The sequence below is a fragment of the Phacochoerus africanus genome, chromosome 7 (genome assembly GCF_016906955.1).
Source record: "Phacochoerus africanus isolate WHEZ1 chromosome 7, ROS_Pafr_v1, whole genome shotgun sequence".
Classification (NCBI taxonomy): domain Eukaryota; kingdom Metazoa; phylum Chordata; class Mammalia; order Artiodactyla; family Suidae; genus Phacochoerus; species Phacochoerus africanus.
Window position 1 is genome coordinate 34169523 of NC_062550.1, and position 62158 is coordinate 34231680.

General features: G+C 40.0%; 2 protein-coding genes and 1 non-coding gene across 3 annotated transcripts; 1 reads left to right on the forward strand and 2 right to left on the reverse strand.

Moving 5' to 3' along the window:
* Positions 1 to 17639: 17639 nt before the first annotated feature.
* LOC125131898 (U6 spliceosomal RNA) lies at positions 17640 to 17746 on the forward strand. The gene has a single exon (XR_007136073.1). It is a non-coding gene; the product is annotated as a U6 spliceosomal RNA (small nuclear RNA).
* Positions 17747 to 26445: 8699 nt separating this feature from the next.
* On the reverse strand, positions 26446 to 30894 carry LLPH (LLP homolog, long-term synaptic facilitation factor). The gene is made up of 3 exons (XM_047787138.1): positions 30796 to 30894; positions 28591 to 28802; positions 26446 to 26805 (listed from the first exon to the last, which is right to left on the reverse strand). Exons 2-3 carry the CDS (start codon positions 28793 to 28795, stop codon positions 26627 to 26629), a joined length of 384 nt encoding a protein of 127 aa, XP_047643094.1. The 5' UTR covers positions 28796 to 28802; positions 30796 to 30894; the 3' UTR covers positions 26446 to 26626.
* A 4804-nt stretch (positions 30895 to 35698) lies between these two features.
* Positions 35699 to 57407, reverse strand: TMBIM4 (transmembrane BAX inhibitor motif containing 4). Its single transcript, XM_047787140.1, has 7 exons — positions 57224 to 57407; positions 45212 to 45320; positions 44056 to 44161; positions 42832 to 42865; positions 40762 to 40879; positions 37933 to 37978; positions 35699 to 36847 (listed from the first exon to the last, which is right to left on the reverse strand). Exons 1-7 carry the CDS (start codon positions 57318 to 57320, stop codon positions 36641 to 36643), a joined length of 717 nt encoding a protein of 238 aa, XP_047643096.1. The 5' UTR covers positions 57321 to 57407; the 3' UTR covers positions 35699 to 36640.
* Between the last annotated feature and the right edge of the window lie 4751 nt (positions 57408 to 62158).

Genomic DNA, 62158 nt, shown 5'->3' on the forward strand with positions numbered 1-62158 from the left:
AATAATAGCATTTGCTGCCCAATATTGCTGTGAGGATTAATTAAAACAATCCTGTAGTGTGTTGATGACAGCACCCACACAGCAAGCACAAATGGTTTGAGATTCCTTGCTGGACTATTTCAGCTCCAGTGCCAACCAGCTGTGTTTAAAGCATGGAACTGACTATACTTCCTTTTTGTAAAATACTTGATTATGAAATGCCTTTGGAATTTATTTTGAATGAATGAGGAGGGATAGGGCCAGGCTGGCATCAAGCCACCATTTAAACCTCTCTGAAGCTGACCACTTTAAGTTTTCCAAGAACTAGTTACCTATTTTTGATACTTCAATGCCCAATGTCATTAGTCTTAGTTATGAAGGATAAAGCTAACTTGGCATTTGACTTGACTGGCTGCAGAACTGCTGCGTGCTATTTGTTTTGAAATGAAAATGGAACATTTAATCCAAGGCGGGGCTTATTAATTTACAAATATTAATGCTGATCTGTTGTTTTTACTATTGAAATAGCCTTATGTCCATTTCACTTGAGGTGCTGATCCCTAGGTAACCACCTCCACATCTTTAATGTCACTTCTGAGTGCTCTTTTATTACAGGAAGTGAAGTAAATCAGTGGGGAGGCTGATTAGAATCCCTGTTAGAGGCAAGTGGATAAAAATGAGATTAGGGAATGTGAATGCATCTCTAAATCACTGCACTTGACCAAACCAATTACATTTAAGGATGCCTTCTCCTTCAGTCCAAAGGAGTGAGCAGTGATTCCAGAAAAAGAGACTCAATCTCTGAGTGGTAAACTATAACGACTGGCTTCACATACATACTCCTCAGCTCCAACACACATACACACCACCCACACTCGCCCCCCTCCGCCCCAACACACACACACACACAAGAGCAGGCATGATTTTTCCACAGGTGAAGTGGTACTTGCCCTTTATAAAACTTCTCCGGAGGTTCTTAAATTTGCTTTCCAACAACACTTCCTATTTATGGTGCACACTCTAAGTCCTGGGCACTGGGCTGAGGGTTTTACATATGTGATTTCATTTAATCGCCACAACAAATCTGTGACATGGGTAGTGTTGCCCCTTTAAAGATGAGGAAAGCTCAGAGAATAATAATACCAATAGTTACCTTTTAAAATACGTGTATGTGCTAGATAGTTTTATACATACTGCTTCATCTAATCTTTAATGATTCTGTGAGAAAGATTTTTTGTCCCCGTTTTAAAGGTGAGGAAAATGTGGCTCATAATTATTTATAATAGCTACCATTTATTACACACTAATTGTGTACCATGCATTGCATCCCAGCTGTTCCATACAACACATTGTTTTGTTAATTCTTACAACCTAGTAACACAAATTGTAGCATCTCCACTTTCCAAATAAATAAAGGAGGGCACAGCAAGGCAGGCAACTTGCCCAATAGCATTCAACTGAGAAAAAGAAAAAGCCAGGATTTTAACCAAGATTTAGGTAATTTCAAGGCCTTATGCCATGAATTATCCCCACTTCATTGCTTTTCTAATTTTGCATTTATTTTTTCCTCTCTCTCTATTTAAGGTAATGTAAATGGTATAATGAAAGAAACTTCAGGAGTTCCCGTCGTGGCGCAGTGGTTAACGAATCCGACTAGGAACCATGAGGTTGCGGGTTCGGTCCCTGCCCTTGCTCAGCAACGATCCGGCGTTGCCATGAGCTGTGGTGTAGGTTGCAGACTCGGCTCGGATCCCGCGTTGCTGTGGCTCTGGCGTTGGCTGGCGGCTACAGCTCCGATTAGACCCCTAGCCTGGGAACCTCCATATGCCGCGGGAGCGGCCCAAGAAATAGCAACAACAACAACAACAAAAGATAAAAAAAAAAAAAAAAGAAACTTCAGATCAAGAAGACATGGATTCAAAACCAATTTGAGGGGCTCCCAACCAAATCGGGACAATTTGAGCATCAAAATAATGACAGTAATGGATTAGAATCCATTTGGTAAGCAGGAATTCATGAGTCCACACTGAAATGAATGAGTAAATGAAGTGAAGAGAAAGCTCTTCCTTAAAGTAGAAAGCCAGCCAATAAACACAGAAAGAATGATGGAGTTAGAAAACCACCACGGTGACATTCATCCTAGGAATAACTAACTCTCACAAGAAGCATCACTGTGGAAGTAGAGTGAGGAGTGTAGCATATTTAGTCTCAATGTATCTCCCCACAGGAGTTCCCGTTGTGGTGCAGTGGTAAACGAATCCAACTAGGAACCATGAGGTTTCGGATTCGATCCCTGGCCTTGCTCAGTGGGTTAACGATCCGGCGTTGCCGTGAGCTGTGGAGTAGGTCGCAGACGCGGCTCAGATCCCGCGTTGCTGTGGCTCTGGCGTAGGCCCGTGGCTACAGCTCCGATTGGACCCCTAGCCTGGGAACCTCCATATGCTGCTGGAGCAGCCCTAGAAAAGGCAAAAAGACAAAAAAAAAAAAAGGTATCTCCCCACAAAATACTTAATAATAAAAGGGGGGAAATAACTGTATAATAGAGAGAAAGCCAGACACCACAGTCATAATCAAGAGGTCAAATTAACATCTCCAGTCACAGGACAAACCACCACATGCCTCTTAATAAGACACAATGAAGAGAATGCAGCATCCATGGTGTTGTATCCAGAAATGTAGGCTGGGGTCTAATCATGAGAAAACAACAACAAAACGGGGGCAGTCTACAAAATGGCAGGGGTAAAATTTTCAAAAATATCAAGGTCATGAAAAGACTGAGGACATGTTCCAGAATAAAGAGGCTGGAAACACAACTGAGTCCAACATGTGTCCTTAGATTAGATTCTTTGTTACTAAAGGGCATTACTGGGAAAACTGGCAAAATTTAAGTGGATTCTGGGTGAAGAATATAGATTTCTTTTTACTATCCTTGCAACTTTAAGTTTGAAATTTGTCAAAAAATATATTAAAAAAAAAATTCAAACACTTCCTATGTGACCTTGGGCGAGTGAATGCAGTTCCCTGGGTTTGTTTTTTGTTTTGTAAGTGGGAAGTAATTCAACAGTTTCCTTTGGACCATGAGAGAGATGGTACATGCAAAACACTCAGCATTTATCAGGGGATCTAGAAATACTTGTTTCCTTTTTCTTTCCTTTTTAACTTAATTAATTTTATTACATTTATAGTTCTACAATGATCATCACATCCCAATTTTATAGCATTTCCATCCCAAATCCCCAGCTCATTCCATACCCCAACCCCCAACCTGTACCCTTTGGAAAACAAAGTTTTTCAAAGTCTGTGAGTCAGCATCTGTTCTGCAAAGAAATTCATTGTATCCTTTTTTTAGATTCCTCATATAAGTGATAGCATATGATGTTGGTGTCTCACTGTCTAACTTCACTTAGCATAATTTCTAGGTCCATCCATATTGCTGCAAATGCCACTACTTCTTTCCTTTTTATGGCTAATATTCCATCATGTATATGTACCACATCTTCTTGATCCACTCCTCTGTTGATGGACATTTAGGTTGCTCCCACGTCTTGGCTATTGTATACAGTGCTGCAATGACCATTTGAGTACATGTATCTTTTCGAGTCATGGCTTTCTCTGGATAGATGCCCAGGAATGGGATTGATGGATCAAATGGTAATTCTATTTTTAGTTTTCTGAGGACTCTCCATACTGTTTTCCAGAGTGGTTGCACCAATTTACATTCCCACCAACAGTGTAATAGGGTTTCTTTTTCTCCACACCCTCTCCAGCATTAATTGTAGACTTTTTGATGATGGCCATTCTGGCTGGTGTAAAGTGGTACCTCATCGTGGTTTTGATTTGCATTTCTCTAATAATTAGTGATGTTGAACATCTTTTCATGTGTGTTTTGGCCATCTGTATGTCTCCCTTGAGAGAACTGTCTGTTTAGATCTTCTGCCCATTTTTTGATGGGGTTGTTTGTTTTTTTTGGTATTGAGCTGTAAGAGGTGTTTATAAATTTTGGAGATTAATCCCTTGTCAGTCGCTTCATTTGCAAATATTTTCTCCCATTCTGTGAGTTGTCTTTTCGTTTTGTTTAGGGTTTCCTTTGCTGTGCAGAAACTTTCGGTTTAATTAGGTCCCATTTGTTTAATTTTGTTTTTATTGTCATTACTCTAGGAGCTGGATCTGAGAAGATATTGCTGTGGTTTATGTCAGAGAGTGTTCAGCCTGTGTTTTCCTCTAAGAGTTTTATAGTACATTTTTCTTTTCAATTTGTTTATCTAACACTCTGACCTTGATCTATTGGGGATTGAGGTTGGAAGGAAGAGTATGACTTATGCTTTGTCTTACAAGGTGAACAAGTAACAGTGTTGGAAACATCCCAGAAGCTTCAAGCTCAGTTCTTTACTTTGGGTGACTGTATAATCTTCTTGGGAATTATCATTCCATAGAACATTGTTTCCAAAATCAGGATCCATAGATGTATTATGGGAGATCCAGAGAGTTTTCTGGAACAATTTTTTGTGTGATTCACTTAAAATAAAAATTAATATAATCTTATCAGCCTAATATTCAATTGAGTGACTTCAGTGCCCATGTTTGTAACTGTTTCTGAAATTTCAGAGCCAACATTTACAATAGTATTTACAACTGGTTAGAAACAAAAAGCTACTTTTTTTTTTTTATCATGGGCTAACAAGAAAAAGAAGTGGATCCTATAAGTAGTTTATGAATTTGTACCAAGTGAAGGTTATTACTGCTAGCAAATACAGAACACTTGAGTGACTACAAAAAAGATGTCCCTTCCTCAAGACATATTATATCCATCTGACAAAATGTCCCACTATAAACAATAAGCATAATAAATTCGTAAATGATATACTGTTAGAAGGTGGTAAGTATTATGGAAAAAGAAAAAGTAGAGCAAATTAAGGGGAATCAGGAGTAGTGGGTCAGGATCAGGTTCAATATTAACCTGATAAGTGGAGTTGGTCCATTAGGAAGGTAACATCTGAGTCAAGACTAGATAGAAGTGAGGGAGATAGCTGGGGCAGATGTCTGAGAGAAGCAGATTCTAGAGGAAGAGGATCTGAGAAAGAGAAAGCAGAGTCCCTAAGACAGGAGTAGGTCCCATGTGTTCAAGGAACAACGAGGAGACCAGAAAGGGGAGAGGGAAGGAAGGGAAGAAGAGAATGAATGGCAGGAGGTGACAGTCAGAGAAAGAAGGGTCAAAGACCGATGATGTCTGGGGTTGCAGGTCATTGCAAGGACTAGGGCTTTTAGTTTGGGCGAAATGGGGTTTGGAACAGAAGAGTAACAGGATGTGAGTTATATTTCAAAAGAATTACTCTCAACAGACTGTCGGTGGCAAAAGTAGGAGCAGGGAGAACTCTTAGGAGGTCATGTTAGTGGGGCAGGTGTGAAACAGCCATAGCTCAGACAAAAGGAGTAATCTGTGACAGTGGTAGGAAGTGGCAAGATTCTGGGTCTCTTTGGAAGGCAGAACCTTTGGATTTGCTTAAAGATTGGATAACAATGTGAGAGAAAGCGAGGACTCACTGACACCGGGGTGATCAACCTGAAGGACTGGAAGGTGGATTTTCAAATCACTGAAGGAGAGAAGGCTACAGCAAGAGCAGTTTTAGAAAGGACACACTGAGTTCGAGATGTCTGTGAGGCATCCAAGAGGAGGAATGCATCTGGAACACAGAACTGGCTAGAGATGAAAATGTGGGTCTTCTTGACCACCCTGAGTCTAAAATGTGATGAAAAGGGAATACAAGCAAATAGAGGAGAATGCCAAGGAATGAGCCCTGGGAATCTCTAATGCTGAATGCTTGGGAAGAGAAGGAGCTACAAAAAAAAAACTTAGAAGGAATATCCAGTGAGGCAAGTAGAAAATCATGAGTAAGATGTCTTGGCAGCCAGATGAAGGTAGTGATTATTAGCCCAATTCTTCACTCACCTGTAATAGGACTCTAGGTCCCTACTACCTGCTATGTAACTTTGCAGTGCCCTCCCATTACGGGTGAGGATACTTCCCTGCCTCCACTGGGCCTGGGCACATGACTTACTTTGGTGGGTGTGAATGCAGCAGGGGCTTGCTGTGGACTTGCATGATTTGTTCTATCTCTTGCATTCCTGGCATTTTCCATGAGAAGTATATGTTCTGGGTGGCTGCTGGTTGAAGGAAAATGAAAGACTTGTGGAGCACACCTGAACCCAATCCACAGCCCAAACAGATCTGCCCCATCTAATGTGCAGACCTGTGAGCGGAGGAAATAAATTCACTGTTACAAGCCACTGAGCTTGTGCCACAACATCTCTGAAGCAACAGCTGACGATCATAACCACACGGAAGTGACCAGGAACACTTACACAACCCAAAGCGAAGTGGAGTCCCCCTACCTCATTCAGAACTGGTTTTGTGTGATTTAGATAAATGATGTGACATTTCTTGCACCTGCATGATGTAGTGTGAATTCATTCCTGCCAGGGTGTGTGTGTGTGTGTGTGTGTGAGAGAGAGAGAGAGAGAGAAAGAGTGGTTTATTTTAATATTTCTCAGTTGATGTTCATGGCCAGGCTTGGGAATCTCTAGGCTAAGGTTTCTTCCAAATCTCAAACTTCATGGTTCTACATAATCCAGCTTATGCCATGTGTTCACTGTAGCCCCTCCATTCTGGTAGCTTCTGCTTTAAGTCAAACAGAGATCACTCTGTTCTCCTATGCTTTAGTGTCCTTACGTTTGAGATCCTCTGCAACCAGCAAATGCAAGAGGCATCAACCTTTCCAGAGGCTCATACCACAGCCTTTAGATGAGGGGGAAGGAGGGTCGTACAGAGATGGAACGGGATATGGTTTGAGTTACTGCAGGGCTAAGGGAGGAGCAGGGAAGGTAGTTGGTGCTGCAGGATCCCTGGACTTCCAGATCAAATGGCTACTTGTAATAGATTGGGAGGGGTACCTGGAAATAGGGGAAATTCTGGTTAATAGCACAAATGTGGAAATAAAAGTACCATACTGGAAATACTGAATAGATGTTAATACTTAATGGATATTTGGTTGATTTGTCATTTGAATAGAAAACCTAAGATAGAGGAAAAATAAAATTCTGTCGGGTATGTGAAAGTATCATCATCACAGATATTAAACTGATACACTGGAAATTCCTAGACAGGGCCCATACTTAAATGTGGGTGGATATTGCAAAAATAACTGCTGTGTTTAAAAAGCTCCCTGTAACTTCTGAGGAGTATACAAAATTAATGGGAGATAAATTCCACCTTTTGGGAAACTCTCAAGCACTTTTAAAGTTTATTATTATTATTTTGGCTGCACCCTCAGCATGCTTAAGTTCCCAGGCCAGGGATCAAACCCATGCCACAGCAGTGACAATACCAGATCCTTAACTTGCTAGGCCACAAGGGAACTCCAAAGTTGTAATTTAACATTAAAAGCCAAGCAGTATTCACATCAGCCAGAAAAGAATTCTTCCTAACCAGAGAGACTGAAAATAACTGGACTTTTTATCTTTAGAGATTTTGGAAGTCCTTTTATTATTATTTCCTTCTCTTTCTCTCCTGGGGCTGATCTATTCCTTCTTTTTTCTTACTGATCTAATCTCATCTACTCCAAAGAAAGAGGTGAGGTTTAGACAGACAACAGACTGCATTTCATTGTTCAACTACTATAAAAAGAGGTATAAGGATCCTGAAAGCACTGCTAACTTTTCTTAAACAACTTTAGTACCCTTCTTTGGTAACTTTCAATTCTAGTTCAGGTGGTGGTGGAGTGTGTGTGTGTGCACATGTATATGTGTGTAGGCATATGTTAGAACTGATAATATATTTTTAAAACAAAACAACTTTCTTAAAAAATGTACCCACTATTAAGTAACTCTGGGAGGTCATATGCTTATTACAGTTCTGAGGTATTTGTTTATCAGGATTTTTTTTTTGTCTTTTTGCCTTTTCTTGGGCCACTCCCGCGGCATATGGAGGTTCCCAGGCTAGGGGTCCAATCGGAGCTGTAACCGCCGGCCTACACCAGAGCCACAGCAATGTGGGATCCGAGCCGCGTCTGCGACCTACACCACAGCTCATGGCAACGCCAGATCGTTAACCCACGAGCAAGGGCAGGGACCGAACCCGCAACCTCATGGTTCCTAGTCGGATTCGTTAACCACTGAGCCACGACAGGAACTCCCTTTACAAATATCTTGATAGGAGTTCCCGTCGTGGCGCAGTGGTTAACGAATCCGACTAGGAACCATGAGGTTGCGGGTTTGATCCCTGGCCTTGCTCAGTGGGTTAAGGATCCGGCGTTGCTGTGAGCTGTGGTGAAGGTCGCAGACGCGGCTCGGATCCCGCATTGCTGTGGCTCTGGCGTAGGCCGGCGGTTACAGCTCCGATTGGACCCCTAGCCTGGGAACCTCCATATGCCGTGGGAGCGGCCCTAGAAAAGGCAAAAAGACATTTGTAAAGGCTGGCTACACTGACAGGAATATAGTCATTTGACAATATAACTTCTGTTGGGTTCATCAATCTCAGTTAAACAAATACATCTGTTAAATAAATCAATTTCAGCTAAATAAAATTATGGTACAAACATACAATGGAAAGTATTCCCAACTCAGCCGCTGTTAAAAGGAATTATTTAGCTCACTTCCAGGATACATTATTAAGTGAAAAAAGACAGAAGCAACTATGTATAGTGTGCTACCTTTTACATGAGGGGAAAAAAAGAATATATATGTATATGTTTATAAAAGCATAAAATATTTCTGAAAGAATACATAGGAAACTTTGACTGTGGTAGGTAGTGGGAATATGGCTGGGGGAGGAGGCGTGAAAGGACAGAAACCTATCTGTGACTATGTCTTTGAATTTATCATGCATGTATTTTACCCAGTCAACAAAAAGGCAAAATAATAAGGAAGAAGTTCTCCCTCGGTCTCCTTTTTAGTAGTCATGTGGTAGAGTGCTCTAGTGACACAAGGGTGAGTTTTGGGGTCAGCCAGGTTACGATCTGAATCCACAAGCTAACCGAGAGACTTCCTGTGGGTTCCTTAACTTCCCTGAAGTTCTCTTCTCTGTGAAATGGGGGAAATGATCACTACTTTAAGGGTTGCCTCTGGATTAAGGGAAACGAGGGATGGAAAAACGCAGTAGGCAATCAGAAAACCCTAGCCCTGACTTCCTCCCTGCATGGAGAAAGGGACTGGCTTTGGTTATATGATGTCCTATTTTTAAAGAGTTAATTGATTGCAGCCTGTTCTTTTCCATCCCTGCCACATCCAAAGGTTGTAAACAAACCTTTAATGAGGAACGCCTCGCTATGCCACAGGGAGCAGATCTCAGTGCCTCAAAATCAAGACCCCGGCTGAGGCATTACCATGAGGGGAAGGTGGATGTGAAGAAAAAAGTAGGAAAGGAACTTTTACTACTTGTCTTGGTACATGAAATTTCACCATTAAATTTCTCTTTTATATCCCAGTGGCTAGTAAATCCCTAGCAGCCTTGGTACCGATGATGTTTAAACCTCATCTGCTAACACTTTTCAGGGAATTCATTTAAGCAATTAAAATCTTTCCCTTCCCCAAACACCACCACCCATAAAACAGAGGACCAGTGGAAAGGAAAGCCAAGCAGCCTCTTGTCTAGTCTAAACTGCAGGTTGTTGTAATTTAAAAGTAATTCTCTCCTCAAGACCCTTTACTGCCATCTGCTGGACAACTGTAGGTATCAACAGTCCAGATCGTCCCATGATGGCTAGACAATGGCATCCCCTGGAATGGTGAGACACAAAGCCCGCACGACTGTGAGCAACACCCCAAGGCAAGCTTCATAGTTTCACAAGGCACTACTCCCGCAGCACAGGCCCCATAGATAAGAGGCTGTCACCTTCAGGTGTGTGTCCCCCATGAATTCTTCCCTGATAGGACTCTCCTTGCCTATCCATGGTACTGGACTGGATGTTGCTCCCTTTCTCCAGAACCTCTAGACTGGGAGTATGTGCAGGGCCCCTTCAGAGCATTTTAAAGACCCCTTCAGGAGTCCACGACCTCCCCCGGTGAAAAAGTTTTTAAGGAGTGTGAATTCATCTTTCCATCATTGCTTGAGGCAGCACCATAAATCGTGACAGTCAAGAGAGGGCCAATGGAATGCAGCATTGCAAGCAAGCTCTGTGGATGGGAAGCAGATCTGACTAGGTGCCATCAAAACAAGGAACTGGCCATTAGTAACTCTGCTGAGGTATCGGGTGCTGGGGAGCAGGGAGAGGAGAGGAGGGGAAAGAAGTCCTGTGGGGCTCACACAGCCGGCCAGCTCCTCATCTCAAAGACAGAAACGAGGTTTGGCTTCATTTCAGCCCACTGATTGCTTTATTTCAAATTACCCTAACTACTTAGCATGGTAAATTAAGTTGAAACCCCTAAAAGTTTGCAGAGGATGTCATCTAATCTGATTAAAAGGAATATTCCCATCACAAGCGAGGGAGGAAATGGAAATTACTCTGAGTGCACTGCTATTAAATAATTTGCATAGACTTGCATATGCTATACAGCAGAAAAGCATATGCTGTTTAGATTTAATGAAATAATTTTCCCTCTCTAAAGACTGTTATAGTCTCTGTCCTTCCCTATCTGTCTTTTCCTTTTCTCATCTGTCTTTTTGCATCTTAAAATTATTTCATGGGAAGAGTACATGGCTATGCACAAATTACATGAAATCTGCTAATAATCTTCCTGCTGGCAGGGCTGGGAGGTCCTGAAACTGCATTGCCAAACTTCCCACGTGCCCTCCCCCTTGTCCCCCTCGTATAATTAAAGGCTCCCTTTACAACCCTTAAAAGGTTCAACTTGATTCATTTGGGGCTTCCTCTGATGGGGGAGGGTGGTTAAGATCAATCCTTTGGCTCCACTTTCCAAGTGATGTTTTCCTAACCCTAAGGAATAGCATCTAAATCAAAATGAAAATGAAAGGAAAGATCTCCAAGCTCATGTCATCCCTATCTGTTGAGTCTATGATGCTGCCATTGTGGTTGCACGTGTGCAGTAATCATCCTTGAAAGATTTTTGTGCCTGCTCTGCTTTTCAAGGTTCAAAACCCTTGATGAATGTTGGCTGCTGCTAAAGCCTTACCCCCATTTTTATCAATGGAGACAAGGAAACCCAGATAGATGAACATGATGCCTTAGTGGCAGGCGGGAGGAGGGGGATGAAATCTATCTATTTTTGTATTCTCTGTGGATATTCACTAGTTTGGGGTAATATTTTAGCAGATCTCATGTTCAGTTGTAATGTAGCCAACAGAGGAATTCTAGTGAATTCCCCAACAAAATTACATTAGGATCAAATGTGATCGTTATAAACACTATCCAGATGTTGGGGATGGACTGGATATAACTCTTTAAGCCCCAAATTACAGTATAATAAATGCAAGCATGGGGATCTGCCAATACATCTGAACTTCGTGTCGGAAACCAGGTCTGACCTTAATTTAACTCTATAAGGAACTAAGAGTTTCCCCACTTGTATAGTTAGGATGCATCCAAAGATCTCCAAGTGCTATATTGTCACGAGTTTTATCACTTACTTGAAGGATGACCGTATCAGATTCTGGAGTCGAGCCAATCTCAATGCGAGTGTTTTATTAACACATTTAGAAAGGAAACTGAATTGCAAATAGAAATAACTATTGAGGTTATGAAACAAACCTGCGAAATGAAATACAATATAATATTAAGATCACATTTGTCCTTGGTAAATCTTAGGGAGTTAAGATGCTATAATAAGCACTAAAATATTTTACGACATAAACCAGGCATGCAAACTAGCAGCGCTCACAGAGAAAGATAAAATTTAGCAAGGAAAAACTTCATCCTCTGCCCCTGAAGTATTTTTCTATATTTAGGTCTGATAAAAGTGGGTAATGTTCGAGTTACCAGGAGGTTCAGAGGTTTAAGGATCCGCCATTGTCACTGCTGTGGTGCAGGTTCAATCCCTGGCCCAGGAACTTCTGCATGTCATGGGTGCGGCCAAAAAAAGAGAGAAGCATAGCTTTGTAATATAGCTCAGGATCGGTACTGAACGTATCCTAACTAGAATGCCGATGGTTATAAGGGAAGATGGGGTATTTCAAATATGTTAGTGTCAAATATTTTTAAAAAGCAAGCACTCTGAAAAGCTGGAATCCATAGGCTAACCAAGTTGTTAAGTAGTAAAATACAGCATGCCTACCAGCTGCATGATATTGTGTTGGATGTTGCTGGAAGAAACAGAGTAAAAGGAAGTGAGTTAAGGAGTGCCAAGTATGCATCAAGTTCTTTAAGAAACGTATGTTCTTTATCTGGATATACCAAACCATGGAATGGTCTCCTCCCTAGAAAAACTTAAAATACTCAAAGACATGAGATATGCAACCTCCCAAATTCAGAAGTTAAATCCCAAACAAAATCATACATGTCACAAGTCAGCAGAAGTAGAGCATTGAAAGGTTCTGTGTATCTCCTACAACCAACTTTCTAAACGATAATCAAAAAGCTATTTGTAACAGTCAAAAAGTATTGAAAAACATATAAAATCAGCTAAAAAAAAATGAAGCCTACAGCATGATTAAAAGTATTAACTAGGAGTAGTTTTTAAAATCATACATTTGTTTGCAAAAAGAAATAAAGATCACTTTCACACTTACATGGTCTGTGACCTCACTCTCTGCTCCTTCCCCAATATTTCCATCACTCAGGATAAGACTTTGAGGCAGACAAAGGAGTTTCAAGAAGGGAAAATGGTCTGATTTAGAGGACTGGGATGAGGCAGCACCATGGGCCTCACGATATTCCCAGCAGAACAACCTGAATGTCCACTGACGGATGAATGGATAAACAATACGTGGTATATCTATACCATAGAATATTATTCAGCTATTAAAATGAGTGAAATTCTGACACATGCCACAAAATGAAAACATTATGCTACATGAAAGAAGCCAGACACGGAAGGACAGACACTGTATAATTCCACTTGCATGAGGTATACTTAGAAGAGGCAAATTCATAGAGACAGAAAGTCAAACAATGGTTACTGGAGGCTGAGGGGAGGGGGGAATGTGGAGTTGAACAGGGACAGGCAGAGTTTCTATTTGAGACAGTGGAAAAGTTCTGAAAATGGACAGTGGTGATGGCTGGACCATATTGTGAATGTACCTAACGCCACAGAATTATACACTCAAAGACGGTTTAAATGGTAAATTTCATGCTATGTATATTTTAACCATAAAGAAAGATATTCCTGGGGAAAAGCCAAAGGAAGCCATGATATGCCCAGCAGTGATAACCGGGAGTATACACGGGAAAGACGAGTGAGTGCGAGGAGAGCAGATTTTCCTCCCAGGGTCAGTCAGGTAATGGCGTATAAAATGACAGAGGATAGGGATTACTGTGTGAACTGAGAAGTGGCTGACCCACAGAAGACACTATTTAATTAAAAAACAAACACTGCACAAAGCATCTTCAGGGTGAAGGTACCAATTTTTCACTCCTGATATCAGCCATCAGTGCAAGGTAAGACCTACAATAAACATTTATTATGGGGCTTCTACTTCTTTTTTTTTTTCTTTTTATGGCTGCACCTGCAGCATATGGAAGTTCCCAGCGCCAGGGGCTGAATCGCAGCTGTAGCTGCAGTCTACACCACAGCCACAGCAACACCAGATCTGAGCCACATCTATGACCTACGTGCAGCCCGCAGCAAAACCGGATCCTTAATCCACTGAGCAAGGCCACAGAGATGACGTCAGGTCCTTAACCCACTCTGCCACAACAGAACCTCTAGGGGCTTCTACTTTTAAGCATATCTTACCAGAAACTATGGATAGAACTTGGGGAGTGAAGGGGGGAGAAAAGAAGATGTGTAACAACAAATCACCACCATTTACAGTAAGCTCACTGTATCCTAGGTAAGCACTGAAAGTTTTTTACATGTACTTTTTTTTTTTTTTGTCTTTTTGCTATTTCTTGGGCCGCTCCCGCGGTATATGGAAGTTCCCAGGCTAGGGGTCCAATCGGAGCTGTAGCCACCGGCCTACGCCACAGCCACAGCAACGCGGGATCCGAGCCGCATCTGCAACCTACACCACAGCTCACAGCAACGCCGGATCGTTAACCCACTGAGCAAGGGCAGGGATCGAACCCGCAACCTCATGGTTCCTAGTCGGATTCATTAACCATTGCGCCACGACCGGAACTCCTACATGTACTTTTTTATTTGATCTTCACAACCACCTATGATGTAGGAACTACAATCATCCCCATGTTATAGATGCAGGAACAGAGGCATAGAGAGGTGAGGTCCCTGGCAGGTAGACAAGTGCAAGAGCCAGCTGGATATCTGGTTCCAGCGGAGGGTCCCTGCTCTCAACCCACAGAAAAAGGGTAGACCAGTAATCCTCAAACTGCAAATCTTATTTCAAATATACAGGGTTAAAAGACACATGATTTTTTTTTTTTTTGTCTTTTTGCCTTTTCTAGGGCTGCTCCCACGGCATATGGAGGTTCCCAGGCTAGGGGTCCAATCAGAGCTGTAGCCTCCAGCCTATGCCAGGAACCACAGCAACGCGGGATCTGAGCCGCATCTGTGACCCACACCACAGCTCATGGCAACGACAGATCCTTAACCCACTGAGCAAGGGCAGGGATTGAACCTGCAACCTCATGGTTCCTAGTCGGATTCATTAACCAATGTGCCACCATGGGAACTCCAAGACACATGATATTTTAAAGCTACAAGAGTAAACAAAGTTGGTGAAGGTAAGCAGGTAAGCATATAATGAAAGGAGTGGATGACTTCAGAGGCTCATCTTACTTGGTTTTTTTTTGTTTGTTTTTTTTTTTGTTTTTTTTTTTGCTTTTGCTTTTTAGGGCCACACTCATGGCACATGGAAGTTCCCAGGCTAGGGGCTGAATCGGAGCCACAGCTGCCAACCTACACCACAGCCCAGTAATGCCAGATCTGAGCCGTCTGGGACCCACACCACAGCTCTCGGCAATACTAGATTCCCAATCCCCAGAGCGAGGTTAGGGATTGAACCCACAATCGCATGGATACTAGTCGCATTCATTTTCACTGCGCCACAATAGGAACTCCTTACTTGCATATTTGAGTGGAAAATGAAGGAGGAGAAGGCAGGACTGAGGATTTGTTAAATATGGAGGAAAATACCAAGAGTGTGAATGGCACCAAGTTAAAGAAAAAGAGGGTTCCAAGAATTTCAATAACCTCAAAGCCTACAGAGAAAGACGGGCAAGGACGAGGCTGGTACCACTAGATCAAAGTGCAGTATCGACCTGAAACGTCAGGCTTTAGAAAACAGTCTAACTCTTGCTCATGATGCATGCCCATCCCAGGGTGGCTGGGGATTCCCCTGCACCCTGATGTTCCCTCTCCAGGACTCGGGGCTCGTGCAGCAACCATCTGCAGCACTGACCTTCGCACGGGAGAGAGAATGGGAGAGTGGCTGCCTAAGGCTTAACTCATAAAAAATGTTGCACGTAAGTGCGCATGTCACTTCCACTCACATCTCATTAGCAGAATTCTGTCATGTGGCCACATCCAAATGCAAGGGGTGGGAAAGTGAAATTCTACCATGAGCCTAGAAGGTATCATTAATAATTTTGTGGACAGCACTAACAACTGTACCACACTACCCCAAGGAGTCTCAATAACAATACACCCGCTAATGTTCACACAGTGTTCCACAGATTAAAAACATTTCTTACCTCTATTATCTCACAGGAGCCCCACACATCAAGGTCTGTTTTATCATGTCCATTTTAAAGCTGAGGAAACAGGCTTAAAGAAATCAAGTTATTTGCCTAAGGTCACTTATGACTAAGTGGCAGGACTGGGATTTGAACCCTAATTTCCTGACACTTGATCCAGTCTAGGGCTATTTCCTTGATGCCTCCAGGCAGAAAATGGAAGCGCGGACACAGTAAGAAGCTTAGATCTGATCTTGCAGCCATGGGAGTTTCCTAGCTGGAGAGTGACACATTGAAAGCAATGTTTTAAAAGCTTGATTTACAGCCCTCCCAATGTGCCCCAGACAGGCAATCTCACACACTCCTGGAAGGACTATTGATTGTTTCAGCCTCTCGGGAAAGTGAATTAGCAGTATGGATCAGGAGTCTTTTTAAGAAATTTCATTCTCTTCTAGAACTCTTCTACAAGAATATGTCAGATAAGGATTAGTAAGAGATTAATATTACAAGGAAATATTTTAATAATATCCCCCCCAAATATTTCAGAATACATTTAAATATCCAGACCGACAAACAAGAAAATGTAGTTTACCCACAGGGCAGAATATGACGGAACTTTTCAAACAACACTTTTAAAGATTTTTCGGTGGCATGGGGAAAATCCTCACGAAGTAAAGTTAAATAAAATAATGTAAAACTATATAACATTAAGACAATTATGAAAGCAAAGAAACATACATATTCTCTGGGTCGTTGGATTATGATTATATTTCATTTAGACTTTCCTGGGTTGTCTAATTTTATACAACATACATGTGTTCACTTTATGAGTAAAAATAATATAATATAAAAAGAATTGCTAACTACACAGAGCAAATTAGAAGACAGAAGAAACAAACAAAATCCAGCCTTTTATGGGGGCACAAGGCAAGAGAAGTTTGTTATTGTCATTTTAACTAAGAGAGGTTATAGTGCCTATGAGGAAAACAGGTATAGCCACTGATGGGAAAGGTCTGGTTATCAACCACAGCAGAAATAGAGCTGCAGAAAAGACGACTAACCACACTCCATCCATCATTTCATTTAGCAGCTCCTCTTTTTAGAGAGATAAAGAATGAATCTTGACATTCGTTAAAATGTTATATTTGTGTGGGGAGTTGTCACTGCCTTATGGTTTAGAAGAAGATTGAGAATAAAGACATCTGAGCTCTGGACTGGGTCATGAACTCCTAATATCTTGGGAAAGTTGGGACCTCAACCATTTCCTTACCTGTTAAAAAGCACAAGGTTGAAATAGGTGATCTTGAAAAGGTTTTAGCCTTAAGTCTCATGATTATTTTAGTCTCTATTAATTTCATGTTAATTGAAACCAACCTGTATTTATGTACAACATTTTCAGATAGACCACCCAACAAATAAAACTAAACTGGAGTGCTTTTATATGTGCCAGTATTCTAGGTGCCATATTAAAAGTCTTTTCTCTAACATCTAACATTTCCTAAAATAGTTTGTAGACTTAAAGGAAAAGTTAGCTATGAGATTTTTCAAAAGCTTTACAACGGAATTATCTTTTGTTGTTGTTGTTGTTGTTGTTATTGCTATTTCTTGGGCCGCTCCCGCGGCATATGGAGGTTCCCAGGCTAGGGGTTGAATCGGAGCTGTAGCCACCGGCCTACGCCAGAGCCACAGCAACTCGGGATCCGAGCCGCGTCTGCAACCTACATCACAGCTCACGGCAACGCCAGATCGTTAACCCACTGAGCAAGGGCAGGAACTGAACCCGAAACCTCATGGTTCCTAGTCGGATTTGCTAACCACTGCGCCACGACGGGAACTCCGGAATTATCTTTTTTTCCCCTAAAGACTAAAAAGAACCCAATCATAGGTGGAAGATGGGGAAGACATCTAAACACATAGACAGTGCTCGCTTCGGCAGCACATATACTAAAATTGGAACGATACAGAGAAGATTAGCATGGCCCCTGCGCAAGGATGACATGCAAATTCGTGAAGCGTTCCATATTTTTAGTATTGACAATAAAAACAAAAATAAACAAATGGGACCTAATCAAACTTCAAAGTTTCTGCACAGCAAAGGAAACCCTAAACAAAATGAAAAGACAACTCACAGAATGGGAGAAAATCTTTGCAAGTGAATCGACTGACAAGGGATTGACCTCCAAAGTTTACAAACAACTTCTGCAGCTCCATACCAAAAAAACAAACAACCCCATCAAAAAATGGGCAGAAGATCTAAACAGACAGTTCTCCAAAGAAGACATACAGATGGCTGAGAAACACATGAAAAGATGTTCAACATCACTCATTATCACAGAAACGCAAATCAAAACCACGATGAGGTACCACCTTACACCAGCCAGAAGGGCCATCATCAAAAAGTCTACAAACAATTAATGCTGGAAAGGGTGTGGAGAAAACGGAACACTAGTGCACTGTTGGGATTATAAATTGGTGCAACCACTGTGGAAAGCAGTATGGAGATTCCTCAGAAAACTAAACATAGAACTACCATTTGATCCAACAATCCCACTCCTGGGCATCTATCCAGAGAAAACCACGACTCGCAAAGACACATGTACTCCGATGTTCATTGCAGCACTCTTTTCAATAGCCAAGACATGGAAACAAGCTAAATGTCCATCGACAGAGGAGTGGATCAAGAAGATGTGGTACAAATACACAATGCAATATTACTCGGCCATTAAAAAGAACAAAATACTGGCATTCTTAGCAACATGGATCGACCTAGAAACTATCATGCTAAGTGAAGTCAGCCCCATACAATGAGACACCAACATCAAATGCTTTCACTGACATGTGGAATCTGAAAAAAGGACATACTAAACTTTGCAGAACAGATGCTGACTCACAGACACTGAAAAACTTATGGTCTCCAGAGGAGACATTTTGGGGGGTGGGGGGATGTGCTTGGGCTGTGGGATGGAAATCCTGTGAAATCAGATTGTTATGATCATTATACAACTACAGATGTGATAAATTCATTTGAGTAATAAAAAAAGTAATTAAAAAATAAATAAAATAAAATAGATAGGTAAGAAGACCTACTGTATAGCACAGGGAAACCTACTCAATACTATGTAATAACCTATATGGGAAAAGAATCTGAAAAAGAAAAGATGCATGTGTAACTAATTTTCTTTGATGTACACATGAACTAATACAACTTTGTAAGTCAACTATACTCTAATAAAATTTAAAAATTAAAAAAATTTTAAAAATTTAAAAAATAAACACACAGACACACACCACATACAACCCACCTCCTGTTGGTGTTACCTACTTCTCTTTGATTGTTAGGACAATAAGCTCGTCTTTTTTCTTTTGGATACCACTGCCTTCAAGTGAGAAATTTGGAGAAATGTGCAAATATAAAACGCAACTCAACTTCATTAAGTATGGACATAAAATAGATCTAACTCACCTGAATTTCCAGATAAAAGAACAAAAGCCTTCATTTAATAAACACAGAAAATATTTTAAAGCAGGGATCAGCAAACTTTTTCTTAAAACTCCAAACAGTAAATATCTTGGGATTTTCAGGGCAGAGGAGGGTCCATTCATAAGCATTCAACTCAGTCTTTGTAGCACAAAAGCAGTTATAGAAAATACATGAATGGGGGGGGCATGGCTATGGTCCCATAAAACTTTATTTACAGAAACACATGACCACCCAATTGGCCTGCTCTGTTGTAAAGCATATCTCCTATTTATGCATCCAGTTAAGGTTAGAAGATGAAGGTGAAAAGGAATAGGAAGGAAAACATAGTAAGTGAAAAAACTGAAATGAAAGAGGAAGAGCCAAGTGAAGAGGCGGAGGGAGAATGCAAGAAGGGTAGTGATTTGAACCTAAGGAGAAGATTATTACCACACAGAAATTTAAAAAGAAAAAAAAGGAAAATACAGAGGAAGAGAGACAAAGAGATGAACAGAAACGGCACAGAAGCAGAAAATCTATTTCTACTATTGTCACTGGGCCACAAAGAAAAATGCCAGGGGGTCTTTTGTAGACTAAAGCACTTACAACTAAACTAAGAAGTAAATAATGTTTGACTCACAGCTTTACATTTTTATTTAAAATTTTTTTTTAAGTTATATGCAAGAAAAACAGAGTAAAGGAATGCAAAAAGGGAGGTGCAAAAGATTACCAGATGGGGGCAGGACAGGGTAGAGACAACTGGGGGAGGAGGGGGGATGGTAAAAAGCAAAGGGCAAACTTTTCCTGTCTTCTCAGCCTCTGCTCTCCAATTTAAAGGGCCAAGTTTGACTTGCAACCCTCTGGGCTTGCTGGAGATTTCCTGGAAATAATACTTAGCTGGCACGTGCCCAGCAGTGACATGGCAGCTGTACCCTCCCCCCAAGCCCTCTCACCCATCCCAAACCTAAGTGGTCTCAGCCTATCAACCAGCTGCCTTTCCAGAAACTGCTCACTGTCAAATTCCTCCCTGGCACTGTGAGCTCAGTGTGGACACTGATCTTCAACAACAAGGGTGGAAAAATCAAGCCGGGGTCAATTTCCACATCCATTGGTCACACCTTAGCATTTTCTTTCAATTAAGAATTACACCAAAAGGACCTCCAGACCTAGGGGTCTTCTGGTACTTTAGTTCTAATGGCTCAACTATACTCTTCAGGTCTGATCTTTTAAATCTCAAAACTTGAGATGTGAGTGTGAGAAGGCAGAATAAAGGGATCATAACCACTGGGCAGGAGTACATGTAAACCATCTCTCCATCAAGCCGGGTCTCCCACTCTCCACCCTTTCCATTTCTTCCTCTAGCTCTCTTTCTCTCCTCCAGAGAGACCATCCAACAGCTTCTTCTCAAGCCATACCTGGCTTCAAATAACACATTCAGGAAGTTCTTCTTTGCATTTAACCCCAATCCCTTCTGCTACAGTTAAAACCTGCTTCGTCCGTGGGAGATTTGGAACAGCTGGTTCCCATTCTCTTTACGGCAACTCTTCATAAAGATTCACAGGCTTATAAAGGATGACCATTTACCAGCTTTACCCAATGCTTACAGCTGCCTTTAGCATTTTCCAAGAACATGTTACTGTACTGTTATCAATAACCAATTGCCTAATCTGTGGAGAGCTTACCCATTTAGCCAATTTCTACAGCTGAACAAAAATAACAGCCCCTATCCAATTACTCGAGGGATTACCTGCACTAGTAAATACCTAAGCTTTGTGAAGAGAGTATTTGAAGTTTGGTAGAGCGCAAAGACTGGTCCTAGAGCAGAATGCTTATGGCTGAGTAGGGAAGCATGTAGGAATGATGGCTTTTTGGCCAAACGCCTAACGCTCTGTTCAAGGGTATCACCTCTTTATGTGAGCAATATGAGGCATTTTAGAATTCGGACAAATAGCACCCAATGTTGGCCTCCCACTGAAATTCGTACTTCTGTCTTCCCCCCATCACATATCTCAAACTGTTTCTTCTCTAAAGCATTTAAAAAAAAATACTACTAAAATAAAAATTTTTTAAAAACCCTGGAGCAATACAAAAGATCTTCAGCTGACTTTTAGGAGCAAACAACATATGTTCTTGAACATCTGTGCTTTTCCCAAGTTATTTTTTTCCATTATTGTCAAGAGAAAAGAAGTTTAGAGGAATGTTTCTCCACAGAGGCACAAGTCTGTAATACTCCCTGTTGATTACATATAAAAGACACAAAATATTAGTTTATTAAAAGCAGCTTCAACCATTGCTGTACAAAGCAGTTCTCTGATGGAACAGATTTATGAAGTAACAGCTGAAAGGTATGCAGATCACAAGATACATGACAAATGTACTTTATTACACGGATCAGAAATACCATATGTACTAGCAGTTACTGTACAGTGATACACAACACCCAACTAAGACTATTTAAAGGTTTTGCTGATATTGAAAACTATAAAGACACAATATGAAAGAGAGAAAGTGTTTCATAAGATAGCATAATGCCAAGACAAATCATCACTCTAGGAAATTAAATACACTGTGCATATTATAAACTTAATGTATTATAAAACTACGCCACTCTTTAAATTAAAATGCGAAGGACTTTACCCCATTCATTGTTTAAAGCAGATGTTTATAACGTTTTTCCATACTTTAAAGTGGAACTTAGTGGAATGAATACCAGGCTTAACGACATTAACAAATTCAAGGAGACTTCAAATTCTTTTATTTCCACCAAAAAGATACTTAAGTCTGCAATCATGGAGTGCCAAAAGGCTATATAGAAGGGCAAAATAAGCACAATATGCTTCAAAGTGACCCTTCCTGCAAGGTACTTCTTAGCTGGAAAGGCTCTCGCCAGCTTTCTCCTGAAATTTCAAGTATAATGTTTGAGTCCATTCTGCTACATTCCAACCCAGTGCCTGTCCAGCCTGAGCTGACAGGATAGTCCTCCCAAGGCTGTTTATTCTACATCCCAACATCTTGGTTAAAAGATTCTTCCTTAGATTGAATCAAAATCTGTCTCTGAAGCTTCCCATCAGGGCTACTCATTCTACACTCTGGGACAGCCTTGCTCACTACTCAATAGTTGCATAGCTTTGAGCAAGTTTATTTACCTCTTCAAAGCTGTTTTCTCCCCTGCAAATAGGGATAATAATGAAGAGTATTGATCCCACAGTATTGTTTTAAGGATTAAACAAAATAATACAAGTCAGGCGTTTAGCACAGTAAGCATTCTCTAAATGGTGATTGTTGTTACTACAATTCTAGCAAACGAGCCCTATTTGACATCACATCCTATTTCTAGATGACTCTTGGCATCCAACTGTGTAAAGGTTAAGGGTTTTTGTAAGCAGGCAAACTGGCACTGGTCCTCCTGCTGCCTGACGGGAACCCTGGGAACAACAGAGTGGCCTCAGCCTCGCATGAGGTCAGTTTCTGCTGCAATGGCATTTTTATATTCCGACAAATACAGGGGAAAAGCATTATATTTTGTGCCTAGCATGAATTTGATATTTGCATTTTGTTTTTGTTTTTGCTTTTTAGGGTCACACCTGCAGCATACGGAAAGTCCCAGGAGAGGGGTCGAATTGGAGCTACAGCTGCAGGTCTACACCACAGCCATAGCAATGCCAGATCCGAGCCACTTCTGTGACCTACACCACAGCTCATAGCAACGCCACATCTTTAACCCACTGAGCGAGGCCAGGGATCAAACCCATGTCCTCATGGATTCTAGTCAGATTCCTTACAGCTAAGCCATGACAGGAATTCCCCTAGCATGAATTTGAATCACTCTGCCAGGTGGCATCAGGAGTTAGTCACTTAGCTAGTAAGCTTAGTCAGCAGCCCACCATCTGCATCTCAATTGCAGTATTTATAAATTTGGAAATGCTTTGAGATCTCTTCAGATTCCTATTTATTTTATTTTGTGGTTAGCACTTCATTACCCCAACACACCACCAGCCTTCATCATCACCACCAGTCGATTTCAGATATTTAAATCAAATCATTTATAGCGAGTTACTTTTTTTTCCAACTCCTAAAAATCATATCCCAAATATACTGATCATTTTTAAAATATTCAGATTCCCTCATAACCAAATATATTCTGCTGCATATATAGTCTAGGCAGCAACATGTAAACTAGTGGGGGGAAATGTATCTACAACATGACATTAGAAAAAAAGATGTAGACAAAACTACATGATTATACCTTAAAGCTTTAATTGCAGTTCACATTTCTTCTCTGATTAGCAGCTTGGGTAACACTGAATGTGCACTCCACCTTTAGGATGGGGTCTGCCCATTCTAAAGGAGTCCTACTTAAGGAACTCCACTCTGGTATAGGCCTAGAGATTTGAGAAGGGGGTCTAGAAATCATTTCTCTACTGAAACTTGCTCTTTATCTGAACCTGAGCCCACAAAATGGGTTGAACCCCCCAAAAAATGAACCCAAAATAGATATTCTACCCTAAAACGACCTCTTTTTCTTAGCAAGAATTTGCACATCCTTAAGAGACAGAATGGCACTGTAAGAAGAGGGGCTCTGGAGCTTGACCTGTCTGAATCTGAATCCCAACTATATGGGCTGTGTACCTCAGTTTTCCCTGGTATAGAGTACCAAACTCATAGGACTGCTGGGAAGATTAAATGAGTTAATATTTTGATTGAAGAGTTTAGGATTAAATAATTTAGACCGAGGCCTGATCTGCAAAGCAACCAATAAACAAAAGCAATTTTGATTATCCTCAGATAACTTTTAAATTTAACTTCTTAAAAAAAATAAATAAATGTCATGTTCCATTCCTACGTTGATTAGCCCAGTCAGTTTAACTCCAAAAAATGATTTGGTGCTTAGCTTGAGCTCCATCTGGTGGTTTTACAGAATCCTCAGAAAAACATCAAATAAAGAGATGACCAATTTTACAAAGATAATCACTTGAGAGATTAAAGGACTATGCAATACTTCTTAATTTATATCTTTAGGAAAAGAGCAACAAATTGATCATATGCTGCACTCATTTTGGAAGCCTGATCTAAATTTCCCACCAAAATTTGGAGGTGGGAACAGTCGTGCTGGCCACACAGTTCAGGAATTCAGTGACCTTAGAGGCCCCCGTAACAACACATGCAGGACAGCTTCTCTTTAATAGACACTTTGACAGAGGCCATAGGACACCTGAGAACATGTTTTCTGATAGTAAAGCATTTTGACTTCTGATTTTATTAACTTTTAAGTTAAATCCTAACTGTACAAACTTCCTGACTAGATAAATGTGACCATCCTAACATTAAGAGGCCCTTGATGAAAGCTCAAAGCTACTATTGGAATCAAATTAGAGATTGTCAGCCTCAGAAAACATGAAGACATCCCTGGCATTGGCCTCTGACATCAACTTAAAGAGAATCTAACAAAAACCTACCTGACAATCCTGACAAATTTTAAATAAGCACCAAGTGTGTAACATCACTGATGTAGACAATTCCTACGATGGGGGGAAACAAAAAAGGTAAATAACTAACTGGTATATTTAGGCTGGTATTGTCTGGCTTAATTGGATAACATTAGCAAGTTTTGATTTCATGAGCAAACGTTTATGTACTTGCCTTTTTCTCACAAACTTTCATTTGCTGTTCTTAACAAAACTAAAAGGCAAAAAAGGCCATGAACTTTTTTGAACTTTCCAACTCACATCTTCTATTCAGCTTAAGTATTTAAAAATAATCCATTTTTGGTTAACTAAACACTGGGTAAATTGAGAAAAGTCAACTATATAAAATACTAAGATTTTATTGGCATTAAATCTCAAATTCAAACCTCCTAAACGATTTGGGTTGTGTTCTATTTATCTCTGTATTCCATATTGTGTCCCAGCCTTGTGTGCCCAGTACAAAATTTGTGTTCTGATGACTAGGTGGCCTCATTCTAATAGGTCTCACTTTTAACTTGGTTTTTCTCTGAAGCTAACAGCCTCTTCTGAGTAGATACCTGAGGCAGACACCTTGTTTTGTCCCCTGGGTCCCTAGCACCTGGGAAGGTAAATGGCACACAGCAGACACTCAAATATTTGCTGTTTCAATGAACATATAATGAAGGTTAATGTGATTACAGTGAAATGTCAGAAAGAAGGCTACGTTTAAATTGCTTAATTAAAAGTTAAATAACAGTAAACTGTAGCAAGACAGGTTTAACAAAACTTATTTCCTTATACCAGCATTTCCAACAGTATATTCTACTCTTCAGAAAACTAATTTCAAGGGCTCAAGTTTAAACATGTTTCTTTATTGCTAGATCTCTATAAGACCATTTAGGCATACCTCATTTCAGCGTGCTTCACACGTTACTTTTTTTTTTTTTTTGACAAATTGAAGGTTTGTGGCAACCCTATGTCAAACAAGTCTATCAGTGCTATTTATCCAACAGCATTATTACTTTTTTGGACAGCATTATTTTTTAAGTAAGGTATGTACATCGTTTATGATACAATGCTATTGCACACTTAATAGACTAGAGTATGATGTCAACATAATTTTTATATGCACTAGGCTGGGAAACCAAAAAACTTGTGTGGCCTATTTTATTGCAGCGGTCTGAAATTGAACCTGCAGTTATCTCTGAGATATGCCTGTACTAATACCAAGCTAAACATTTTTTTGAGTCTTCAAATATGTAGTATTTCCCAAATTGATGTGACCACGTCATGTTTTCTCACTATCCATCCAGAAAAGCTAATTCTGAGAACCATACTTTGAGAAGTGCTGCCTTATATTAAGCTACATAATATAAAAACTGAAAAACATTAAACTAGTTCCCAGGATGTCTTAATCTCTTGAAAAGATGGAGCACACTAATTTGTACATGTTATTATTCTATCTAAAAATTGAAGATTTTTTTAAAAAATGCAATGGAAGAATCTGGTCTTCTCTACCAGGAAACCTTAAGGATATATGAAAGAACGGATCTTTAAGATCCAGACAGAACATCTTTTATTCTGAATATATATAAGCTCAAAACTCCAAACAAGTACTGTTTATATGATCCACTGACATTCATACTTTCAAATGATATATAATAACTTACTTTAAATCTGAGTCGGCTCAAATTTGTCAGTATAATATCATGTTTTATCTTTACTAAGACCGAATTACAACCACATCAATACTTGAGAGTATTCTGATGTCTGATAATCCCTGCATACTGAATGGCATCCAATTAAAATATCAGTGTAGTCTTCATTCATCAAAGAAAATATTTTATTCAAGTTACCAAAACAAACTTGAGGAGTTATGTTGGGTTTGAACTGAAGAAAAAGGCCAAGTTAAAAAATGAAACAGTTTTCATTTGATGGAAGCTGAAATCAATGTATACATTCTAATCAAAGATCTGTCCCACGTGGCGTTTTTCATGTTTTTAAGTCTACCAGGCCAAACCCTTCGCTGCCTTCAAGGCTTTTGCTTTGCTTTTTCCCTTCTTTTTCTCTCGCTTTGCCTTCAGCCTTTTTCTTTGCCTCTGGTTCATCCATATGGGGTACTGTCCATGCTGGTCTAAAAGAGTCTTTTTGTTTCTCTTAATATCAGTTTCCATTTTCATGTCATCTGAATAAAAAAATGGAATAACTATTAATATTCACAAATGAAGAAACCATCTCATGAAAAAGCATACTAAATGCAACGAGGACATCAGATTTAAAAGTGGCATGAAACTACAAAAGCAGGAAAAAAATATCCCCTATTCGTGCAGTGGCCTTTGACTAACACTGGAAAAACTCTTTCCAGTACATTCAGTGGAAAAATATGCATGCTGCCATGTGTTCCCACAACATGAGACATAAAAAGCACCTGTGAGCAACTAGAGACGTCTACTTGTCACTAAGAAACTTTCTAAAGAATGCTATGATTGTCCTTCTTTGGAACAGTAAAGGTTAAACAGGAAACATTTAGAAGGTATGGGTTTGAATTACTGCGTTAGGGATAAGTGTATGGTTCCGAGCACATTTGAGTTATAAGGACACTTCTTAGATTAGGTGCTTTCTTGAGGGAAATAAAACAGTTGTGCCAATAAGAGGTGCACCCGCACTTCTAATGAACAGGCCTTAGAAGTAAATAAACTATAGGAATGAGTGACCACTTCCAATGAAGTGTACTTTGAAGATGTACAGCAGTAAGCAGCAAGCTTCGATGACAGAGAAGACCTGGATATACCCTGGGGCTGCCACACTTTCTTATCCTGGTCACACTCAAGCAGCCAGCTCTACCTGCAGCCATGCTGTAGTCCATCTATCACCAACCTCACCTATTGTGAAAGACATGTCCAGAACATCCCTTTCTGGGAACTTAGCAGGGTATACAGGTCTTCCATGATCTCTGCTACCTAACATTATAAATAATTCATTGATCTAGTTTACTTTCTATCTCCTACAATATGACGTAAATCCCATTAGGATGGAAGCCATCTCCGTTATTCATCATTGTTGCCTCAGTACCTAGACTAGTGCCTGGTATATATAAACCAGTCAATAACTGGTCGCCGAATGATTACTTAAGGTGCTATTCTAGGTTCTAGGGATACTAGTGGACCAAATAAGCTCCTTGCTCTCATCAAGTTCTCAATGTTCGGCTGAGGGGAGAATAAGAAAGCAAACTTCATCCTATGGTTAGAATCTTTTTAAATGGAAGTACTGGAACAGATTAAATAAAACCCGGTAGGCTATGATAAGCACATGGAAAGACAATGAGGTTATTTAAGTATGGGAACAGCATAAATGATTTCTGTTCTAAAAAGCTCATACTGGGTGATATGACCAAAATGAATCAAATGAACAAGAGTTGAAGAGAGAAGTAAAATGGCTACTGATGTGGTTCAGGCAAGAGATAATGGTCATTTAAAGCGAGAGCATGAAAGCAGGAGGAAAATGGATAGATTTCTGATGTATTTTGGAGACAGTCAAGAAGGTGTGCTAACACAGAGGGACCCAGAATCTGTCAAAATCAAATACAGGGAAACTGATCTTCAGGATAATAATATAAATGCAGAGAATTCACAAAATGGAACCAAGATCTTGCAAAAGTTAACTATCCTGTCTAGTTTCTGACTCCCATGTACCCTTCCAAGCGAGTGTGTCTAGCTTTGTCTACTCCTATAACACTATTTCTGAGACACTGAGGCTACTGTATAAGCACCAATGGCTCGTTCTGAATAATCCAAAACGTACCTATTCACTTGAAATAGCTTAGCACAGAATTTCTAATAGCACCTCCAAAGAATTATGTGGGCATGGCAGAAGGATTACAGAGAAGCAAGTATGGAAGACAGTGAAAAAGGAGAAAAGAGTCACAAAGGAAGTTGATACGATTTTTTATAAATGAAACACATAAACTCACCTGTTTCATCTTTCTCCACACATTGGGTTTTCTCTTGACAACGTTTAGGTTCCACCACGGTTGCTATTTCTTGAACATCTTTCATTAAAACATCACCACCTATTTTAAGAATATTTCTAAGTCTGCTCAGCTCCTTTGGGGCATTCTTTTTTCTCTTCTCAGCACGCATTTTCCTTTTCCACTTACTCCGTAAACTTTTAGCCATATTTTACCTGTAAAGTTAACAACAATAAATATTCAAAAGCAACTGTTTACTATCCAAAAAAAAAAAAAGACAAATCCTTGGAAAACCAGTCAAGAGGTCTCTCTACAGAACATGAACAAATAGAAAGGAAACTCTTCCCTCTGTTCATGACTTATAATAGCATAATGTGCAAATTATGTGGTGATCAACATGACAGATGGCATATACAGCCACTAAATAACAAATAAGAACACCAAACCATCCCCCCCCCAAGAAAGGGGGCGGGGAGTTCTCTGGTGGCACAGCAGGTTAAGGATCCAGTTTTGTAACTGCAGTGGCACTGGTCACTGCTGTGGCACGGGTTTGATTCCTGGCCTAGGAACTTCCATACACATCCCCCGGCCCCCAAAAGAACATCAAACTAAACTCCTCATGGCCACTGGGACACTGTAAGTCAAGCCAAATATTAAAGGTCCTAGAGTTTCCACACAAGATGAAAAAATTTAACTTCCCCCAAATGCAAAGAGCACTATCACCTTACATTTATGCAACAATTTCAAAAATCACAAAAAGTCTTATAAATCTTTCAACTGAATCTTGATTTCCCTAAACCTACAGAAGACCTCATCCACCTCAATCTTCCTCATTATCCACACCAGCAAGTCAATCTAGCAATTTTATTTTATTTTATTTTATTTTTGTCTTTTTGCCATTTCTTGGGCCACTCCCGTGGCATATGGAGGTTCCCAGGCTAGGGGTCTAATTGGAGCTGTAGCTGCCAGCCTACACCAGAGCTACAACAATGCGGGATCCGAGCCGCGTCTGCAACCTACACCACAGCTCATGGCAACGCCGGATTGTTAACCCACTGAGCAAGGGCAGGGATCGAAGCTGCAACCTCATGGTTCCTAGTCAGATTCGTTAACCACTGAGCCACGACAGGAACTCCCTGTCTTTCCTTTTCAATACATGTTACAATCTGACATTTTTAAATTTATTTTCTCTCATCCCTGGTGGACTGTGGGCTTCCAATGAGGAAAAGGGGCAGGACACAAAGGCTAGGTAAGGAAACAGGGCAGCTGTTGGGACGTGACAAAGACTGGCTGGAACCTCCTGAAACTAAGGGGGCTTTTGAGAACAGTCCAGTCATTGACGCTTTAGTTCATTATACCTTCGTTGTAATACTAAAAAATCATTCCCCCTTACACCATGACAGTTTCGAGGAGAAACAGAAAAAGGCCAAAAAGTGGGCAGTGGCCCAATTTCTGGGAAATGCCCATCCTTCTCTCATTCCAGAGCTTTTAAAAAACACTTAACCCATAAAAATATACGATCCCCGCTCCAGACGGCTCTCACTTTTCTGGACGACCTCCTGCCCTAGCCCATTTTCTGGGACCGTCTGCATTCTGCCTATGGGATGCGTATCCCTAAATAACCTTGCTTTCACTTTACTCTGGTTTGCTCTTGAATTCTTTCCTGATGGAAGCCAATAACCCTGACTGGCAGTCGGTCCTAAGGATCCCTGCAGGTCCCAGGACGTGACACTTCCCTTCTCCTGCAACACGACAAAGACAGGGGCTAAATACGTCCTATTCATCGCTGGATCTTCCAATGTATAGCCCTTTACACATAGTAAAGTTTAAACAAATATTTGTTGAACATATGACTGGTGGAGTAACATTTTTTGGATGCCAGCAATCACAAATTCACTCACTCTCCAGGGTACCCAAGCCCTGCGAGGGGCAGGGACAGAAGGGTGGCAACACACAACCTCGAGAGCCGAGGTTAACCTGACCGTGACTGAACGACTAAGGAAAGCCTCCACTTCCCACAGAGGACCGGGAAGCCCGAGGGCCATCACCAAGACCACGGCAGGCCCGATCCCTCCAGGAGGCCTGCGTCTCTAGGCCAGGCTCAAGCTTGCCCAAAAAGGGACTGAGCTTGAGAAGAGACGCTCTACTCGCAGCGGAATCGAGTCCCAAACCCCAAGCCCCACTGGAGTCAGGGGGTAAAGAACTCACCTGAGAAAGCGCAGGAACTTAGACGCCACACGCCACTCTCGCCGACCGGAAGTCCCTAAACTTCCGCCTTCCGGGCAGGCAGCTCCGCTGCACGCCGGGAGCCCAAATGCCCAGGATGGCCTGGAGAGGCGGGTTCTCTGGAGTCCGGGGCTGACGCACTTCCTGCCTTCAGGGCGAGTGGGGACGTAGTCTGTCTCCTCCTAGGTGGGTTGTAAAGTCGGACTTAAAGCGGGGGAACCCCGGCTGGGGATCCGGCTCCAGCGAGACCTGCTTTCCGGACGGGGGCGGGGCAACCCCTAGACTAATCCTAGGAGGGGTCCCTGCCAGATGACCTCCCTTGTTGCCTGTCCAACAGAGAGGTGAGAGCCTGCCTTTAGAACTCACCTCTCGCCTCACACCTCGCATCACGTCGTGTGTTCTAGAAGCCGAATTAAGATTGTTACAGAAACTGTAGAAACATGGCAGCAGAAGGAGACAAAGGGCACTCAGGAATGTGGCAAAGCAAGGTTTATTCAGCACCAGTGTGGGCTCAGAGGAGTCACCTCCAGAGTCTGAGCACCAGGTCCTTGTTCTCAGCAACTTTTATACCCTACTGGGTCTTGTTTTTCCCATGTAAGGAGCTGGGACCTCCCCCTTCCCTGAACGGACTGTGTTCCTAACTGATAATCGTTTGGAGCAGATTAGCTGGTGAGCAGAATTGAACAGGCACTCTGCTGCTTTTCAGACAAGGAGGGGGATTATGTCTTATAGTTAAATCTCCTGCTTCAGGATCCTCTTTATTTTATGTAGTCCTTAAATTTCCCCAATCTCAGGTGATGGTCCCACAGTTGTATGTCAAAACTTGTCAAATTGTATCCTTTAAGTATGTGTAACTAGTTGTATATCAGTTATACCTTAAAGCTATTAGGCAAAACAACCCCTTTCCCGTCCAAAGACAAGTTCAGAGGATAAAATGATCAAACTAATTCAGATATTCCCATAATGTATACCAGACACAATGTAAGCCTTGGGACAGATGAATTAGGTGACGGACACATTGATGACAAACAACTTGACTAGTTGTTTTTATTATAATTTTACATATGCTCCTAAAACATTGGCTTCAGAACCAGGCAGGTCAGTGGGATTTATGGTTCTAACCCTTCCTTGTGAGTAGTATGAGTAATATCTCAGAGCCTGGATTTCCTTATCTATAGAATGAAGCTGGTAATCCTAGATAGGGGATATAAGAGCCCAACAAATGGTCACACATCATTTTTACAAAAATTTCAGATATGCACAGGACTATTTGTAAGCAGTATTTTCTAGATATTTACAATATATACCAATAAATAGTCTGAATTGTCTTTAATCATGGCTTAGTAAACTCCTGTCTGGTTACTAGTAGAGTTTACTGAAACAATTTATGGGTACTTTTTTCTTTAAATTTGCGTCCTTGAAGAAAGTGTGCATCATGTGGAAATTACCAAACTCAGAATTCAGCAAGTGTTTTGTTAGTTTTTTTTTTTTTTAAACAGGGTGAAAAACGCTTATAACATGTAGTGTGTGTGTGTCTGTGTGTGTGTTTAAAAGCATGCTTGTTGGGGGGTGGGGGATGCACTGGGGCTTTAGGATGGAAATGCTATAAAATTGGGTTGTGATGATCGTGTACAATTATAAATGTAATAAAATTCATTGAGTAATTTTTAAAAATAAAAATAAAAGCATGCTTGAAAAACCTTTCTTTAAAGGGGAAATTGTTTCTATACAGCAAGTGGATTCCTATTTTATAAGTTAACCATATATTAGATCTTAGCCATCTCTGCCAAAAATACATGTTCACATTGTATTTTAAATTTCAGATAGCCCCAAATTGACTGCATCTTGCTTAACAAACCAAGCTGAGACTTTTGAATAGAAACTTGGCACCAGAAAAGAGAAAAAAATTATTATGAAAATGTCATGGTGTTAAATACATGCCACATTCTGCATTATTGATGCTTTAAAAGACTGAATCCTAGATTGCATTATTGAAGGGAAAAAATTTTTTTTCAATTTTTGTTCCTCACCAGTTTGTATAAAAGCAGTTCTAACCAAATAAATGGCCTTGGTATGTTTTAAAATCCTTAATTTATTCCCTCATTCATGTATTTGAGAATGCATTCTGTAAACGGTACTATACTGGGTATACAAAGATGATGGGAACTAAACTACTGTCTTGAGGCAACTTTAACCCCTTATGTGGAGGAGGGACAAGGCTTAACTGGACATTGCTTCAGGTCCATCACAGAGCTAGAAAGAGCCTATGGGACTGGAGGTACAGTGGGTAGCACTCCACCCCCAAAAGGAAGCAGAATGATTCTCCATTTCAAAGTCATGCTACACTACCGGCACCAGCTAATCAGGCCTCTATGGTCAGGTCTCACCCACGAAACTCCTGAACTAAACAATCACTTAGTAAGAACTAGTTAAGACTTGTGGGACTGGGATGGTGACTCCATGTTGCGCAGGCACTAGGTGATGGGGACTTCCAAGCAAAGCCTTACAAAGATGAATAAGCAAAAGATACCTAACTTCTCAGCTGCTCCAAAAAGGCCTGCAGCTGGCTGCTGACACCACTAATCCCCAGAAGTGGATCAAGTGGGTAACAGCCAGAAAAGAAATGAAAGTAGGCAGACAGAGCCCACTGCATTTCTTTCCCCAAATTACATCCAGTAAAAACAGTTCTCAGATTCCGCTCTTTCCTGTTTTCCTTCTATTACTCTAAGTCTTGTTAATTCTGTTTTTATTTGTTTGTTTTGGTCTTTTTAGTGCCAAACCCGTGGCATATGAAGGTTCCCAGGCTAGGGTTCTAATCGGAGCTGTAGCTGCTGGCCTACAGCACAGCTACAGCAATACCAGATCCGAGCCACATCTGCGACCTACACCACAGCTCACAGCAACACTGGATCCTTAACCCACTGAGCAAAGCCAGGGATCAAACCTGCATCCTCATGGGTACCAGTCAGATTCATTTCTGCTGAGTCTGGAGTCTGCGTATTTTTATGTTCACTTGATGTAAAAAAATGAGGTTGCATGTGCCCTTTTATCCAGCAATTCTGCTTCTAAGTATATTCCTTTCCTAGGCAAACTCTCATATCTATGCACACTGCACACACACAGGGATGTACATGGCAGTACTGACCGTGATAGTAAAAAAGGAACCAGAGGGAGTTCCCGTAGTGGCGCAGTGGTTAACGAATCCGACTAGGAACCATGAGGTTGCGGGTTCGGTCCCTGCCCTTGCTCAGTGGGTTAACGATCCGGCGTTGCCGTGAGCTGTGGTGTAGGTTGCAGACGTGGCTCGGATCCCGCGTTGCTGTGGCTCTAGCACAGGCTGGTGGCTACAGCTCCGATTCGACCCCTAGCCTGGGAACCTCCATATGCTGCTGCAGGAGTGGCCCAAGAAATAGCAAAAAAAAAAAGACAAAAAAAAAGACAAAAAAAAGGAACCAGATAAAAATCATTGCCAGAAGAATTATGAATAACTATGGTTCATTTACGAAATATAATAAATACTCTAAAACAGTTTTTTTCAAACTTCTTGGTCTTGTAATCTCTTTATACTCTTAGAAATTACAATATTTGTCATATCAGAAATTAAAACAAATTTTTAAGTTTACTTATCATTTTAAAAAGATAAATTAATTAGAGGTCTCTGATTTTTATTAAAGAAACTACATTCCCCAAACCAAACAATAATTTGCTGGAAAAAATGGCACTGTCTTACATTTTTAAAATATCAAATATGCATTTGCTTATTTAGTATCTTTAGTCACAATTCAATACATTCTGTTTTTAGACTGACAATAATAACAATAATAGCAGCTGACATTAATAAACAATTTATATGATATATCCATCTCATTTAATCCTTACAACATCCCAGTAAAGGTGTTATTATTCCCACTATAAAGATGAGGTAAAAGATCAAAGTACAGAAAGATAAGTAACTTGCCAAAGGTCACATAATCAGTTGGTGACGCTCTTCTGATACTATGTTAACCGTGAGCACAGCATCATGCAATTGGGTATTCAACAATTAACTGATAGTGATGGAGTCAAATTTACATTTGAAACTCACCAACGGCTAAATCTATATTCTACTAATTTACTTCAGTTTACTAGCTGGGAAAATGCTTACTGAGTATTATAGGCCGAGTTGTATCCCCTAAAAATTTGTACGATGAAGTCTGGTTTAGTCTATTCAAGCAGACATAACAAAACATGGGTGGTGTTTACTAAGAAAAACTGGTAGTGTTTATAAAAAAAATTATTTCAAATTTAGTTCTGATCAAGGTGCTGGCAGATTCTGTGTCTAGTTAAAGGCCCTCTTCCTGGTCCATAGACTGTGCTTTTTGCTGTCACCTCACATGGCAGAAAGGGTGAGGGAATCTCTGGGGTCTCTTATAAAAGCACGAATCCCATGCATGAGAACTCCATCCCCAAGACCTAATCACATCCCCAAAGCCCTACCTCCTCACCATCACAATAGGCATTAGGTTTCAATACAGAACTTTGGGGGACACAAAGCACAAACATTCAGACCACTGCAAAGTCCTAACTTCTAGTACCTCGGAATGTGCCTGTTATTTTGGAGATAAGGTCCTTAAAGAAGTAATTAAAGGAAAATGAGGTATTAGGATGGACCCTAATCCAATATGACTGGTATCCTTCTAAGAAGAGGAAATGTGGACACAACAGGCACAGAAAGAAGTCCATATGAAGATACATGGAGATATCCATCTACCAACCTCAGAAGAAACCAGCCCTGCTGCCACCTCGACCTCAGCCTTTTAGCCTTTGGAACTGTGAGAAAATAAATTTCTGTTTAAGCCATACAGTCTGTGGTATTTTGTTATGGCACTCTAGCAAACTAATCTGCCAAAGTTTCACTAGCCACTGATATCCTGCTATAATTTTTTTTTTTTTTTCCTTTTTGGCTGTACTTGTGCCATGTGGAAGTTCCTGGGCCAGGGAACTGCTGTAATTTTTAAATGAAACTTGTACCAAATGTTAAATTTGATGTCAAAATATCTGTGAAGCAGACTTTTAATTTTTAATACATCATTTTATAACTAAATGTCATTAACATTTTAAAATAATTTTATTATAATACTGAATAACTTTGTGGAATTAATCTTTTATACTTTTTTCCTTTCTAAATAAGATTAAAATATGGTAAAAGGAGGTTTATACTAAAGTATAAATAATGGTAAAGACACAAGTACTTTAAAATCAAAATCATATCTAATATTATCTACTTAAGGGAAATTTAGATAAAATCACTAGACAAAGGTAAATTGATAGCATTTATCTACTCAAGAAGTTTTATTTATTTAGTAGTAGAAAGTCTACTATTTATTTACGGCCACACCTACAGCATATGGAAGTTCCTGGGTCAGGGACTAAACCTACATCACAGCAGGAACCTGAGCCGCTGCAGTGACAACACTGGATCCACAAACCACAGCACTACAAGAGAAGTCCCATGAAATTATTTTTGAATTGCAAATGAATCATCTATATATGGCAAATTTAAGATTGAAAAAAATTCAAAAACAGAATTTTGTTATCTCTTATCTCAGATTCCAAATCAAGGATTTAGAAATGAGACAACATAAATAGCAAGATTTATATTACTGTTATATAATCTAGTAATTATATATTTAATATATATTACATATAATTACAATTTCCATTATGTAATACTAATACAATGTCACTATCTTACTATATTACAGTAATAGCTCAGAAGTACATAGCATAGTTGATTACATTTCGAACTTTATTACTTAATGAATCCATTTCTATATACTGCTTTCAATCACTTTTTATTAACTGCTTCCAAAACCCGCAACAGGTGCAGGAATAGGTTGATGATATCTAAGTAGAGGCTGATGGCAGCTAATACATACTCTTCAGGTGACAGCCTATGCATCAGGGAGTGTGTGTCATAGATGATGAATCCGCAGAAAAGAAGAGCTCCTACAGCAGCCAAGACCAACTCCATTGTCTCACTGTAAAAAAATACCTACAGGCAAGAGAATAAAATAATAATTTTATATTTAAGAACAGCACTAAGAATACTTAAGTTACTTGTTCTAAGTTATATATGCTATTTAATAACTACACAACTTTGAATATAAGTGTTAAAAGCAGAAAAAGGTGGGAGTTCCCACCATGGCTCAGCGGTAATGAAGCCGGCTAGTACCCATGAGGACATGGGTTCAATTCCTGGACTTGCTCAGTGGGTCAAGGATCCGGTGTTGCCGTGAGCTGTGGTGTAGGTCACAGATGCGGCTTGGACCCTATGTTGCTGTGGCTGTGGTGTAGGCCAGCAGCTAAGCTCTGATTTGACCCCTAGCCTGGGAACCTCCATATGCCAAGGGTACGACCCCCAAAAAAGAAAGAAAAGAGAGGAAAAGAAAAGAGGAAAAGGCAAGGCAGGTCTACCCTCATTTCTACTGGATAAAAAGGTAAATGGATGAATCAATGGATAGCCTCCTTTCTATTAAATTACCTGACTTTGAACAGTAACATTCCAAACATAAATTATTTAAAAACATATTTCTTTTTCAGTATTACTTGTGCCACTTGAAGGTTAGCAATTAAAATGTGGGCCCTCTTTCTATGTAATTTAACTCATTCGTTCATTCAGCACTCTCTCAAGCAATAATGTTAATATAAGGCCCTGATTTTTAAAATAGTGTATATATGTGTATATATATATATATATATATATATTTATTTATTTTGGATTTTTAGGGCCACACCCGCAGCATATGGAGGTTCTCAGGCTAGGGGGCGAATCAGAGCTGTAGCTGCTGGCCTACACCACAGCCACAGGAACATGGGATCTGAGCCGTGTTTGCGACCTACACCACAGCTCACGGCAACACCAGATCCTTAACCCATTGAGTGAGGACAGGGATGGAACCCACAACCTCATGGTTCCTAGTCAGATTCATTTCCGCTGCACTATGACAAGAACTCCTAAAATAGTATTTTTAAATCATTCTATATACAATGTTCCAGATAATTATAACTAAGCATCCTACAAAAAGGTGCTTCTTACAGCTTTTTGAGATTTCAAGTTACCATTCTAAAACAACTTACCTTTAAGATCCCTGATAAGCACAAAATCCACAAAACAGCAAATAGTCTATAAAAACAAAATAATAATTTAGAATATTGTTCATAACTAAAAAACTTTGAAAACCCATTCAACATTTTCTGAAGAAATAAATCCATCCTCATATTTGCCAAAGAATAATTGAAATGTAAGAATTCTTAAACATACAATGACTACTACAGAATATCCAGAAACTGAGAGAACAGCTACCGATTCAACATTGTTTTTTTGGTGTACAAAACTAGCTAAAAGTATCATTTTTAAAGTTTTCAACTGGAACATAAAGGTAATGTTGATAGAAGCTAAATATCACTAGATGTATTTTAACTCAAAGAGCTATATAAAACTTCTAGAAAATATATAAACAAGGAGTTCCCGTCGTGGCTCAGTGGTTAACGAATCCGACTAGGAACCATGAGGTTGCAGGTTCGATCCCTGGCCTCGTTCAGTGGGTTAAGGATCCGTCATTGCCGTGAGTTGTGGTGTGGGTCGCAGACGTGGCTCAGATCCCGTGTTGCTGTGGCTCTGGCATAGGCTGGCAGCTACAGCTCTGATTGGATCCCTGGCCTGGGAACCTCCATATGCCATGGGAGCGGCCCAAGAAATGGCAAAAAGACAAAAAAAAAAAAAAATATATATATATACACACACACACACATACACATATATATATACAAATAAAACATAATTGCATTTTTAAACCAAGTAACAATAACAAATTATTCTGTGAACATGCATATCCATTAAAATTTCCATGGAATTCCCATCATGGCTCAGTGGAAACGAATCTGACTAGCATCATGAGGATACAGGTTAGATCCCTGGCCTCACTCAGTGGGTTAAGGATCTGGAGTTGCTGTGAGCTGTGGTGTAGGTCTCAGATGCAACTGCTGGATGCTAGTCAGGTTTGTTACTGCTGAGCCATGATGGGAACTCCAAGACTATCTATTTTTACAATCACTTTAAAATATAATATTTAGAGCAAAAATAACAATAATGTAGGAGTTCCCGTCATGGCGCAGTGGTTAACGAATCCGACTAGGAACCATGAGGTTGCGGGTTCGGTCCCTGCCCTTGCTCAGTGGGTTAACGATCTGGCGTTGCCGTGAGCTGTGGTGTAGGTTGCAGACGCGGCTCAGATCCCACGTTGCTGTGGCTCTGGCGTAGGCCAGTGGCTACAGCTCCGATTCGACCCCTAGCCTGGGAACCTCCATATGCCGCGAGAGCGGCCCAAAGAAATAGCAAAAAAATAAAAAAATAAAAATAACGTAGTATGAGGTTTATAACACACGTGGAACTAAAAATTATGGCAACAACAGCACAAAGGTAGAAGAAAGTGGCATGAGTATGCTAGACATGAAAGAGGAATACATAGCCAGAGAGCATAAACCTTAAAGCAGTGAATGTCTACCATGCCCAAGAATGAAGAAAGGAGCGCTCAGGAACTGAAGCAGTTTTAACAGTCACCCCCCGACCCCCTCCCCAAACATCACAGAGTATAGGCGAATGAACAGCTAGAGAACAGTGTTTTCAGAGAGGGATCGAGTCTCTGCTGAGATAAGGAAAAAGAAAGAATCTATTCTGAAGAGGCTGAAATATGGGGAAGACTGTTTACCAGAACAGGGGTTCTAGAGACTCTAGCAGAGTGGATGGGAGGAAAGGGCACAGTTAGAGACTGGGATGGCAAAAAGATTCAGAGAGCAAATCTTTCACCATATAGACCACACAAATATGGATGAAACATCCCCTACACAAATAGACAAAATAGGAAACGAGAAAAAAAATTTGCCTCTCCTTAAATCAAACTCCATCCTAATACAACTATTTAAGCATTCTACACAATTGTCCGTGTTGGCTGACCAACTATAATTTATGCCAACAGAGGCTTCTGGTAATCTGAATTACTAAGAAAAAAAGAAGGAGGAAAGAAAGTTTTTTGCAAGAGCAGACCATTTGCACATTTTTAGTGTTGCAACAAGACAGAGAGCAGAAAATGTTTGGGTGATTATGTGCCAAGAGGAAGACACTATGAGCTTAGGAAAGAGTCTACGCATTCTTCCCAAGGTGAAGGCAACACCACTATCCTAATATAAAAAGTCATTCCATGTATTTATGAGTTTTTTTTTTTTTTCTTTTTGGTCTTTTTGCCATTTTCTTGGGCCGCTCCCGCGGCATATGGAAGTTCCCAGGCTAGGGGTCTAATTGGAGCTGTAGCCACCGGCCTACGCCAGAGCCGTAGCAACGCGGGATCCGAGCCGTGTCTGCAACCTACACCACAGCTCACAGCAACGCCAGATTCTTAACCCAACTGAGCAAGGCCAGGGATCGAACCCGCAACCTCATGGTTCCTAGTCGGATTCGTTAACCACTGAGCCACGTCGGGAACTCCTGTATTTATGAGTTTGAAGAAGGGTACAGGTTAATTTAGATAGATCAAAAAGATTTTAAAGTTCATGCAGACATTTCCAGTACCTTGGTCAATTACCTTGCTTTTGCCACAAAAATGTGGATGGTAACATTAAGATGAAGATCTAAATAATTAACACCATTTATAAAGCATGTAAGTCTAGCCTCTCTAGAAAGCTGATTTCTTTAGCATTCATTTCGCTTTCTATATAATGGGGAAGCAAATGACTCAAAGCCACTTTCCACCCTAGTATGTTCTGGGAGAGTGGGGCCTGGCCCCAGGTCTCAATGATATGACCTCTCATTACCCTCCATTTTAAAAGTACTCAAAGCTAACAGCATAGTGCATCTCTCAAAACTAGGTAATATTAAAGATCTCTAGCACAGCCATGAAATACATAACTTACCCAGCTCCAAATTTGCTGAAATCTCTCTTAGATTGTAGAGTATATACAGTCAAACCAAGAAATACTGCAGTAGTCAGTATAAAAGCTTGCAGAACAATATATACATCATAGAAAGTAACTGTAAAATTATAAAAGATTAAAAAATATATAAACCCTCAATATATAAAAGGTTTTTTCTTCTGTCATTTAACAGAAATGCTTTATTTTGTCCTATACTACTTGCCAATAAGAACAATTATAAAAAGACTCCTTATTCAGCCTTGCATACTGGTACAGTAAAACCATACTCATAATGTAATAAAAAGGCTCCAAAATAGACAACCTAAGGGAGTCACGTTATTATGAAGTTAAAGAAATGACTGGAGAGACATTACACAGCCAGCTGGTTAGGAGTCTGAGGGATATGGTGAAATGATTCTCACTCCTCCCCGTCTCAATTGCAGTTTATCACCATCTGTTGTGATCATCAATGGCTTAAATATCAACAGGGATAATTCTGGGTCCTGAGGCTGGCTACGAATTCCTGGGCAAGAAAAATATTGAGGCTGTCTGAGGTCTGGCATTCACCAAACCTACAGGGAACAGAAACCAACCACAAATTGCTTTATATCCACATCTGCATTATCTTGGAGTACATTATTGGGGGTTTACTGAATATATACCAAATTCCCTCCTGTAATTTTAGAATGACCATCTGGATTAATTATGGCTATTGTAATACAACTGCTTAACATCTTAATAGAATGCTAAATTACAACCTCTTTGAAGTTAAGTTCGGGAGTTCCGTTGTAGCTCAGCGGTAACAAACCGACTAGTATCTATGAGGACGCAGGTTCGATCCCTGGCCTTGCTCAGTGGGTTAAGGATCTGGCGTTGTGGTGAGCTGTGGTGTAGGTCACAGCATACCTCAGATCCCACACTGCTGTGGCATAGGCTGGCGGCTGCAGCTCAGATTCCCTAGCCTGGGAACTTCCATATGCCACGGGTTCAGACCTAAAAAGCAGAAAAACAAACAAATTAGTTAATTAATCAAAGTCCTTTGAACCCAAAACCATTAAATAATTTTTGATTTTTCAGGGATTAATAATCCAAGTTCTTTCTATTTCCAAAAGCTACATAACTGGGATTTTCTCTATTTATGCCATTACAGGATTAGTAAGATGAATGCAGAAAAGATAAAATCACTTTTGCTTCTTTTCAGAAATTTCAGTGTATGATTAGATGGGTTCCAATAAACCTGAAATAAATTTCTCTCCTACATCCCTTACAAATGGTGGGAGCCAAGGAGAATAGAGATGGACTTGGTAATAACATTAATAGTAAGTAACATCAGTAGGTAATAACAAATAACAAGTTAATAATACTTCCTTTCTATGTTGAGAAATTTCAATCCTATTTATTTTAGTAGTTTCTATTACTTATTTATATTCTGAATGTTTTATTAAAAAAAAAAAGGATTACCAAGCAATATACAGATTCAATCAAACTTGCACAAAGAAGTTAAAATCAATATGACAAAATAGGAAGAGATAAATATATTAACATAAGGGATAACAATTTACTGTTATTGAGAGGTCTAGTCAATTCTCACCTTTTTGGTACCACAGAATAAACATTTTGAGACGATCAAAATTTTTATTGTTAATAAACCACGAAATTTTTTATTCGAGGCTTACATTGTGTACATCAAGAAATTATAACAGACTTCTCCTTTCAAATGCTGAGCTCTTCTGAGTACATGGCTCAAAATGTTATCAGTTCTTCCAAAAACTGATTTAATTTCCTTTAAATAGCGAAAAGGTTAGCTATGGTTCTTACTTTTACAAATGGATAAACAAAATGAATATTTTTCTCCATTCCTACTGTTTTCCTAATTCTTTTCTACTTTCTTTAAACTCTGTTGAACTATATAAACATTTCATTTTTGTTACATTTAAGGAATTCTTCATCCAATGCTACATTTTTTAATATGACTTCCGTGATGTTAAGCTTTAGCCCCAAATACTTTTTTACCCAGATGATTTATCCATATTAAAAGCTGTACCATACAGAAGCACAATTATGGCTTACCAACAAAGGCCACAGTCAGAGCTTCTAACAGTGTCTAAAAAAAGAAAGTGAAATTACATAGATGCATGTGAAATGTATACTATGTCATTCATATGTTCTAATTTCCAGAAGTTCAATATTATTCTAAATGCATGATCTATGAAGTACACTGGTAAGTTAATAAGCCCACCGTGGAGTTCCCTGGTGGCTCAGTTGGTTAAGGAGCCATTGCTGTGGCGTCAGTTCAGTTCCTGGCCCAGGAATTTCCACATGCCATGGGTGTGGCCAAAAGAAAAGAAAAAAAAAACACAACCAAAAAACCAAATATGCCCGCCATAATGAAAATGAGACTTCAATTATTTGAGTGAGAATATTTAGATTCTAAATTATGATCCTATCACTTTAACTCAAGTTGATTTTTCATATCTGTAACAGGAAAATTCTAGAAATAATATAGAAAATTATATTTTTCTTACTCTCTATAATGTAAATAAAAGTTAAATTGCAAATCACATGCACATTTATAAAAACCTCACTATCCCACACAAACACAGGAAGAATAAAACATTTAGGTAGTATTATGGTGTGACAGAGTCTTGAAACATCTCTCCCAATAGCATTCACTCATTCTTCCCTAGTAACAGAATTTTTACTAAATGCACAGATGTTCAGATTAAACATTACATTTTTCAACTTCCCTTGCAGGTATATCTGGTCATAAAACTATATTCTAGTCAACAGAAGGTGGGTAGAGAGGTAAACAACTTTGAAAAGCAGAAACGCTTGCTCTCTTCTTTTCATTTTTTAAAATAAATGGATAGAATGTGGATATGGTGCTGAGCTATCTTACACCATGCAACACTTTAGAAATGTCTGAACCATAGCACATATCTGGGCTCCTGACAACCTTACTAAAGAGTCATTCAGCATCTTATTTAGGCCATTGCTAAGCTGTCATTGTTTAAGCCATTGTCATAAGTAGGTGAACCCATATCCTCAATAAAAGAGTCAGAAATACCAAGCTTCATCCTCTAGCTTTTCTTTCCCCTTAACTACATTTACACTTACTCTTGTTAGATTTTATATACCATCAGATAAATCATGTCATACAAATGAAGCCTTAGGATTCCTTAAAAACCTCATTAACTTTGTTCTGCTACTGTTAGATATGTATATGCATTCAATTAAATAAGTTTAAAACTCAGGAATAAGTGTTAAAGGAAAATATATTGTCAAAATACTCACAAATCCAAAAAGCAGATAGAGGTTAAGGGGATGCTTATGTCTGTTTAAAGTCAAGGCTAAAATCAATCCCAAAGATCCAAGGGCAAACACCAAAATTAAGGCAGGACTGAAAGACAAAAAATTAAAAGCATTCTCAAATTTAAAGATACCATAAATAGTATCTTTTATTAAATAGTATTCAATTTAATAAAATTTGTCTATGTGTTTGTCAAAGTACAATAAAAAAAATCTGGATCTATACCAAACTGTCAAAAGAAATTATTTTTCCATGTGGAAAATCTGAGGACTGTGATATGAAGAGGAGCAGGAGGATAAAAATTTCCCCACAATGAATGGGGAAGAGGTAGCCTTTTTTACTGCACGAACTTTACATCATATTTGAATAACTTTTATAATTAGCATACAGCTTTTTTCCTAATTAAAATACAATAAAAAACTATTAAATGATAAATGAACTTTAGATCTAAATACTTTTTTAGGATATTTACTATATAGCTGTAATTTAAAGAACTTTACTTCAAATAGCAAATTAATAGTTCAAGACTCCTCTTCTGTAAAGGGACAGAGGAAGGAAATGATCTACTTTTAAGAAACTACTCAGTTTTTATTTTTCCTTTCCTTTAATAGAAAGAATATATATTACTTTTAGCCATGGAAAAAAATTATTTTGGAGGTCAGATAAAAAAATTATTTTGGAAGTCAGATATAAAATTAGGGATGAATCATATGGAACTCCTTTAAAAACTTTTCAGTGAAATTTTCCTAGTTATGATCCACCACTAAGATAAACTAAATAAACTTTTTTTAAGTACCTTTATTTTTCAAGCACTGTCTTAGGCTTTGGGGACAAGGCGTAAGACTAATAAAAGCAAAAAAAAAAAAAAATTCAGACTTAAAAAAACTGTATACAGTAAAAATTCTTAATACTATTCCAGGAGATGAGGGTTCAATCCTATGAAACTATAAGCTAAAAAGTTCAGAGGTAAAAACCACGTTGTAGAACATTTTCCTTATCAAAACTTATTTACAAGAGTTAATTATGAACCTTTTCACATTCTAACCTCAAAAGGTAATGGAAAAAACTAGCTTTGTTATATTATGTCCTTTCATTCACATGCAGTGGCTGAAAGGGATTCAGAATCACATTATTACCTACCTTTCATGTACAAATGCTCGTACAGAATCAAAGTATAAAAAAAATGTAGATGTCATTGTAGTTAAGAGAACTTGCAGAGAAAGGATGCTGTAGACTTTTCTTAGAAAGGCTGAAAGAGAAAAAAATTACACATGACTATTCTCTCTAACATTTATTAGAGAACAGCAAGATCAAATTTCTTCTTAGAAACATTAAATTGATTTATGTATTCTTTCTTAAATCTTAACCCACATAATATAATCTGTAATTAAAACTAAAAGAAAAAAAAACACTCCAAAGACGTCAAAATGTAAGTGATAACTATACTCCAGGAAGCATGAGCTTAAAAAAATTAAGTTAATGGCCCAGAATATGTTTTCACCAAGATAAAAAAAAAAGCGTTAAATGCATATGTGTATAACATAAAACAAAGCAAAAGATTAAAAACATAATATTTTAAAGAACGAACCTATCTTGAAACTGAAAAGCAGAAATACAGAGTATACGGTCATAAATAAATTTTGTCTTTTTAGGGCCACACCCGCGGCATATGGAGGTTCCCAGGCTAGGATTGAATTGGAGCCGCAATGCTGGCCTACACCACAGCCACAGCAATGCCAGATTCGAGCCCTGTCTGTGACCTATACCACAGCTCCCGGCAACACCGGATCCTTAACCCACTGAGCAAGGCCAAAGATCAAACCTGCGTCCTCGTGGATACTAGTCAGATTCATTTCTGCTGAGCCACAACAGGAACTCCGGTTATAAATAAATTTTAAACAAATCTTAATTTCCAAGCAGTACAATTATTTCCCCCAAATGAAACTTATCCTTAAAAGGCAAATAATATGTAAGTTTACTTTCACTCACTTATTTTTATTTCTCATTTTTACGACCTCTGCCTCTAGCTTCTACATAAGAAATTCTTTCTTTCTGAATATTTTATCACCAACATCCATAAATCAACTCCAAAAAGTACTTATTACTAAAGTCTTCTGACGATATAAATAATACGGTGAACACTCAACTTACCACCAACTTCAGAAATAAAATATTAACAGTTCCTACCTCTCCCTAACATACTGCTAATCATCTTTCAAGATGAAGCTGTTCCCCAGTCTGAAGTCAATGTTCTGCCTCATGTTCCCAAGGGACCCTAAACATACTTCTAGTCACTTTATTCTACAGTGATAAGTCTACTTGTCCTTCACACCTATTAGACTCTAAAGACAAAAAAGCTCCTTAATAACAGGGAGCATGTCTTATTTTCATATAAGGAAATGGCACAGATTGAAATACTCATTAAATTTTATATTTTATTTATGTTATTGTCTTTTTGCCTTTTCTAGGGCTGCTCCCTCGGCACATGGAGGTTCCCAGGCTAGGGGTCTATTCAGAGCTGTAGCCGCCAGCCTACACCAGAGCCACAGCAACTCGGGATCTGAGCCCCGTCTGTGACCTACACCACAGCTCATGGCAACACTGGATCCTTAACCCACTGAGCAAGGCCAGGAATTGAACCTGCAACCTCATGGTTCCTAGTCAGATTCGTTAACCACTGAGCCATGACAGGAACTACTCATTAAATTTTAGTTGCCTTTAAATGAATTTATACTGAATTAACAAAAGATGAATTTTGCCAGCCAGGAAAAAGGTATTATTCTCAAACAATAATGGAGCCATATAACTTCCATAGAGCACTAGGTTTAGGCAAGAAAAACACTGCTGAATGACTTTTACCCAACAAAAGATGTGATATTTTCTTTTGACTCTCATGACAACACACATAAGTGTTCTCAAAAAAAATTCCTGGAGTTCCTGTCGTGGCTCAGTGGTTAAGGAATCCGACTAGGAACCATGAGATTGCAGGTTCGATCCCTGGCCTTGCTCAGTGGGTTAAGGATCCGGTGCTGCTGTGAGCTGTGGTATAGGTTGCAGATGCTACAGCTTCGATTCGACCCCTAGCCTGGGAACCTCCACATGCTGTGGGTGTCGCCCTAGAAAAGACAAAAAGACCAAAAAAAAAAAAAAAAATTCCTGCTAAAGACTTGGCTTCTCAAGGAACGATGAAGTGCTTTGATGGTGTGTCTGCCAAATTATCAAGTAATAAAATAAATATAAGAATAAAGGGATTTTCATAAACATTAAAGATTTAATCCTTAAAGGGCCCCCCCAAATTAAATCTTCATCAATGTTTCCTTTTGGCACCCTTTCCAAAACATAGTGAGTTTTTCCTAATGTCTTAAAAAGGTTTTAATGAACATATATCTTAAACACTGATTCACAGTCACAGTGTACATCAGTTCTACTTTTGCCTAGGGAGAGATCATCTTTCTTTTTCTTATTTATTTATTTATTGTCTTTTTACCTTTGCCAGGGCCGTTTTCGTGGCATGTGGAGATTCCCAGGCTAGGGTCAAATCGGAGCCGTAGCCACCCAGAGCCACAGCAACGCAGGATCCGAGCCGCGTCTGCAACCTACACCACAGCTCATGGCAACACCGGACGCTCAACCCACTGAGCAAGGCCAGGGATCAAACCCGCAACCTCATGGTTCCTAGTCGGATTCGTTAACCACTGCGTCATGACGGGAACTCCTTAATTTTTTAAAGTTTTACTGAAGTACAGTTGATTTACAATGTTGTGACAATTTCTGCTGTACAACAAAGTGATTCAGTTATACATGTAAACACATATATTCTCTTTCAGATCCTTTTCCCACAGAATACTGGGTAGAGTTCTCTGTGCTATACGGCAGGTCTCTGCTGGCCAATCATTCCATATACCTCAGTGTGCATATACCAATCCCAAACCCCAGTCCATCCCTAAGGGCCCCCCAAATTTTTGGTGACAATAAGTTTGTTTCCAAAGTCTGTGAGTCTGTTTTGTTCTGCAAATAAATTCATTTGTATCCATTTTTTAAAGATTCCACCTATAAGTGATATCATATGATGTTTGTCTTTCACTGTTAGAAAGAAGTAATCTGGAACAAAAAGGAGATTAACGGTATCCATCTCCACAACAGATCTACAACTTACTTTCTTAAAAAGGCCCTGATGTCTGCAAGTTTTGTGAAGTCATTTCCACCTTTTTCACAAAAGCAAAGAAAAGAATATAGTACTCCCATGGACAATGTTATCTGAGCTATCTTTCTGCAAATGTAATTGCTAAATCAAAAGGTCAAAACATTAGTTCCCCCAAGAGATTTTCTGGACTGTTTAAAAAGCCATATTCTTTAGTTTTGATACTCACACCATGCACCTTGTGTAACTCAAACCCATTGCATGTAACATATAGTCTCAATTAAGCAGTGAAAGTTTATGCCAATCCTTAACATTTTATGGAACTATTCTACAGTTCAAAACTGTATGTTTAATGTGTATTCGTATCCATATGTGTACAAGTGCATATGTGATAAAAGATTTAAAGAATACACACAAAGGTGTTAATAATGGTTTTCTCTGGGAATCACGACTGAGGATGATTTCCATGTTCAATTCTTTGCTAATTTGGTTTTTTAACATACCACCATTACTTTTGTAATAGAAAAACATATTAAAGAAACATATGCTAAACTAATACATCATAAAAATAATCCTTATGCATATCCCCTAGATCACAGCTTTTCTATATACTCTTTTTAAAATGGGAACTTCAATCAAATCCCACAAAAAAGCAACATTTGACACCTATTTTGAATAACATAAAAAGTGGCAAAAGGTATACATACACAGCTCACAGAGAAAAATAAAAGATCTGATTGATATGAAAAGAATACAAGCCAAACGGCAATCTTTTTTTTTTTTTTTTGAGTCCTAATTTCTGCCCTTCTATTTCTCCCCCTTCTACTCAAACTTAACAGGCTAAAATAGGAACTCATCACTTCTATTCAAATCGGTAACCAGAACCAGCATCCCCAAAGCCAAAAATGTCAGTCATCTCTGATTCCCCTCCCTCTTCTCAATCCATCAGCAACTACTTCCACTTGCAAAGCTGAACACATCCACCTCTTTGGCTTCCTCTGCCACCTCTCCAGTCAGTCTGCAGGACCATCCACCCAGACTATAGTAGCCTTCTAACTAACCTCCAGGCTTTCATTGGTCCCACCTATTGTCCCAATCCATTCTCTACACAGCCGTCAGCAATCTTTTTGTAAAGTAATCCACATCATGTGACTCCCTGCTTACTTTTAAAGGTTTTCCTTCCACTTAGAATAAAACTTTGAAGTTTTTATGGGGCTTACAAGACCCTACGTGATATAGAACTTTTCTAACCTCATCTCATATTATTTTTCCTTTTCCTCAACATGATTTACCCACACTAGCTACCTTTTTGTTCCCCAAACATGCCAGATCCTTCCTGCTTCTGGGACTTTGCCCTTGCTGTTTCCTCTGTCTGGAATACCCTTATCACTCTTTACATAGAATGATGGTTTAAAATATGCCCATAACTCTTGACACTCCTTTTAGGTGACTTACTTCTAACAAAGAGAGTAAGGCAGAAGCGGCAGTGTGTGTTATTTCTAAGATTAAGTCATAAAAGATAACATCTGTCAATTATATTGGAAAAAAAATGTGAGGCAATATGGCTACCTACTTGCTCTTTCTTAGATTACTTGCTCTAAGGTAGTATTTCTCAACCACTTTTTTTTGGTCATTGTCCATCTAAGATGTCTGCTGAACATTATTTTCCTAACAGTCCCCGAATAAAAATCTAATGCCACAAATATACTGTACATCTTTTTTTTTGTCTTTTTTTGCCATTTCTTGGGCCGCTCCTGCGGCATATGGGAGGTTCCCAGGCTAGGGGTCCAATCGGAGCTGTAACCACCAGCCTATGCCAGGGCCACAACAACGCAGGACCCGAGCCGCCTCTGCGACCTTCACCACAGCTCACAGCAACGCCGGATCCTTAACCCACTGAGCAAGGCCAGGGATCAAACCCGCAACCTCATGGTTCCTAGTCAGATTCGTTAACCACTGTGCCACGACGGGAACTCCCACAAATATACTGTACATCTTTTGGGTATCACAACTCTTTGGAAGGCTACAAACCATTGAAATATCTGAGATGTTTTGCTCTCCACTTCAGGAACCAATTTTCACCCTCCTGGAGGCAATACAGTCCCCACTAAGAATGTATGCTCTAGAAGCCAGCTGCCAATGTTGTGAGAAATCTCAAGTAGCCCTCTGGAAAAGTGAAGTGGGAAAAGTGAGGTCTCCTGTCAACAGCCAGTGAGAAAATGAAGGCACCTGCTAACAGTGATGTGACTAAGGCTTCTTGGAAACATATCCTTGAGCACCAGTCAGACCTTCAGATGACTAGGGCCCCAGCCAACGTCTTGACTATAACCTACGACAAACCCTCTGCTAGAATCGCTTAGATGTTTGGCTCTTAGAACTTCATAATAAATGTTTATTCAAGCCACTAAGTTTTGTGGTAATTTGTTACACAGCAATAGAGACTCATACAGATTTTGGTACCTCTACCAAAAACCTAAAATGTGGAAGAGGTTTTGGAACCAGATATTGGGTAGAAGCTGGCAGGTCTTTGAGGTAAAAGCATGTAGAAGCATGATGCCTTTAAGGAGACTGTGGAGGGCTTAAAGTGAGCAAAGTCTTATGGAAACTGGAAGAAAAAAAAACCTTGTTATTGCTGACAAAAAATTTTAGCAACACTGTCACCTGTGGGAACATGGAAAGTAGAAAATGTGCTTAATAGATAGAGCATACACTTGCTGGCTTCTTGCTGCTCGCATCAAAATGTGAGAAGAGATAGAGAATGTGACTGTAAAATCTTTTGTTAAACCCTCGCAAATGGGAGTTCCCATCGTGGCTCAGCTGTGAACGAACTTGACGAGGATCCATGAGGATGAGGGTTCAATCCCTGGCCTTGCTCAGTGGGTTAAGGATCCAGCGTTGCAATAAGCTGTGGTACAGGTTGCAGACTCGGCTCTGATCTGGTGCTGCTGTGGTTGTGGTATAGGCTGGTAGTTAGAGCTTCGATTTGACCCCGAGCCTGGGAACTTCCCTATTCGAGTGTGGCCCTAAAAAAGAAAGAAACAAAACAAAACAAAATCTCACAAATATCCAGCCGTGTACCTCAGAAAAACCATTCAAACCACTGGGCTTTGAGAGACTTGAGGAAAGAGTCACTCATCAGTCTCGGCCTCATCATCTCAGCCAAAACTTACTCTAAGACATTTGGGTGTGGCTTTTATCTAATGGAGTGAGCCTAAGAAAGAATCACAGGCAACTTGTTTTTTGAAGAACTTAATTGTCAAAAATACCACCAAATTATGCCTGTTCTACCACTGGATGTTGGATATGTGGATACAGAGCCATACCTGAACTTGATTTAGATGACAAGGTTCTGAACTTTGCACTGATGCTATAATGGGATTCGACTCTGGCGGGTGGGGGGGGGGGGCAGAGGGTGTCTTAGCTTGCAAGTGGAAGAAAGATAAATAATTTATAGCCAGAGGGAAGACTGTGGTGGTTTAAAACATGCCTATAAGTATGTGACGCTTACCTTCAAAAGGTGGAGCCTAAATACCCTCCCCTTGAATGTGGACTGGGCTTAAGAACCTGCTTCTAATAAACAGAATAAGGGAGATGTGACGGTGGGTGTGATTACAATGTCTAAGGCATAAAAGACACTACTTCCCTGATGATCTCTCATGCATTGTCTGCTCTTGGGGAAGCCAGCCACCTTCCCAAGAAAATACTCAATCAGTCTATGGAAAGGGTCATTGGCAAGGAACTAAGGCCTTCTGTCAACATCCGCATGAATGAGGTTTCCAGGAAGCAGATCCTTTAGCCCAGCCAAGCCTTCAGCTGACTATAGCCCCAGCCCACATCTTTTGTCTTTTTGCCTTTTAGGGCCACACCCATGGTATATGGAGGTGTCCAGGCTAGCGGTCCAATCGGCACTGCAGCTGCCACCCTATGCCAGAGCCACAGCAACACAGGATCCGAGCCGCATCTGCAATCTAAACCACAGCTCATGGCAACACTGGATCCTCAACCCACTGAGCAAGGCCAGGGATCAAACCTGTCCTCATGGACTCATGGATGCTAGTCAGGTTTGCTAACCCCTGAGCCATGATGGGAACTCCCCAGCCCACATCTTTAGTGGACTCTCATGAGACACCCTGCACCAGGACCACCTCACTAAGCCTCTCTCGGATTCCTGATTCTCAGAAACTATGCGAGGGAATAACTATTTGCTATTTTAAGCTACTAAATATGGGAGTAATTTTTAATAAAGCAATACATAACTAATATATCTGGCTAGCTCTCATATAACTGTCTCCTTTAAGAGTTCTTTCCCAGACTATCCCCTAACTGAAATAGCTGCCATTCTAGACCCTACCTAGTGTCTATTCCATCACTGTTTCTTTTCTTCAGAGAAATTACCACTGCTAGTAATCTATGTATTTGCTTACCCTTTTAGGGTCTGTCTCCCCAACTTCCCCACCAAACAACAACTCTAGGAGGACTAAAATATTATCTGGTTACTGCTATATCCTTAAAATAAAGTTTTATAAATTAAGAAAAATGTTGACCTTCACTCACCTAGCTAAAGAAAAGTAGATGAAAATAAAATACCATTGTTTATTACCCACCACAAGAGTCAGTAAACTCTGGCCAGGACCAAATCCTGATTTTATCATCACCTGATTTTATAAGCAAGGTTTTACTGGGCACGGTCACACTCTCATTTGTGTGTCCTTCCAACAATGCTTTTGCCCTACAATGGCAGAGTTGAGTAATTGCCACAGGCACCGTTTGGCCCCACAAAGCTGAAAACATTTACTATTTGGCCCTTTGTAGAAAATGTTTGCCAACCCCTGATCTACCAGATTGCCACTTATTAAAATGTTTATGATCTCAGCGTTGGCCAGGGTGGGAAAAAAGGTACCCTCGTAGATTGTTTGCTGGACAGTCGACAGGTGCATTTTCTTGGAGGATAATTACTGACATCAACCAAAGTTAAAATGCACAAACTCTTTGGACTCAGTAATTCCACTTCTAAAAATTTATAGAGCAATACTTGGAGAAATTCACAACAATGTGGAAGAACGATCCCTAAAGCACTATTTGGAGGAATAAAAAGAAAAGCAACATCTAAGTATCCATCAGAAGATGATTAAATAAATTACAGTACATACATAATATAGAAGATCACTATAGGTAAAAATAATAAAGTTATATGTATATACATATTTTTAAATATAAGATCTACTAAGTGAAAATACAAAGTTGCAAATTATTATTAAAAAATAAGCCCACAGGAGTTCCTGTGGTGCTGTCTCTGCCGCGGCTCAGTTCAAGTTCCTGCTGAGGCACAGTGTTCAATCCCCCAGCCTGGCGCAGTGGGTTAAGGATCCAGGATCAAGCCTTGTTGCCACAGCTGTGGCACAAAGTGTGGCTGCGGCTTGGATTCGATCCCTGGCCTGGGAACTTCAATATGCCACAGATGTTGCCAAAAAAATGTTAAAATAAAAAATAACCCAAAGATCATAACATTGTGCTTCTGAGTCTACAAAACAGTAAGCTTAGTGTTTCAAAAATATAAATATGGTATATTGCCAAAATAGACTAGTTTAATAGACTACTATACATAACATTTACATAACAACAAATTATATAAACTAGCTTATTTGACACCATGAAAGTGCTCAAGGAGAGACTGTACTCAGATTTCATTCTCAAATAATTTCTCTGTAGCTTCATGATTTGTTGTTTTCCAATAAGCCTTGGAATTTTTTTTAATTATAGTTGACTTACTATGTTGTGCCAATTTTTTTAATTAAAGTAAGCCTTGGCATTTTAAATGTATAATATTCCAAAAGCATTTTCCAGAAGACATACACATTATATTTTTAAAGCAATCCCTTTTTACTTCATGAAAGGGTAGTGAGGAAATAAAAGTTTTGGAAGTCACAGTTGCTCTCCTTAAAGTATTAGTTAGGCTGGCTGGCTTAATTTGCTTAAAAAAAAAATGTGGGGGGGGGGGTTCTGTTTTATCTTTTAATTAGTTAAAAAAAAAAAAAAAAGCCACCCAGGGACATATGACATACCACTTTTTAACAAAGATGTAGTCAGTTTAGTTACCAGCCCAATTACCCTGACACAGGGTTCCTAAAACTCTTGTAGTTTTCTGGGTGGCAGGAGTGTCTTTTGTCCTAAAAAGATGACTCTGGGTGGGCTCCTGGATAAGAGCTGTCCCTGGAAAGAAGGAGCCGTGATTAGAAGCTTGGAATTTTCAGTCCTGTACCACATTCTCTTGAGAAAGGAGAAGGGCTGAAAAAGGACTTAATCATTGATCAGGCCCATGTGATGAAGCTTCCATAAAACGCCAATAGTTTGGGAGTTCCCACTGTGGCTCAGTGGGTTAAGAACCTGACACAGTATCCATGGGGGTGTAGGTTCAATCCCTGGCCTTGCTCAGTGGGTTGAGGATCTGGCATTGCCATGGTCTTGGATCCTCAGCAGCTGCAGCTCTGATTCAACCTCTGGTCTGGGAACGTCCATATGCTCTAGGTGTGGCGGTAAAGAGATTTAAAAAAAATGGTGGGGAGGGAGGTCCGTCATAGCTCAGCAGTAACGAACCCAACCAGTATCCATGAGGATGCGGGTTTGATCCCTGGCCTTGCTCAGTGGTTAAGGATCCAGCATTGCTGTGAGCTGTGGTGTAGGTCGCAGATGAGGCTCAGATCCAGTGTTGCTGTAGCTGTGGTATAGGCTGGCAGCTGCAGCTCCAACTGAAACCCTAGCCTGGAAGCTTCTATATGCCACACATGTGGGCCTAAAAAGCAAAATAATAATAATAATTTGGGGTGTGGAGGGCTTCCAGGTTGGTGAACACAGCCTCATACCAGAAGGGTGATGCACCCCAACTCTATAAGGGCAGAAGCTCCTGTGCTTAGGGCCCTCCCAGACTTCATCCTATATATCTCTTCATCTGGCTGTTCATCTGTATCATTTAATAAACCAGTAAACCTGAGTGTGTTTCCCTGAGTTCTGTGAGCCACTCTCACAAATTTATCAAACCTAAGGAGGGGTGATGGGAAACTGATTTGTAACCAAGTATGACAGAAGTTGTAGGTAACCTAGGGACCTAGTGCTTGCACTAAACATTTAAAGTAGGGTAGCAGTGGAGTTCCCATCGTGGCTCAGCGGTAATGAACCTGACTAGCAACCATGAGGAGGCAGGTTCGATTCTGGCCATGCTCAGTGGGTTGAGGATCTGGCGTTGCCGTGAGCTGTAGTGTAGGTGGCAGCTGTAGCTCTGATTTGACCCCTAGACTGGGAAGTTCATAAGCTGCAGGTGCAGCCCTAAAATGCAAAAAAAAATAAAAATAAAAATAAAAAATAAAGTAGGATGGCAGCAGTCTTGTGGAACTGAGTCCCTAACCCCTAGGATCTGACACTATCTCCTAGTGCTACGTGGTATCAGAATTAAGTTAAATTGTAGGACACCCAGGTGATGCCATGGAGAATTATTGGTGAGGGGAAAGCCACCACACTTTTGGTGACCAGAAATGTCAGAAGTAAAGGAGAAACAGAGGATGAAAAACCTTCCCTACTCAGTCAGGAGGGAAAAAACTCAGGTTTTTCATTAAAACACATGTGATCCAGCAACTCCTCTTCTGCATACAGATCAAAAAGAACTGATAACAGGATCCCATAGAAACCTGTACCCCTCTGTTTATAGCGGCAATAGTCATAGTCAGGTGGAAGTAACCCAAGTGTCCACCAACAGATGAATAAACAAAATGTGGTTTATACATACAATGGAAAATTATTCAGCCTTAAAAAGGAAAAAAACTCTGACATGCCACAAAATGAATGCACTTGCTAAAAACGTACTGATTGAAATATACCAGTCACAAAAAGACAAATACTGTATGATTCCAGTTAGATGAGGGATCTAGAGTGGTCGAATCCACAGAACAGAAAAGTAGAATGGTGGCTTCCTGGAGCTTGGGAAAGGGGAAAGTGGGAAGTTGTTTGCTGAGTATAGAGTTTGTTTTGCAAGATAAAAACATTCTGGTGACACTGTGAAAATGCTTAACATACTGTACTGTACTTAAAAATAATTAAAATGGTAAAATTTTAATGTTATGCGTATTTTACCACAATTTACAACTTTTTAATTTAAAAGCTGAGCCCACTTGCCAAAATAATTTCGAAATTCAATTCTAGAAATACAGATACTAGGAATCAAGATTCTCTGTGCATAACCTCTTCATAATTCCTCTTCCAGGACAAGTTCCAGCTGCCATATAGGATGAAAACCTGAGGCAGCTTCCGTGACCAACTGGCTGAACTAGAGCAGACAATGAATTCCACTTGCATGAAGCTGAGCATTTTAAATTCAAATAATTTCTGTCCACTGAACATTGCATAGTAACATAACTAACATGGTCTTAGGAAACTTCCATTTCCAGCAACTGCCTCAAAATGTTGAGTTCTAGGTCCTGCAGAGAAAAAACAGCAACGAAATAGATATGGTGCCTGCCCTCACAGATCTTACGATTCGGCAAAGACAGACAAGGGCATAGAAACTTGAAACGCTGTTCACCTGCTCTAAACCAAAAACATTCAAGCAGGTAACTCCTTTCAGGTGTGCGTCACAACGATCACATAATAAGCTTATTTTCACCGAAAAAGTAACCCTTGGTTTCTCTTAATTGAAAGATGCCAGATTCAGGCTGTGATATTTTCAGCTGTCCCTTTCTACACCCAAGAAGACTGAGGGACTCCAGATCAGGTGTCAAAGAGCACAGCGGGGCTACCACTTCTCCTCCCCCTCTGACCCCTGCGGAGGGAGGACGCTCTTCCTCCGAGATGGGGTACCCGCAGGGTCGGAAGGCTGCGGTCTGAACCCCTGGACTCAGGCGCTGTCTTCAGAGCACCACCGTGGGGGATGCTCGCCTCGGAAACCGGAAACCCGCCCCCCAGAGACCCGCAGCGCGCCTGACAGACGAGGGTGGCCGAGAGGGGCCCGGCGAGGGGCCACGTACCCATTCGGATGTGCACGCTGGCGGAGGCCACGCAGCTGCCATAGTTGAAGTCATCCTCGATCGAGGAGCAGGGGTAACGGGGGTCAGGGTCTGCCATGGCCGCGCGAAACCCCCAGCCGCCCAGCCGAGCCAGGGAGACGACGCCGGCACAACGGCCTCCAAGCCACTTCCGGAGGGAGGATCCAGCCCCAACTAGCCGAGCGGCGGCGGCCGAGCCAAGCCCCAGCTAATCGATGATCTCACCTCAAGAATCCAGTTAGGCTGAGAAGAAGGAGAGTGCTTTAGGTTAGGTTGGGAGAGAAAACGAGTTACATTCTCGGCGTCATCTGAAGTGTAAGTTTTCTCACATTTTCTTCCACAAGCTTCTTACATCGTCTGACATGGAAAGTTGCTAACGTGATAAAAGCGAAGACCTATTCATCCATTTATTCAACAAACACTCATCTCATTCATACACTCCACCAATAATCACTCTGGGGAGACACCTTTAATTACATTACTTTTATTGAAGTATAGTTGATTTTAATTACACTATCTTGTTGTTGTTGTTGGCCATGCCTGCAGCACGCAGAAGTTCCTTGGCCAGAAATCTCACTCGTGCCACAGCCGTGATCCAAGCCACAGCAGTGACAATGCCATATCCTTTAACTGCTGTCCCACCAGGGAACTCTTAACTACATGATCTTTAATAATAATAATCCCTAAACTTGTTGAGCACTTTCTATAAACCAGGCTTTCTGAATGAGATAATGCTTAGTCCTGGAATACAAATAGGAACCAACCAGGGAAGAGCAGAGTGATGGAGGTAGGTTCTCAAAGGACCAACATCTGCAAAGTGGCGTCTACCAGGGAGCAAAGTTCAGCTGGAATAGGCCACTGATGGCAAGGAATGAGGCTGAATAGATAAAGGCCAAATGTAGAATATGTTGGAAAGAGTCAAGACCAATGACGGGAAAGAGGGGATGTTGTCTTAATAAAACAAATCATGGTGACGAATAGGATGGATCAATGTGAACGATCATGGTATTGCTGTCATTCCAATATGAAGACAAGGTGTAGATATACCCAGAATATTATCATCTCAGGATTTCTTGGAATTTTTTTGATGAGTTTACTTTGATCTACCCACGATTGACATCCTCATTTTAACTGTAATACTCAAAAGTCTTAGCAGGCAGAATTTAGAATAGCTGTGGAACTGTCTATTCTGAAGCTAAATCTTTAAATTTGCTATTAGTGGAAGCTTTTTTCTAAAGAACTAACTTTGATTCCATAAAACAAGCAAAAAACCTTGTTTTTTATGATTTTACAGACATTTTAAAAACATTACTCATTTTAGTATGAAGTCATAGTAGGATTTATTATATAGAACAAGCCAGAGTTGGACTGGGAACCCATCCCATTGTCTTATTGACTAAAAGCAGCATTAACAAAGTTTGATCTCCTACCCGTTACCAGATGGATTGTGGATCTAAATGTGAAAGACAAAACAATAAAACTTTGAGAAGATGATATAGGAAAATATCATTATGATTTGGAGAAAAGCAAAGATTTCTGAAACCAGCAGTTAACCCCAAAGGAGAAGACTGAGAAACTAAAATATATTAAAATTAGCAACTTCTGGATGTTCCCTGGTGACCTACTGGTTAAGGACTCAGCACTGTCACTGCTATGGCACAGGTTACTGCTGTGGTGCAGGTTTGATCCCTTGCCAGGGAACTTCCACATGCCTCAGAGAACACCAAAAAAAGGAACTTCCAGTAATCTAAATACATGATAAGAGAGTAAAAAGCAAGTCATAGAATGGGGAAAGAGGAGTTCCCATCATGGCTCAGTGGAAACAAATCTGACTAGTATCCATGAGGACACAGGTTTGATGCCTGGCCTCTCTCAGTGGGTTAAGGATCCGGTGTTGCCGTGAGCTGTGGTGTAGTTCGCAGATGTGGTTTGGATCTGGCGTTGCTGTAGCTGTGGTGTGGGCCAGCAGCTATGGTTCCCATTCCACCCCTAGCCTGGGAACCTCCATATGCCATGGGTGTGGCCCTAAAAAGACAAAAAACAAAAAACAAAAAAAATGGAGAGAGATATTTGCATGCATGTAATATATATAATGCTCTTTCCAGAATATAAAAACAACTGTTACAAATCAAGAAAAAAATTTAAAAGGGAGAGAGAAAAAAAGAGACAAGCAGCCAATAGAAAAAGAAAAATAGGCAAACAGGCATCACACACAGACATACACACACCCCAAATGACTAATAAACATAAAAGATACACTCATTAATATGTTCACAGAAATGCACATCAGTACTACAATGAGATATCTCTACACATTCAAAAAATGGCTAAAATTAAGAGGTTGATAATACCAAATGCTGAAAAGTTTGTGGATTAACTAGAACTCTTCTTAAACTAGAATTGGCTTCATAGGCATGTAACTGTGCAATTGCTTAGGGTTCTGCTTTCAGAGGGAACTTGCACTTGATTTAATGCTCAATTGTCACAATTTTGAAATTCTTAATAATTTTGCCTTTGAACTTGTGTTTATAAGTAAAAGCACAACGGAGCAAGAGCAGAAGAGGTACACACAACGTATGCATGTGTACAGTCTTCCTTACCAACCATTTGCATATAGCATTCAAGAAGACCCATATGTACAGAATCCTATTAGACCTGCAATGCATGGAGTTAGGCTAGATTCAAAACCAGTACAAGATAAATATCTTACACCTACAACTTAGTAAAGGGAAGGAGAGGGAGGGTGCAGACAGTCTCAGGAGGCCGAGCTTTCCTTACCAACCAGAACTTACTTTGAGTGCAGAAATAAAGCGATGGTGTTCTAAGAAACATGAATGACCAAGGAATCCTATCATAACTTTTTCTGTGTGTTACTTCCAAGCATTAGGCAAACACTTACACTAAAAATGAAGGTATATAAGGAAAGGGAGAGATTACACAACCATAGTTTCTTTCCTTTCAGTCTATCCTTATCAGCAAGCTGAAGGTAGAGAGTATTGGTAGATTGTGCAAGTATCATGAAATGAAATAAAAATATTTGAGTTAGTATCCTGCAGCTTTTCCACAGTTGTAATAAGAATGAAATACATAGGCATGTACTAGCTATGAAATACAAATTGTGTAATTTTGGTGATTCCACATGAGTTTCCATTTAAAACTGGCATTGCACAGTATAAAGATCAGTGGGGAGTTCCCATCGTGGCTCAAGGGTTAAGGAACCCGACTAGTATCCATGAGAATGCAGGTTGGATCTCTGGCCTCACTCAGTGGGTTAAGGATCCAGGGTTACTGTGAGCTGTGGTGTAGATTGCAGATGCAGCTCGGATCTGGCGTTGCTGTGGCTGTGGTGTAGGCCAGCAGGTACAGCTCCAATTCCACCCCTAGCCTGGGAACCTCCATGTGCCACTGGTGCAGCCCTTAAAAAAAAAAAAAAAAAAAGATTAATGGGAAAATGTATGCTAATAATTTTAAATGATATTTTTTTCTTTACTTAAGGTGACATTAAATAGCAAGTTTAAGAGTCACTGCAAGAGACTGCAAAAGAAATGAAAAAATTTTATGTTTTAGTGCTTTTAGTTGAACACCCTGTTTTTTAAACAAGGAGCCCCACATTTTTATTTTGCACTGGGCCCCACATAGTATGTAGCTGGCTCTGCTACTAGAAGTGTAAATGCAGCAACCCCTTTGGAAAATTGTTTGCCAGTATCTGCCAAAGCTGAACATACACACCAATGTCTATGACTCAGGAATTCCACTTGTACATGGAGTATACACTCAACAGAAATGCACGCATATGATTGTAAAAGATGTCCAAGAATACACGTAGCAGCATTATTCATAATAGCCATAAACTAGAAACAACCCAACTGTCTACTATTGGTAAAATGGATAAATAGATAATTGTATACCTTTACAATGAAAATGAACAAGTTACTACTATATACAATGTGGGTGAACCTCACAAACATAATGTTAAGCAAAAGAAACCGTATACAAAAATATACTCTGTGAGATTCCATGTTAAGTTGAAAAGCAAAATTAATATATTGCCTTAGACATCAGGAAATTATCTTTGGGGAGGAAGAAGACGTAATAATTGGAAGGAGGCATTTAGAAGTACTTCTGGGATTCTGATAATGTTTTATTTCTTGGCTGATTACATATGTTTACTTGTGATAAGCAAGCTGTTTATACTGAGGGTTTGTGTACTGTTCTGTGTATGATACTAACTTTTTTTTTTTTTTTTTTGCTTTTTATGGCCTCACCTGTTGCATATGGAAGTTCCCAGGCTAGGGGTCCAATCGGAGCTGCAGCTGCCGGCCTATACTGCAGCCACAGCAATGTGGGATCCAAGCCATGTCTGCAACCTATACCACAGCTCAGGGCAACGCCAGTTCCTTAACCCACTGAGTGAGGCCAGGGATCGAACACACGTCCTCATGGATCCTAGTCAGGTTCGTTAACCACTGAGCCATGGAGGGAACTCCTATACTGACATTTTTAAACTGTAGGTTTTGGGGGGGTTTTTTGGTTTTTTTTGTTTTTTGTTTTTTGTTTTGTCTTTTCTAGGGCTGCACCTGTGGCACATGGAGATTCCTAGGCTAGGGGTCTAATCAGAGCTGTAGCCGCTGGCCTACACCACAGCCACAGCAACTCGGGATCTGAGCCTCATCTTCGGCCTACACCACAGCTCATGGCAACACCTTAACCCACTGATCGAACCTGCAACCCCATGGCTCCTAGTCAGATTCATTAACCACTGAGCCACGACAGGAACTCCTTAAGTTGTGTTTTAAAAAGTGGAAAAAAAAAAATGTTACTTGTTCCCTCTCAGTTTAGATAAGAAAGTTATCTTATGATGATAAAGCATTTACTTACAGATATAGAATCCACTAACTTAGTGTCTTCTATTTCTCT

Bases quoted from the DNA above. Each gene is read 5' to 3' on its own strand.
- LLPH (XM_047787138.1), bottom strand. From the start codon at position 28,795: ATGGCTAAAAGTTTACGGAGTAAGTGGAAAAGGAAAATGCGTGCTGAG. The intron at 26,806-28,590 runs GTGAGTTTATGT...TTTTTTATTCAG, and splicing joins TGTGGAGAAAGATGAAACAG to ATGACATGAAAATGGAAACT.
- TMBIM4 (XM_047787140.1), bottom strand. From the start codon at position 57,320: ATGGCAGACCCTGACCCCCGTTACCCCTGCTCCTCGATCGAGGATGAC. The intron at 44,162-45,211 runs GTAGGTAATAAT...TTTGTCTTTCAG, and splicing joins CGAGCATTTGTACATGAAAG to TCCTGCCTTAATTTTGGTGT. The intron at 40,880-42,831 runs GTAAGCCATAAT...ATAATTTTACAG, and splicing joins TCTGACTGTGGCCTTTGTTG to TTACTTTCTATGATGTATAT.